The sequence below is a fragment of the Camelus bactrianus genome, chromosome 14 (assembly GCF_048773025.1).
Source record: "Camelus bactrianus isolate YW-2024 breed Bactrian camel chromosome 14, ASM4877302v1, whole genome shotgun sequence".
In the NCBI taxonomy this organism is placed as follows: Eukaryota; Metazoa; Chordata; class Mammalia; order Artiodactyla; family Camelidae; genus Camelus; species Camelus bactrianus.
The window spans coordinates 69759878-69830979 of NC_133552.1; positions in this window are offsets into that span (position 1 = coordinate 69759878).

Genomic DNA, 71102 nt, shown 5'->3' on the forward strand with positions numbered 1-71102 from the left:
ATCTGTTTAAGACACGTTATATGTGTTGCTGACGCAGCACATGGAGCCCGCGGCCAGCAGCACTGTACCTTGTGCCGAAGGAAGCACATCTGACGTGTATGCGTGCGTTTCCTCGTGAGGCACACCGCACCCTTCTTGGACTTCAGAAAAGTTGACAGAGTTTCAGTGCCACATTTGGGGGCCATTTCAAACGGTGAAATTATCAACAACAAAAAACCACAAAAATCTGAAAACGGTGGCACTAAGTAGACGCAAAGAGGACCTTTGTTCACGGGGCGAGCTGACCCAGGAGGGGGGAGTGCTGCCCGCAAGCCCTCATCTGGGAGCGTGCACTTCAGGCCACTCAGACTTTACACTGCTCTGCACAGCTCAGTGGACAGCCCCGAAAGCTCTGCAGTGACTTATTTCAAGGGCACAGATAAAGTTTAACGAAGAGGCGAATTGTCGGTCCAGAATTCCGACTACCTGTGTGTATAACTCCTGGGAGGGCAGAGTCCCTAAATGGGCAGGCATTGGAGCAGAGCGTTTAAGATAAGGCTCCGATTCCAGGCCTGGCCCAGTCCCTGCTGCTGTGTGACCTCGGTAAGTAGCGTAACCTCTCTGTGCTCCGGTGTCACCACCTGTGTAACGGGAGTAGTTTGAGTAGTTCTGTGGCGCAGGGGTACAGAGAGCTGGGCGAGGTCGTGACTACACAGCGTGCCGGCCAGTGATCGCTGTTAGTTGCTGGTGTTTTGTTGACAGGTGATTACCATCCTCAGACGTGAAGTCCACAGAAGGAGCAGGACTGAACCACAGTGCCCGGGACTGACCACACGAAGTGGTCAGTCTTTACGGAAGACGGTGTCCACAGTTAGGTCGCTGGAGCCCAAGTTCAGAACAAGGACAAAGCCAACTGCTCTCCTTCTTATTAAACCTACCCGTTTTCAGACTGGAAGTTGTCCGCTTTGACATCTGACCTAAGCAGAGAGTCGTGTCTAAATTCAGCAGGATGGACCTCTGTTCAGTTCTGGGTCTTTTCACTGCCGCCAGCTGGCGCCCCAACCAGGATGTAGAGATGCAGACCTTTGATGTGAGCTGCGGTAAACTGCCCCCCTGCCCCAGCTCAAGCCTGGGAGCAGGAGACCCTCTGTGAGGGGGGGCACTGAGCTCAGGGGCTGGAAGGGCTCTGGCACCCGCGGGTTCATTCTGTCTGGTTTCTTCTCGAGGGGAAAAAAACCCATGCAAGCGACAGTAGGAAGAACATTACAAACCAAGGAATCAACGTAATTGTGTATGTTTGGTGAGAAGACAGCACTGGCTAGGGAAACTCTTTGATTCAGTCTGGCAAGAAATGGAAATTGGGATTAATTTAACAGCCTGAGGTAAACTGTTAGCCTTTGGGGGGGAACTAATAATGCTTTCATCGAAAAAGTTCTTTTCCATTATGAGTAGGTTGAGTGCCAGGGAATAGAGACCTAAAAATTAAAATGATAAAGAAGGAAGAAAAGAACAGAACTGCAGAGCTGGACAGCCAGGCTGCCTTGGTGGGCGCAGGATCCATGGGAGTCGCTCCCCAGACTCTGCTGTGCCATCCCTGGGGGTGGCCCTGGCTCTCATGGCCCAAGGGGGCTGTTGGTGCTCCGCCCATCAGCTCCATGTTCCAAGCAGCAGGGTGGTGGAGGGAGGGGAAAAAAGGCATGCTCCTTCCCTCTCAGAGAGACCGTGCCAAAGTTGCTTGCAACACGTCCCTTCTGCTTGCATTTCGTGAGAAAAAGCTTGGTCACAGGGCCACACACAGTTCTGAGGGGGACTGGGAAGTGTTACAGCCCTGCGCCCAACCAGAAGTTGTGGTTCTGTTAATTTTCTGAGAAAGGGAGGTGGATATTTGAGAAGTTAACTTCAGCCTCCTCCTCAGAGCAAGCTCCCGGTCAGGTAACCGCTGTATTTCACAGCCTCCTCAGGGTGAACATGACGACGCCGTCTGAAGGAGCGTCTTTAGGACAGTGTCTGTGAGGAAGATCTCTGTGGTGACAACATCTGGGTAAACAAAGACCACGTGGCACCGTGTAAAGATGAGGTGATTGGCTGCACTAATGAGACAAATTCATAAAACTCCAGCCAGGAGGAGACTCGACTGTTACAAACGAGGCAGGAAGGTTGCTCACTGGGCGTAATTAGTGTGCTGCCCAGAGGGGCTGTTCTCAAAGCGAGGCCGCCCCACGCGTCTCCAGGCGTGGGCCTTCTAAGCCCTAAAGCACAGCCTATGCTGCAGAGGGGCGTGTGGCTCACGTGGCGGGGGCCGTGCAGCACAGCCCCCGGACCCCCCCACGCTGTGCCGGCACCTGGCCGTCGACCTGGGAGGGGTGCGGCAATCACCTGGATGGGCCCGTCCCAGGGTCAGTGGGGAGGCAGAGTTCAAGCTCAGTGGGAAGGACCATGGAACTGGGGGTGGGGAAGCGGTTAGGGGGGCCACCCAAAGGGAAGCCGAGAGCCTTCGGGAGACGAAGGTGCAGAGCAGGCAGACACGTGCAGACCTCCAGCCCTGACCCTTGGGTTTTCTTGGGCCGTCCCCTTCCTCTGGCCTCACCGCCCTCCTGGCTGGGCTAGGCTTTCAAAACTGCCATGGATCTGTCACTTAGGTACCAGCGCTGAAGTATGTGGTTACTCTCTTTTTATGGTATGTTTGAGTATCTGCCAGGACTTACCATCCTTATTCCTTTAAAAAGAAATAATATTCTTAGCTGATCTTAGGTGTTTATTTTTCCATCTCAATAAGCTTACCTTGTTTTCTCCAACGCCACCCCCACAAAAAGAATCCTTTAGTGTTTTTATTGGAATCACGTTAAATGTACAGATTAACCTAGCATGTGTGTCTCTGTGATTTAGACATCATCTTGTTTAAAGCAGTGTACTTTTCATTTGTTCAGGCTCACTCCATGCCCTCAGGAGATTTAAAGTTTCCTTGCAGATTGTTTCTGCGTATTTTAGCATTCTTGTTGCTCTGCTGCACAGGACACCTTCTTCAGTGTGTCTCCTAGTAGTTGTCTGCTCTGCTCTGGACCACTGTCTGGCAGTGTAGTTGGTGGGTAGTCACCTCAGATGTTCTTAAAAACAGTGATAACTTTGCCATATTTTTTTCTCACATTTCCTGAGCTCTTAGTCTGAGAGACAGTTCCACGGCGTTGCCCAAGCACTGTCCTCCGCTTGCTGCAGAGCCCAGCCGCAGACATTGTAGTCTTTGTTGTAGGTCTGACCAGAAGCTTTGGCTGCTCTGAGAGCCTCAGTGACGTCAGTCCATTTGTGTCCCAAGGCCCAGATGGAGGGTGTCCAGGTCTCACTCTCACTGCTCTGGGTGGGGCCAGCTTAGCCTCCCTTTAAAGAAGGAACTGAGCTGACCTGCCTGACACTGACTGCATCTTCACTCTTCACTCCTCAGGCCCTGCCCTCGACCTCAGTGCCCGCATCACAGTGTCCAGCTTGGTGGTCCCGGGCTGGCGACCCCTCAGCCACCCCCAGAGGCACCAGGGGCCAGGTGCCCCCAGCAGGTCTCTGTCTTCCAGAAATGAAAGCATTTCCTCCCCATCTCCCTTTGGTCTTCATCGGTACCCAGGTGCTGCCCGGACATCTGGCTCCTCCCCGGGCTTCCTGACGTCGGCCTGAGAGCTTGCACGGCATCCGGTCCTCTGTGCCAGTGCACGCTGGTCCCAGCCCGCTTCGGAGTGGGGTGATTGCCCTGAGTGGGCTCTATGCTTTCAAAAATCTGCCTTCTTTCACTGACCGTGCTGTCACGAGCCCCCAGGAGGCCTCTCCCTGCACCCGGCTCCGCACGGGCAGTGTCCCTGAAGCTCCCAAGAGCAAGTCATCTCCCTTTTCATCATGCTGTTTTGTTATTTTCCCTTCACTCCTTTATTTAAGGACTGCAGAGACAAAGAAGGATGCGCAGACAGAGCCGTGAAAGGCGAAACCACATCAAAGGGCTCACCTGGTCCACGTGTGTAAGCACTGCCCGACCCAGTAGAGGGGCCACCCTCAGCCCTCCCTGAAGAGCTCACATGTGTCCACGATCGCAGGACCCATGGAAGTCACTGTGGGACCATGGTCATGGTTCACGTGACGGCAACACAAGGGAGCAAAAATGAGCTCACAAAACTCGAGTGTTTAGTTGGCTGAGGCAAGTCTGGCCTCTTCCAGGATGAAACACCAGATCTGGAATCATCTCTGCAAAAGCCCATTGTTTTCCTTTAGAACAAGACAATGTGCTTGTAAATAACTGAGTTATGCGGTTACGAGAGGCAGGTTTTGTCATTCTCTGTGACCTCAGTCTTCTGCAGACCCAATGACGGGCGTGGGGATAGACGTGGAGGGGGCCTTCCCCTGGACGCTGCGAGGGCCGGGCTCTGTGGAGGGAGCAGGCGGGCACGCGGCGTGAAGGCCTCCCGGCCCGGGCGGAGGCAGGGCCTTCTGGAGATCCAGGGCACCCCGAGGTCTCTGTCAGAGCACCTTCCACAGGGGAAGCTGCCAGCGACAGACAGACCACAACGCCCTTGGGAGGCAGGACCTGCCACGGACATTCTGACGTTTCTGGGGCTGACTGTCCACGGAGAGCGGCCAAGAGGGAACGAAGTATCCACCGGGTTGGAACTCACTGCGTGACATGAATCGAGCGTCTGTTTGCACAAAATGGAGACACTGTTGTTTGAAGGAACAGATGTCATCAAAACGTGTGGACTGCTGCTCGCCGGGAAGTCCCTCGGTGCCCAGACAGTACGAGAAGAGATGGAAACAGGGGATGTGGTGAAGACGTGGAGGCTGGCGGCCCTGCAGGAATGTTTTGGAATGGAAGGCACCGCCAGCTGCCCCCAGCTTCGACCGCGGCCACATCTTCCCCTTTCTCCCACCAGCGCTTCACAGAGCCACGTTTCCTTCTCCTGTTACCTGGTGAATGTCAGCAGGCCCCCTCTGAGCTCACTCCCTGAAGAGGGCCGAGCCCTATCAGTGGCTCTTAAGACGGGGTGACTCCTGCTAAAATCAGAGGGAACAGGGAAAATGTGCTTAACAGCCCAGTGACCACACACAGCTGAGCCTTGCTGCCGTCCTATCGACCTCTCAACCCAGGAACAATTAACCCAGGGTCAGCACACCACCCAGGGTCCCTTCGGATTTGGATTACAAATTGCAGTCATCTGAGAGCGGAGGCAATGGACTCGGTTTCCAGACGTGTTCCGCAGACAAGGACTTGCAGACAACGCAAGCCCGCCCCAGCGACTTGTCCTCGGCCAGGTAAGAGAGTGCACGCCTCCTGCCTCTGCTGGGAAGTGGGGGTTTCGTCAGGAGGACATGCTGGGGGCGGTGGGGGGGGCGTCCTGAAGGAGGCTCACTTCTGTAAAGACAGGCGTGTGTTCATGGCCGATGGGGTTTTGTCTCCCTGATTCATGGGTTGTTACTGCCGTTTTCTGCTCCTTGAGATCTCCTCTGTTTTCGGAGGAGGAGACCTCGATGTGGAGTAGACTAGCCTGGACCCGTGCGTCCTAGTCTGTAGAGGGGAGCAGCCACTTCATATTCTTGCTTCATGATTTTAAAAGGTGGGGGTGCTGGAAATAGACAAGGAGAAGCACTGTTAGAATGAGGAAGATTGGGGTCGGGAGGAACGGTATAAATTGAGGAAAGGACGGATGAGGAGCTGGGGTGGTTTTTCATAGTGAGGCATTTGCTGAATCTTCGCCAGGACACACAAGAGATGCAGAGCTGTGTGGACAGAGAGGCTCCTGAGAGGCTGCTGTGTCAGAGCGGCTGGGGGTCGGGCTGGGGTTCAGGGTCCACTGAGGGGGAAAAGGGTAAACGCTGCAGGTCGTTCCAGGTCACCCTCTCTGAGGGAGCTCGGGGGACCCTCAGCAGGACTCCGCCATGCACGGGCACCCCGAGGTGGATGGACGGAAGAGTAAACCTGGGGGCGGGCGGGGGGCATCCCCTCCAGGCATCCAGCTACACACGTGCTCAGACGGACACGGGGCGGCGCCACCCACTGGTCGAAGCCGGGGGCAGGTCACGCTGGCTGCTGCCTGTGTCCCTGGCACCCACCCAAGAGCCGCTTCGTGCACTTGACCTTGACCATCACAGGTCTCTGCTGGGAGTTCAGCACAGTTCTCAGGATGCCTGGATTTTCTGAGAGCGTCCCAGGCTCACCAGTGTGCATCTGAGCGAGACCAGCCCCACGGCGTTGCTGGAAGCAAGACCTGGGGTGGGGGCCTTCTACCTGGCTGAGGCCAGAGTAAACCAGGGACCTGGACACCCCAAGCTGTAGAAATATGCGCAAGGCAGACTCTGAGAAGGTATCCATGAAGGGGTTATGAGTTCTTGGCAATAGTTTGAAAGCCGGGCAACACCAGGTGGAAGCGGGGAGCCGCGGAGGATGGGGCTGAGCGGGGCTCTCAGGCAGGACGGGAGGCGCCGTCAGGGCGAGAGCCCGCCTTTCCCGGCGGCAGGGCGCACCGTGGGCACGCGGCTGGCTCTGATCTGGGGCGAACCACTGTCTGCGTCATTCCCTTGCTGCTGCAGGCCCTGCCACGCTTGGGAAACTGGCGCTTCTAAAGACTCAAGTGCTCGCAGGAGGTTCTCAGCCAGACCGAGCGGAGGCGGCTCTGGCAACGCCGAAGCTCCCGCCCCTTCCCGTGGCCACCGGCCGCTGGCCCCGGCCTGTTGGGAGGGGCGGCGACTCCGTGAGCATCTGGTGTGGACAGGAGCAGAGGAAGCCGCACACCTGTCGGCTGTTCCGGGTCCAGCAGTGGAAGAGCACTTCCCAGGCACCAGAGACACGGGTTTGAATCGGGAAGACCACAACTGGAAAATGCAGCTCAGATTCACGCGCTAAGGCATGTTTTGAAGTTAAAAAGGAAAGAAAGCCTCAAGAAAGCAGGCGTGCCATAATACAACTTATACACAATGCCCAGCTGCTTACGTGCGTGTACGTGCTGGGAGATGCTGCCGCTGGGGAGAGACACAGCTGCTCCTTCCAGGGGGAGAAGCGATGCACTCAAAGTGTCGACAGAGCTCAGTGAAGGATGGAGGTCACTTAACGCAGGCAAATGACACAGTTCTGTAGCCAATGTGTGCACAGAACAGTAGACCCAAGGTTGCTTAGATAAATGGATGGATGGATGGATGGATAGATGGATGAATGTGGAGAGTAATTAGGAGGAACTGGCTCTCGGGAGCATGCAGGCTGAGAGGCCGCAAACCCAGGAGACCGGGTGGTGTAGTTCCCTGTCCAGGGATGGGAGAGACCGACGTCAGCTCCATTGTCACACCGAAGAGCGGTAAGTTCTTCTTCCTCCAGCCTTCAACAGATTGGCTGGTACCCCAGCCCCAACACTGGAAGGACAATCGGCTTTACTGAGTCGCCAGTTCAGATGCTCACCTCACCCAAAAATGGACTCACAGACATACCTGTGCAGCCTGGGTCCAGTCACAGGGTCACACAAAATTCGCCGTCCCAGGGGGGCCCTCCCACCATGCCCACCGTGGGCCTCATGCCCTCATGGACTCTTCTCCCTAACTACTTGTGGAATCGACACCAGGCCATGGCTCAGGGCTTCTAGCAAGATGAGTGTGTCTGAAGATGTTCCCGAAACACCAGATTATTAATCACCTTTGTGCCTCTGGACAGGGATGTGCTTGCGACAGGGCCAAGACTGGGGTTTTGATCTTGCTTGGCATGTTTCTGTATTTTTTCCACCCTTCACAGTGAAGATGTCTTCGAGCATCACAGAGAGAGAGATGTCTGGGTGCTGATGAACTGACCAGGTGAGCTGCGCCCCCACGGAGTGACCGCGGGTGGGCTTGGCCACGTCTGCTCCTTGACTGGAGACGCCTGTGGCATCGTTACCTCTCAGTCTCCATCTGCTGCAAAGACTGCTCTGACCTTCTGAACGCTGAGAGGTTTGAAAGACCAGTTTAAATTCCTAAAGTCTGGTAGGAAATGAAGAAAAGACTTGTCTAGATCAGCACTTCTCCAACTCATGCAATTCCTGGGCATCTTGTTGATATGCAGATTGTGGGTCAGTGGGTCTGAGATGAGTCCAAGATTCTGCATTTAACAAGCTCCCAGGCGATGCTGGCGCGGATGCTGCGGGCTGGTGGGCCTCACCTTGGGTGTCGGGGCACAAGGGGGAACACCCAGGTGTGATACTCGAGATCCAGGAGCTACAGCAGCCACGCTCCTCCCAGGGCAGAATTCCTGATTGCCGGTAATACTGCAGCAGGGATAAGAGGAAGACAAACACCGTGGGCAACACCAAATAAACACCTTGCGTGAACTCGCCGGCTGCTGGCGCGGGTGGGGCTCTGATCCCAGATCTGCGCCGGTAGCTTTGTGTCCGCGGAGCGTCGACTTTCTTGTCTGAAGGGAGTGGGTTGGCTTCGCTGATCTCTGAGTTTTGTTCAGCTCTGACACTGGTTCTTCCGACCGAGGTGGAGCTGTTCCGGAGCTGGGCTTCATTACTATGCGTGGGGAGTTGGACGGCCATGCGAGTTGAACAGGGCTGAACGCGAAGGCGTTCCGCTCCTATAAAGGATAGCCAGATGTTGCCGATTTGAATTTGCATGTTTAACTGCTATTTTCCCAGGAAATCTGAAATGTCACAATTGTGTTCGCACCGGTCGCACACTGCATGCCACGGTCCAGACTCCATTTGTCATGCAGAGCGAAGAGTCACGTCGGTCAAAACCACGGGGTTGGGGTTGTCGTTACTGAGCCTCCAAATCCCTAAAAAGTCTCATCAGCTGGAAAGAAGTCAGGGAAGTTCCGAATGTTCTGTGAATCTACTGCAGTGGGATGGTGGCAGCATGAGCCGGGCAGCCGCCCGGGCGGTGAGCGCGTCCCAGCCTCCAGGAGTGCGCCCGAGGTGTGCGCAGGCGGGAGCCTGGCAGCCCGTTCTCTCCAGAGCTGCCGGCCCAGAGGCAGAGCTCTCGTTGGACGTCCAGCTCCTGCCCTCCCGGCCCCCGCCTCCCAGGCAGCAGCCTGCTGGGGCCCCCGTACCAATCTGGTTTGGTGGAAATAAACGGAGACCAACCAAACGAAAGCAGGTGAAGTCTGTTCCAGGCTTGCTGTAGCGGGGAGTCGCTCCAGCACTGTGTCTGGGGAGACCCAAGGCAGGGGGTCAGCGGAAGAGCGCCCGGTGGAAAGGCAGCCCAGGGTGTCCTGATGAGGCTCCTGGCCCGGGGCCCGGGGCCGTTCATTAGAGCAGGCATCCCATATGCGGGGTGAAGGGAGCACGTGTGATGTCCTGCGGTCCGTCCTGCGGTGGAAGCAGGGACCCCCGCTTGGGAAGCGTGAGGGATCGACGAAGCCCTGGCCACGTGGGGCAGTCGTTGCGGGCGTCGACGTTTGCCTTCCTGGTTGGTTACCAGAGACCGGGGCCTGCGTCCTCCGCGTCGGACCAGTGGGGAGAGGCTGGTTTCCTGCAAGTCGGACCTACAGGCAGAAGCTGCCTCCTGGGCCGGCCCCGTCTGCCGGAGGTTGGCCTCCTGGGCTGGCTGCTGCAGGGTGCGGGTCCGAGTTCTGAGCTGACTGCTTGTATATTCAGCCTCTGCGCTTATGATGTGGCTGGTGAGGTGACGTCTTCCCAGAGCTTTAAGGGAGTCAAGGTGGCTCCTGGTTCAGTGAAGGCATAACATAAAAATGTCTCTTTAGAGGGAGATCCAAGCAGAGGGGGGCTGTGTTTCATTCTAATGGAAAAGAAGCTTCCCTAACGGATCGGGTGTCACCCCCATATGAAGACGACAGAAGTCCACGAGAACAGAGGACAGTGTGCCTGGCTCCAAGGGGGAGACGGGGGGCGCCCAGGCCTGCCCCACTTCTGCTACGCAGACCCCACAGTTCCCAAGCAAATTCTGACTACTGATGTGACCTTCAGCTGTCACGGAGCTTTGGAGAGGGCGGACAGGGATGCCCGAGCTCCTGCAGGTGACCGCACGCACTCATGACAGATGCGTGGCTCTGGGGCTCCTGTTGTCACTGTGAGACGGGGTCGCCTTAGGGCTGGTGGATGAAACCAGGTTTGTGGACGTGCAGAGTGGAGGACCAGACAGGTCCTTCCCCACAGAGACTTGGTCTGGCCGGTCCCTGGGGTGGCCACCCGGATGGCCCCTCTCCCTGGTGCCATTTTAGCTGAACCACGACTCTTTTGGGGTCAGCACAGCGCTGTTCCGTCGGTGATGTACCAGGGCATACTGGAGCTTGAGGGAAAAGGGAAAATCAGTAGGACCACTTCGTTTTTATTTGAATTTCAATATTTTGTTTCTTATGGATTTTATGTTAACTTTGATTTTTTGAAGCATGGCATTAACGTATTCTTTATTGGCATTACCTGTTTTCTGGAGCATCCTGACATTTTGTACCCAAGGTGAGAGCACTCGGCCCTCCTTCCAGTGCCCTGGAGACCCAGGGCGGCCCCGATCTCTTCCACTGCCATCCTGCCTCCTTCTACTTCACTCGGTGCAAAGCTGGTCGCTCAGCTGAGTCTTACCGCGAGGGAGAGCGCGTAGCGGAGCAGCCGTTGTAAGCGTATGAGGAGACACAAATTGAGGAGGGCAGGGGAGCTCCAAGTTTTGGGTGTAACAACCACGAGAGACCAGGTGACTGTCCTGTCATTGAAGGTAGAAGGCCTGCCTGATGTTGAGGCTGGGCAGCCCACGAGGCTGCCAAGCAGGGTTCCAGGCACAGTGGACCCTGCTCGTAGACGAGACCAGGCGAGATGGAGGAGACTCTGTGAGCTCAGGGGTGGTCACTTTATCCACATGCGACCTCAGTGCTTAATGCATGGAAGATGCTCATCCACGTGAACTGAGTTCTTTCTTTTCCATCTGGCTTGCCCGTGTGGACAGTGACATTATCAACAGAGGCATCTTGGATATAGGATGCAGCATGAAAATCTGAGGATGCAGATGGTGAATGTGATCATTAAGTCCCTGGAGTTGAGAAACTTGTAGAAAAGAGCTGCCCCGGTGGGTACCTGTCTGCAAGTGGCATCGACCCCTTGGACAGGCCGCTCTCATGCATGGCTGTTTCAGGAGCTCTCACTGTACGTGGAGGACCCTAGTGGGCAGGTGTGAGGGTGGGGTCCTCTGCCCCCGTCCAAAGAACACTCCAAAGCTCACAGCAGTTGTAGGGTCCGTAAGGCTGTGAACGAAGTCCAGGGCTCCTACTGAAATTTGAACTTCAGATGAACAACGAATACCCTTTTTACTATAAGTACATCCCACATCGTGCTTGGGCAGCCTACGTTTTTATCTGCTAACTCTGGAAACCCTAAATCTCAAGGCTCTGGCAGTTGAAAACTGCAGACAGAATCATCACATCACTGGTGAGAGGCTGCTTGGGGCCATCGAGGACGTGACACTCCCCTTCCCATCGTGGCCCCCTTGAAGCCCGGTGAGCTGTGGCTGCTTGGGTCCAGGTCTTTGTAAATTCCTAAGAAACATGTCGGTGTCGGAGGAGGCAGGGAGGTGGGGGCGTTGTAGAGGAGAGGGGGAGCGGTGATTAAGGGGTGGTGGGACTGTGTGATTTATGGTTTATGAGCAGAGATTTAAAGAGCTGGATAACGTTTCCCTTAATTTGGCAAAGACAGATTATTCAAAGACGAGCGACAGAGATGAATGCCTGTAAATATCTTTCTGGGCAAAAGCATCAAAGGTGATTAAACTCTGCTGGAATTAGGGACAATGGGACAGTGTTAAGGAAAAAAAAAGTTCTTAAGATAGATGGTTTTCTCTGAAAACACTGCACCCCACTCACGGCACGCCCTGCCTGCCGCGCGTCCCTGCTCACGGCACGCCCTGCCTGAGGCCTCGGTCTCTGGCACTGTCCTGCTCTTGTTCTTCCGCTGTATTCCTTGTTTGTGATCGCACGTTCCAGTCCTTTGGGATTCGGGGGGATCAGGAGTTGGTAAAGGAAAGAGGCTTTAAGGATGTTTCTGTTTCTGAGACACTGCGTAACTCAGTGTGTTAGGTGATGCAGAGAATAAAAGAGGATAAAAAGCACCATCTGAAAGAAGGGCGGGCAGGCTCAAAGCTGCGGGGTCATTAAGATTGGCCCGAGGCCCACTTGGTTTTGGAGACTCCAGGGAAGAACCAGCAAACTTGACTTGGGCGAGTTTGTGCCTTGAGGGTTCTGAATACATGGCGATGGTCTTGTGGAGACCCATTTGCACACTATTCAGGCATGGATTTGAAGCTCAAACCTTACAAGGCCCAAAGGAAAGAGTAGAGGGAGGCCCCCCACCTCGTGAACGAGCCCAGCCAGAGCCAGCAGCCCCGCTGACCAGCACTGCTCACGGGGGCGGTCCCGGGAAGAAGGCCACTCGCTGCTGTTGGGGACGAAGGCAGAGAGGTCCAGGAAGGCGGGGGGCTCTGTTCCTGATGACACGCGTAGACGGCTGGGACCCATGCTCATGCAGTGAAAGCTCAAATGAGCAATTTCCTGTGTATACATATTTTATTGAAATACAGCCAGCTTACAATGTTGTGTCAATTTCTGGTGTACCCATAATGTTTCGGTCATACATGAACATACGTTTTTCGTTTTCATATTCTTTTTCACCATAAGTTGCTTCAAGATGTTAAATATAGTTCCCTGCTCTTTGCAGTATAAACTTGTTGTTTATTTTATATACAGTAGTTAGTATCTGCAAATCTCAAACCAGTTTCTCTCTTCCCACCCCCTTCAGCCCCTGATAATCATAAGTTTGTTTTCTGTCTGTGAGTCTGTTTCTGTTTTGTACATAAGTTTGTTTGTCTTTTTTTTTAGATTCCGCATATGAGTGATATCGTATGATATTTTTCTTTCTCTTTCTGGCTTACTTCACTTAGAATGACAATCTCCAGGTCCATCCATGTTGTTGCAAATAGCTTTATTTTATTCTTTTTTATCATTGAGTAGTATTTTATTGTATAAATATACCACAACTTCTATATCCAGTCATCTGTCAATGGACATTCAGGTTGTTTCCATGTCTTGGCTGCTGTGAATAGTGCTGCTGTGAACATTGGGGTGCATGTATCTTTTTGAATTAAGACTTCCTCTGGATACATGCCCAGGATTGGGATTGCTGCATCATGTGGTAAGTCTGTTTTTAGTCTTTTGAGGAATCTCCATACTGTTTTCCATAACGGCTGCATCAAACTGCATTCCCACCAACGGTGTCGGAGGGCTCCCTCAAATGAGCGGTTTTGACTTGGGGCGCATGCCTGTTACTGCATGCTGTTGGGGATGTGGAGGAGTGTGAGCACTGGGGAGTGGAAATGCGGGTCTGCCCATTACAAATCGGTCAGACCTACCTTGAGGAAGAGAAACCCATCACCGAGCTGTCGTGACACACGACTCAGTGGATTTAGTGAGTCTGGGGACAGGCTAGCACAACCCCTTCCTACCTCTCAGCCTGAGGGATGTTTGCTTCCACAACGTTCGTCTTCCCCAAATCCACCATGTCCACCGAGTGGGCCTCCAGACGTGGAGAAGAGCTTTTGCGCCTTGTTTCCCAGCGTGGCCTGCTGAGTCCCCGCGTCCCCCGGCTCCCAGGTGTGAGTCTGCTGAAAGGCGTTCCAGGGCTACAGCGTAACGTGTGTCCCTGACGGCGAGGTGTGAGGTGCGGAATCAGAATCTGTTTCATGGGAAGCACAGCGAGCCGTCCTCTGGGCATAAATGGGTGCGTGGGCGCACTGCGATCTGTGACGTGTGTGCAGCGGTAATCCTTCTCAGGACAGCTGGGACTGTCCTGGTCTTTTATTTACCGGGTGGTTTTGTTTTTTGGCGCCTCTGTAGTTGAGCAGTTACAGTGGAAGCTTCAAGGCAAGAATGTATATTGATAATCACAGTTAAGTTTAGAAAAACCGAAGCCAAGTGAAAACAAACGGCTCCAACCCTAGAAGAAAATTCCTTGTTGGGTCCGTGCGGCCGCTGAGGCCCGCAGCTCGGGGGCCGCCCCGCACCCCGGGGAAGACCCAAGCGGGGAAGGAAGAGTGGCCGCCCTCACAGCCCCCCGGGCGACGGGGACGGTGCTTTTCGTTGCATGCCTGATGTCTGAAAATACTAAGAAATGGCATTGCAAAGCCACCTTGTAGATGAGTCACAGTTTGTGACTTTCTTCGGTATTGTCGCGCAGACAACCCCGGACTTGCAGACTTCTCTTTGGATGCCACCAGGCGCAGGGAGAAGTGGCAGTTGTGCAGGTTGTGAGAGGGTCCGGAGGCGGCTGGCCTGGGAGCTGGAGGAAGGCAGCTCTGAGGCCCGGCAGACTCCTGCCCCCTGGGAAGGGCTGAATCAGCCTGGAGGCCCGCGCCCAGGCTCGCAGGCAGGCAGCGCGGAGCTCCAGGCCGGAGACCACCATGCCTGCTGGGCGGGGAGCCCTCCTGCCCCTCCTGCGCCCAGGAAACCGCTCCAGGCACTTGCCAGGGAGAAGCCTTTTTTAAAACTTGAAGCAGCAGCACAAGAAGTGCTCGGCACAGTTAGTGCTCGGTGCCCAGAGCCCTCGGGAGAGGGGCTGGAGGTCGGCCTTGCCCGTGTCTTCTCTTTTTAGAGTGTCTGAAGGTGTCTTAGCGCCTGTCCAGACCTGCCTGGCGTGGTGGCCCGGAAATTGTGCTTCTAGCAGAAGCCGGGACCGGGACCCACGAGACGCGGGTTTTCATTCTGCTCTGCCATCAATGGCTGTGTAACCCTGGGCAGGTTGCTTAACATCTCTGAGCCTCAGTTTCTTTATATATCAAGATGTTTGGACTTGATCTTTTCTATCTCTTAACGCTTTACAGTTCTGTGTTTCGTTCATATAAAAATTAAAAGAATGAAGTAACGCCCTTTGCAGCAGCATGGATGGACCTAGAGAGTACCATACTGAATGAGGTAACTCAGAGACAGATACCATATTGACGTCACTTATGTGTGGAATCTAAGCCAAATGGCACAAATGAACTTATTTACAAAACAGAAACAGACTTACAGACACAGAAAACAAACTTACGGTTACCAGGGGAAAGGGCAGGGGAGGGATAAATTAGGAGTTTGGGAATCACCAGATACACATTACTATGTATAAAATAGATAAACAAGGTCCTGCTGTGCAGCCCAGGGAACTATATTCAATATCTTGTAATAACCTATAATGATAAAAGGCTATGAAAAAGAATCTTTATAAATTGACCCTCAGCTCAGTACTTCTCTGACCAGGATCTGGGCTGGCTTTGCCTGGCCACTCTCTAGAACCAGAGTCTGAACACCATGGAGGCTCGCTGCCGTGTTCGTGTTCCTCTGACCAGCCCCGGGGGCCGCATGTGAGCCCGAAGCCGGCCTGTGCCTTGTGTCCCAGGCTGTGGAATTTGCACATGTGCACATGGGCTCCTAGAAAGCAAGGGACTCGTCAGTGTTAAGTTGGTCTCATTACAGAGTAATAAATTGGAAATTGCAATGAAATTAGGTTGATTTCTGACTGACACATTCCGGTTGCCAGGCGGAAGAGAAATAATGATTTTTAAAGCTGCAACACCTGTTACATCGTATTGTATTTTACAGCCCTTTAGAGGAATTAGTTAATTAATTTTAACATTATTATACTCTCCTTAATAGTGTTCCAAAATACCTGGCAGTGATTAATCATGATCAGAATTTTTATCAGTCACAATCTAATACATTTTTCCAAAAAGAAGATTTTATTGCACATTAAAATTACTTTGTTTGAGTTCTTTAATTGTAGACCTTAATCTCGTTTAAAAATATAATCTTTATGCATTTAGTGCCACACAAAGTTATTGCTTCTCCTCAGAAAAAAAAACATTTTCAAACTTGGCTTGGATTCTTTTCTTTCTTTTTTGCTAAGCCGTATCATTTAATTTCATGTGGCTTTAATGAGTAATTGTTTTCAGCAGTTTCTAAGAGTTTCAGTCAGCCATATTTCATTCCAGAATAAAAGGTAATGATCCATAAATTCTTAATGCCGTATTTTTATAGCCAGGAAATTAGTCTTTAATGGGTTCAGTAAGTTCTGTGATGTATGTCATTAATTGTTAATGGTGTTTTAACCTGATAATTGTGACGAAGGGTTGTTTATCACCCGCGCTGGTAAATGACTAGTCCGCGCCCTCAGCTCCGCTTCACAGTGCGACTTAGTGACTGTGCTGAGAGCAGGTCAGGGCCCCAAAAGGCACTGACCAGATGTCAGATTCCAGCACTAGCATGGTCATGTGGCAGTGACACCATTCTACAGCCTTCAGTTCCAATTTGTTTATATCTTCTGTATCAGTCAGCTGTTGGTCCTGTAATGCTGAGTAACAAACATCTCAAACCTCAGTGGCTCATAGCCACAGCCATTTACACTCATGGTGATGGTTAAGTTTGCATATAACCTTGGCTAGGCCCTAGGACCCAGTTATTTAACCAAACACAGATCTGGATGCTACTGTGAAGATGTTTGCAGGTACAGCTAACATGTACAATCAGTTGACTCTGAATAAAGGAGATGATGCTTGATAACATGGTGGGCCTCATACAGTCATTTGAAGGCTGTCAGAGCAAAGATTTCTCAGAGAAGAGGAATCCTGCATCTAGACCACAGTGTTGAGTCCTGTCTGAGTTTGCGGCCTGCCTCCTGCCCCTCTTGTGTGTATGCAGGCTGGGTGGGGACAGGCTACCTTGGTCTGGGCTCAGCTGGGCTGGGCTCCTGGCCACAGGTGGGGCCACGTCTGTCCTCGTGTCTCTTGGGCTCTCAGGGCACTGTCTCCTTGAGCAATGGTAGAGAAGCGGGAAGTTATATCACCCAGGCGCATTTTGAGTCCTGCCTGCCTCCCACCTGCTCTCAATCTCTGGCCAAAGCCCATCAGCACTGGAGCCGTGAGCACAAGGCAGGCAGGTTCACGCCACTTCTAGGGAGTAACAGGCGAAGTCCCGCGCAGAGGGTAAGGGCACCAGCAGGACGAAGCACCGTCACAGCGGTCCTCCCACCCGGTCCTGAGCCAGAGGAGGCAGGCGCCCCACGGCGCGGGAGACGCATCGCCGTCTGCCCTGGCCACACCCACCCTCTCACTTGCTCAGGGCTGGATGGAACCAGACCAGCAGGTCAGAGATCAGCCAGAGCTCCCACGAAGGCCAGGTTTTCTCTGAGAAGCTGGGAGGGCACCCTCGGAAACCAGCTCAGAATTGTCACCCCAAACCCTCCATTCTCGTCACCCTCGTGCCTGTTTCTGCTTCAGATCCATGTGCTTTTCCCCCTTTTCTGGCGACTCTACGTGGATTAGGCATTTATTTTTCAGGCTGGTCAGTGGGCTTACTTGTATTTTTTTGCAGCTGTAGAAATGCTGCAACTCCTTTCTCTGCAGTTGTGACCTTTCCAGACAGACAGCGTCTGGTGCTCCTGCCCTGAGAAGGTGACAGTAAACGTCTGAAAGCAGCCCTGGGGGAGGGGCCCAGAGAACAAACGACAACACCCCCCAGGAGGAAGAACCGACCAAGATGGATGAGCATCCAAAAAGGATTTCCAGCCAAGGGAAATGCATCCACAAAATCAGAGGAAATGATAATTGGTGGAAGATGATAATTGGTGAAAAATGATAATTGCTTCTGTACGAACAAGGCTAACTCAATGAGACACGGTCCAAATGTTACAGCATGCCTATAAATCCTCTGGTAATCTGTCTGATCTACAAAAAGCTGCCCTAAAATGTCTTCTGTCCAGGAAAACTTTGTGTGCACACACAGACACACACTCTTAAAACCCGCAACACCACAGCATACGATTAGAGGACCTACAATTTCAGGGAGACTGTGGCCCTTCTCTGGATCAGAAAGCTATTCATGGGCCCAGATTCACAGATAGTTGATCGGTTGGACATGTGAGAGTGAGGAGAGGGGAGAACCAAGGCTGGCTCAGTTCTGACTGGGTGGAGGAACAGGTCCTCTCCTGTCCAAGGGCTGGAGAGCAGCGTCTGTGGGAGAAGACTCCAGCGGGGCAGGAAGAGGTCAGCCACGTCTGCAGGCAGCTGTTCATCCAAATTGAAGCACAGAAGTGAGTGGGGGTTTGAAAACAGAGTAGGAACCGACACCGTGGACGTGGTTGGAAGTGTTAGGGCCAGAGCTCTGGGGCCCTCAGCACCCCAGGAAGGGGGGGCAGTGACGGGGCTGTGGGAGGCAAGGCAGAGAAGCAGAGGCAGCCGCAGGCGCTGGGCCTCAGAACCTCCAGGAAGAGTAAGCGCCTCGGGGAGAACGGGCGGAGGGCCCCGGCCGGCTGGGGGGGCTCGGCTCCACCCTCACGACCTCGTCTAAGCCTCGTCACCCCCCAAAGGCTCCAGATGCCAGCACCCTGCCGGTGAGAGCATCACCATGCGGACTTCAGGGGCACACAGGCATCCGGCCTTAACAGATGGTGCAGCACAGCCGTTCCCGCCGCTGGTGAGCCAAGCACACGGGCCCTGCGTCAGGAAGCCCTCCCTGACGCCTGGAGGGAGGCAGCGCCGTCCTGCTGCTAACCAGGACCTCAGGGGCAGCCCCTGCGCAAGTCCGTCTATCTGAGAGTGGGAGATCAGGGGTAAAACTTCCGCCAGGAGGGGCAGTCAGCGAGGTGTAATCCCCGACATCAGGCAAGGCGCGGAAGTAAGACGCCAGCGCGCTTTGCTGCTTGTGCGAATGTGTGTGCAGATGTCCCCCAGCACTGCAGTCCACAAGTGCACCTTGCACTACTACTGTGAGTGCAGTTGCCATCCAGCACCCAGTGAGGGCTGGCCGAACAAAAGCAACATAAACGCTTGCGGACACCTTGTAACTCAGACGGAAGTTAAAAGTGCTGGAGTTCACATCAGAACAGATTCAGTAAAGACAGTGTCACATCTGGAAAAACAACCCGACGACACCGTGCGTAATTAACAGTAGCGGCATGAATCAACGGAAGGGGTTTGACGACACAGTGGGGTAGACGCAGTCCACGCTGACGCCGTTACCTCCAGGCAACGATGCAGACAGACTCTCTTGCAGGTTTAGGTTCTTCAGGAGATCAAATGCAGTCACTGCAGACAACGAGAAGCCATGGGCGTCCAGGCTGGTTGGTTTGTAGTGTTGTTCAGCTCTTCGAGTTCTTCATCAGTCTGTTACCTGGCTATTTGAGCCACTACTGGAAGTGGGGTGTTGGAAGTCCAGCTGTCGCTGTTACGTTAACTTCCCCCCTTCAGTTCTGTCACTCGTCGCTTCCTTTATTTTATGCTGTTCTTGGCACCCGTTGCTTATAGTTCTTGTATCATCTTGGTAGATCGATGCCTTTGTCATTATAAAATGTCCTGCTGTGTGTCTAGTAACGATTTTACCTTGCAATCTACTCTGTCTGATACCAGTGTAGCCACCCAATGCTCTCCACTGTTTCCTTGGTATATCTTTTTCCATCCTTTTCTTTCAACTTATTTGTGTCTTTGGTTATAGAGGATTTGTCTGTCACAGACAACACGTAGTTGGACTGCTTTACTTTTGTTTACTCTGCCCATCTCTGCCTTTTGACTGGAGTGTTTACGCCATTCGTATTTTACGTAATCATTGATCAGGTAGGATTTGCATTTGCCGTTCTGTTCATGGCTTTTGTAGACACCTTGTGTGTTTTTAGTTCCTCTGTCCTTCCATTTCTGCTTTCTTCTGTATTAAATATATAGTTTCTAGTGTGCTGTTTTAATCTCTTTGCTTCTTTTACTATATTTTTAACTTGTTTTCTTAGTGGTTGACCTGAAGGCTACCATTGATATTTTAAAACCGTGTGGCTGGATTCATGCAAACTGAACTCCAGTTGTGCTCCTGTGTAGCTCTCCCCGCCCCCCTCCTTCCTGCTGTTCCTGTCCTACAAATTGCACCCGTGCAGATTGTGCAGCCATCACCACAGGCGTGTGATTACTACTTGATGCCATTTTCTTTTAAATCAGATAGGAAAAAAAGAGTGGAAATGCACTTACAGTCTTATATTTATCTGTGTGGTTACCTGTACTGCTGTCCTTATGTCTTTGTGGATTTCGGTTGCTGTCTCACGTGCCTGCATCTATCCGAAGGACTCCAGTGTTTCTTGCAGGGCAGGTCCGCTAGCAGCAAACTCTGTTTTTGTTTGTCTGGGAACGTGTAAATCTCTCCTTCATTTTTGAGGGATAGTTTTGCTGGATATAGACATCTTGGTTGCCAGTTTTTTCCGGCAGCAGTTTGAAAGTGTCCTCCCTCCGCCTTCTGGCTCCCTGGTTTCTGATGAGAAAGCTGCTAACCGAATGAAGGGTCCTTGATGGGGTGAGTCACTGCGCCCTTCCTGCCGTCACGGTTCTGTCTTCCTGCAGCGTGTTACGGGGAGTGAATTTCTCTGCATTTATCTGGCTTGGGGTTTGATGAGCCCCTTGCGTGTATTGATAACGTCTTCGTCCTGTTTGGGAAGGTCTTGCCGTGATTTCTTCAGACGTCCTTCCACCGCTTTCCACTTCTCCTCCCAGCCCGAGACGTGCGTTGCCTGCTGCCGGTGTGCTCAGCGAGGCCTGGTGGGCTCTGAGGCTCGCTTTCTTCTTCTGCATTCGTTCTTCTTTGTGTCTCAGGCTGGATGACCTCCGTGGGTACCTGTGTGAGTTCACTGACGCTTTCCTTTTTCTGCTCACATCCACTGTCAAAGCGCTTCTAGTGCAGTTTTACATTTCAGTTACTGAACTTTTCATCTCCAGAATTTCTATTTGGTTCTTTTTTTTTAAAATAATTTCTCTCCCACTGTGGTATTTTCTATTTGCTGAGACATTGTTCTCATATTTTTATTAGTTAGTTGAACATGGTTAAAGCAGCTGGTTAAAGCCGATGTCGAGAAGGCCCCGTGTCCGGACCTCCTCAGGCCGTGCTGCTCACCCTTCCCTGGGCATCAGGCCGCACTTCCCAGTTCCTCGGCACATCTCGTGACTTTTGCTGGAAACCGGACATTTTGTGTAACACAGCGCGTCCACTCTGGGCATCAGGTTCTCCCCCGTCAGGGTTTGCTGATGTTGCCATTTGCTTAGTGAATTCCCAGAACTAATTCTGTCAAGTCTGTGTTTTCTGTCACGTGTGACCACCGAAGTCTCGGCCCAGTGAGCTCAGCGATCAGCTAGTCATTAGACAAAAGTCTCTGTGAATGCCTGGGACTGTCCGTCTCCACTCTTTGCTGACAGGCCAGGCTGAGTGCTCCCCCGGCTCCAGCTGAGATTCAGCCTCTCCTCTGTGTTTGCAGTTCTCTGTGGTTGCAGTTCTGAACTATTTCTGATTTTCCAGGTAATTTTCCCAGCTACAGGTTTGCTGTTTATTCTTTCAGTCAAGAGGCATTTTGGAAGCTTCTATTTTTTTTTTAAAGGTTTGACCAGAGAACCTTACAGAGCTTAGATCTAACAGAAAATAGATACAATGTCATACTCTTAAATACAAATTCTTATTTTTTTCTATGTAATAAGGACTTAAAAATAAAGGAGGCAGTCAGATGGAGCAGGACGGACATGCAGTCGCCAGAGACCTTCCTGAGTCTGGGACAAGGCCTGTCTCTTTGTCACCCCTTGAGTCTGGGTGCCATCACTTGCTGTGGTTGATACAGGCAGCCCGAGGTTCGAGTAACAGGTGTGGGCACGTGTGTCGTCACTGGGGGGTGGACACATGTCACTCCTGTCACCAGGGAGACCCACGTGGCTCTGAGATTGTAGGACACGCTCAGTGGAGGTTCCGACGGCAGCGGGAGGAGACTGCGGTTCTGTGCCCGGGACCTTCTGCAGTTTGTTCACAGCCTGAAATGCCCATTTAGACTCAGCCCTGGACACGGACTAATCCGTTCTCGTGATGTCCGCGAGGTTTGGGAGGATTTCCTCTGGCGTTTCGTCAAAGCTGTCATTCATTTTGTAGAAATCACTCTGTAAATCAGCCTGATGATTTGGCTCGTTTTATGCCTGAGGGACGGGAGCCAAGCGGTGGGGCAGGGAGGGCGTGGTGAGGGGTGAGCAGGTGGGCAGCCCAGGGAAGCAGAGGAGCTGGGAAGGGCTTTCCAGAACACGCCGGGGGCGCTGGGAAGGCAGAAGGCACGGCAGCATGGGGCTCGGTGGGGGTTCTCACAGGAGAGTTCCTTCTCTTTGAGGCCCCAGGGCTCCACAAAAGAAGAGGTCGTTCCCTGTTGGGTCAGAACAGCCCCGGATGGCTTCTACCACACGTTCTGGCAGAGAAGGAAATTATCTGGCTGGAGAGCGGTGACCCAGCGACTCAGAGTCCCGGCTCCAGAGCCACTCCCGAGGGTGCAGTGGGGGCGCTGACACTGGCCCGCCGGGAGGCTCCCGGCAAATCCCCGTGCTTCTCGGAACCTCAGCAGGAGGACGGAGAGCAGGGGCCCAGGCGGACACAGGCGCCTGGGGGATGCCGTGCGCTGAGGGCCGGAACTCCGGGCTTCCTTCAGGAAACCAATTCTAAAATGTTAAAATGTGTCTTCCTTAAGCCTAAACTGTAAATGACATTAAAAAATGCATTGCAAAAGCTAAACAGGCATATAAAAGGGTAATTTCCTTAGATAAGTTTGCTCAATTTAAACCTGAAAGCTGGGCAGCTTAGGACGGGAGGGAGCCAGCTCCCACTGTGGGAGAGGGCTGGACAAACCCCCACTGAACACGTGATGCGAGGCTCGCACCAGGCTGCTGACTGCCAGGGCCTGACTGGGCTCGCTTCGCATCAGCTGGACGGTTCGAGAGCTCTGGACCCGCTACTGCCCGCCAGGAGCACTGAAAACCCGCAGTCGACCCCGGGACGCAGGCCTGAGCCACATCAGCCCGTCAGCTTCAGTCCGGAAGCTGCTGGAAACCCTGCTGCATACTCAGTGGGTCAACAGCCAAGTGCAAACGTCTGCAGACAGGCAGCTCGTCCTGCAAGAAAAAGAATGAAAAAAGGAGAGACAGTGGCATGTGTGGAATTCAGTTTGGGGTCAAGGACAGTTGCTGGGTGGGCAGATACCACACACACAGTGACATCCCCTGACACCCCACCCTGGTGACTCGGGCCTCCTCCGCCGCCCTCCTCCATCCTGTTCATCCCCCGCGGCCAGGCTCCCTGTCACCCAGTGGAGCCGTCCCGGTGGCTGGACACCCTCACTGCAGGGTTTCTTTACTTGGTTAAATGCAGAGCCACCACGAGGGCTTGGTTTTAACTCCACTCTTCACGGACACGCTGTTTCAAAACACACCATTTCTGACCTCCATGTCGGCCTGGTGCTCAGAATCGTTCAGCCTCCCTGGACAGTGGCCTGTAGGACAGTGTCTGGCCAGTGGCTGACCAGGGAGCCCGTCTTCCGAGTCCATCTCCATCTGCAGCCTTGCTCTGAGAGGCGGCTCCACTCCGTGTGTCTGGGGTAAATGTGAAGCCAACCCAAGGCAGCCACAAGTCCCAGTTCAGGAGCCAGCATTCCTGGGTTTTCAGGGGAAGACAGCAGGGCAAAAGCTGGCTTAGGACTTGCAGATACAAACTACTGTATATAAAACAGATGAACAACGAGGTCCTCCTGCACGGCACAGGGAACTGCATCTAATACCTGTAAGAGCCTTTAATGAAAAATAACCTGAAAAAGAATATATATACACATGTAGAACTGAATCACTGTGCGGTACGCCAGAAACTGACATGACATTGCAAACCGAATGTCCTTCAGTTTCAGAAAACGCTGACCTCTGCCTGGTCCTCCTCTGCACCTGAGGGGTGCCTCTTCATCCACATAATGAACTTCCTGGGGCCTTTTTGGTGGGTTCTAGGCGGCCGGTCTAGGGCTGCGGCCCCCGTGGGAAGGACCAGGTGGTGACCCAAGGCCCTGGAGGCCTGGGCTGGGTGGGAGGCAGTGTCCCCTTCCCGCAGGCGCCTGCCTGGCCAGGGGTGCGAGCAGAGACAGAGGGGTAGCTTTCCGACACCTGCATCCTCGGGTCCCCTGAAACACCAAGTGGCTTTGCTCCCCTGTGGGGACAGCCAGCTCACAGGCTCCTCGCTGTGAGGATGGACTTGGAGGGCCAGGCCGGTGTCTGACAGCCCCTTTCAGAGAGCTGCCTGCCTGCCGCTGGCAGCAGGAAGTGCCGGTTTGGCTGCCCTGCTGGCTCCGGCTGTGATCACGCCCGTGCGCGTCTCCTTCCTGCGCCGGCCTTTCAGCCGAGCCGCACATCGTGCCTGGATGAGACTCAGAGCGGCTTGATACCAGGCTCCCCGGGGCTGCGACAGACAGTCCAACAGGGGCAGACCCAGCCGCGGCAATGTTTCTGGACGGTCCTCGGGTTCAAGTGCGCGCTGGGCGCCTGCCTCTGCCAACAGGAAATGAAGAGATTCAGCAAGTCCTCGCGTCCAGCCCAGCACGATGCAAACACCCAAACGTGGCTACCGAGCAGCTCAGGACAACCACCTGCAGGAGCAGGAGGGGGAGAACCAAAAACCTGCCTTGTGTGGTCGCAGAGAAGCCCTCCTGAGCGCTGGGGAGGACGCTCGGCCAGCTGGTTGCAGGTTTCCTTCTCTCAAACACTCCAGTGCCCACTGCGATCCCGTTTTTGCGAGCTGGGGACGAGGTGGGAACCCCATTGACTCTGGCCTCTGCGCTCCCACACATGCAGCCTCAGAGACCCCCGAAGACCAGCAGGTGCCCATCTCCCCCGACCCAGGACGGGTCTCCCGCGGAAGCCCCTTCTCATCCCTGCCGTGCTCTGCGCCCACGGGATGGTCCGGAGGAGAGGGCCTCGGGCCAGCAGACGGGGGGGGCTTGGCTCCCGGCCGTGTCGCAAGCTGGTGGGGGCCTTGTGCTCACTGTCCAGCCTCTCCTGGCCTCCGCTCGCTCATCGGTTTGAGGCACGAGCTGGATGCAGGGCACGCCGTCCCAGCGCTCACCACGCAGAGGCAGCATTAGGCCGTGCAGGTTGAAGGCAGGGACATCGCCCCCATGCCGCCCACCCTCCAGACCCGAGCCCGAGTGTGGGGCCGTCAGGCCGCCGCACTTCTGACCGCTGGCTGTAAATCCAGGGCCTCCCCCGACCTGTGACCTCTTCAGGTGCAGTAATTCACCAGAGTGACTCACAGAACTCAGGGAAGTGCTGTTTCTACAGTTACAGTTTTATCATAAGGGACACAGATCAGGACCAGTCAAAGGAAGAGGATGCTGGCCAGGCCTGGGCGGTCCAGGCCCCTCCTGAGGAGGCCGGTTACATCGCCCCCATCCCACTCACTATACATACGTGGTCTTGTCTGGAGTTTTTACTGGGGTTCTGCGTAGGGGTGGGCGAACCCAGTCTCACCGCCCTCCCCTCGCAGAGGTCAAAGGTCGGGCTGATACCACGCAGCCGCCCCGCGGGCGCCTCATCAGCACAGCCTCCCCAGCAGCCCGCGTTCAGCAGCAGAGACCCTCCTGCCCCAGGAAGCTCCATGGGCTTAGCTGCGACCTCCCGGGTACTTGGGTCAGGACCAGGCAAAGTCTGTGTTAGATGACAGTTACAGGAGTCCGATAACGCAGTGAGAAAATGCACAAGGCGTGAACCAGAGCCCGTGCCCCAGGACGGGCACCGCGGACGCTGCAGAAACGTCCGCTGGCAGCACCGTCACCGTCATTCCCATTGTCTCGGCCAAGGCCGGTCCAAACCCTGCGGTGCCTGGACTTAAGGTGCTAGCCGACTTCACGACAGGGTCCACTGGACGGACTCTCTACATCCGTCTGTAAATAATCACTTCCCAGGGCGCTGAGACTCACAGCAGCCCATTTTGTCGAGGTCTAGATTTCAAATGGCTTTGCAGATGGACTTCACTCGTATATTTTATTTGCACCATCTCTCACTGTAGAATTTTAATGATAGTCTGATGTGTTTTATGGAAAATTGATTAGTTCACTCTAAAAACCACAGGTGGCCACTGGAGGTGAATCATTTTCATGTTTGTGTGTAATTCTGCCCTCCCCTCTATAATTTGAAATTAGAATTATTATCCACATTTATGAGTAAGTGTTCTGAGGAGGCTCAGAAGGGCTACATGACTACCCGAGGGCATAAAGCTGACGAGGGGCGGAACGTTCTGGAGAACTGACGGAAGGTGGCTTGAGGGGAATGAGGATAAGGTGCGGCTTTTGGGTCAAGCACTGGCCGGGGCCGGGGGCAGCAGGGCCGCTCCTCCACCCCCAGAACCATGGCTGCGCCAGAGCTGCCAGGTGTGTGGTCGCTTCAGCAGACCTGCAGCGACAAGGCGAGGTCCCCGGACATGTATCAGATCCCAGAACAAATTGTAGAACAGGCCATCCTGTGGGAATTCCCAACAAAACCCAGAACCGCTAAACCAGCTCACTTGAACTAAGGATGTAGGTTTCAGCTGGCGATGTGCTTGGTAACTGCCTTACAGCCAGCTCTGGTGCGGTGGGGAGGGGGCACGGGAGGCGCAGCCTTGATCTGTAGCATGCCGGTATCTGTGGTGTCCACTCATCAATGTCCGTGCACCCACATCCACGCATCTGTGTCCATACACCCATGTCCACGCACCCACATCTGTGCACTGCCGAGTTCCGGCCACTGACGCACCATCACTGGGTTGGGAGGAGAACTGAACATCAGCTCTTGTGAGGCGCTCAGCTCTCCAAGGTCCAGTCCAGGGCTCCGGCCATCATGAGGATTTTGAGTCTTGATTTTGTCATCAATCATGCCTGTGTTAGTCATCTGTCTTGGTCACCTTCAGATTTGTTCAGTCCTGTGTGGAAAGAGGGTGAAGAGAAACAAGTTTGAGGCAGTCTTGGGACACCGACAGGAGCCCTCCTGGCCCCTGGACCTCAACGTGTACATTTGCCGGCTACACACATGCTTACCAAATCATCTTCCTTTCCTCTCAGTTATGTAGTTTACCGTGACTGTACTTGGGGTGTTTTTCAGCAGGTGACCCTCAGGTCTGACCCTGGTCTCGTTAAGTGTCTCTCTTAGCTGTGTGTTTTCTGCACTTCAGTTAGTCCTGTCAAACATCACGTGAGCCACTAGCCCAGTGCTGGGCCCTCGAGTTTGGGAGGGACTGCGCTAGCTGTATAGAAATCTGTGGAAAACAAGTTCATGCTGGTTGAGTTGCAAAATCCAGGTTAACAGGCCTGGAGAGACACCATAAATGTGATGGAAAAGTTAGGTGTGCAAATCCAATGAGGGGTCTCGACAACCCTCAGCGCATTGCTGGGGGCACGGCTGGACTGGTGGCCCCTGAATGGGGAGGGCATGGGGGGTGGAGTGGAAGAACCCCACCCGGACCCCGGGAGCAGGGGAGCTGAAGGTCCAGGCGGAGACCGCGGCCTGCGACGGGGAATGAGAACGAGTGTGCCTCCAGCAAACAGTGGTCTCAGACCTTCGCCCTCCACGCCCCGGGTGAGGGGCTGCGGGAGAAGCAGCTGGTCTGAAACAAGGCAATAAAAAGCAAGGCAGTCAGTTAACCTGTGTGGAAAACACAGAGCACGTCGGGAAAAAGATCGACAGCTGGCTGCTGTTTTAGAAAGGAGATCTCCAGCCGCAGTCGGGGGACCACAGACTTTAAAGCCCCATCTCTGTATGTGTCTTTGGAAACTTAGCCCTGTTTTCGCTGGTGCTGTGTTTTCCGCAGTGTTTGGAAGTGATGCCCCTGACGGGCACCTGCAGGGCAGCGGGATCCAGGTCCTTCTCCTGCCGGCAGCCCACGGAGCCGCGCCTGCCTCGGGCCCCGCCTCCTTGCCACCCCTGATTGGCCACCGCTGCTCCCAGCAGTCAGGAGCCCTGCTGCACTTAACTCCATCCTCCAGGAGTATTTTTAGCGCTTTTCCTGCCAACCCAGTCACAGCCTTGCTGCGGGTTTGCCTGCAGGAGCACTTTGAATACCCCGCTGTTAAGTACCCTCTGCACTTGCGTGGCCCTGGGGGCTGGATTGTACTGTCAGTGTTGAGAAGTGCCCCGGAGCAGAACGTGTTACAGGTCAGCATCTCGCTGCTGTTAAGACGGGGAGGTGTCCGCTGCTTGGTGGGCATCGGATGCATTTGAAACCTGATACCCCACCTCGACAGCATGATTTGGCCGCCCTCCGGGGGCAGCCTGCTCTTTGCATCTAATCCTGCACCCGCCCAACTTCTCTCGGCAAACAGGCGAGCCCCCGCGCCCCGCTGTGTCTTCAGAGAGGGGTGTCCTTCTTGCCGCTCAGGCTGGAGCCGCACGCCCGGCCCCGCAGTCTGATTCCTGGTCCTTGGTGGCCCCCGGGCACTGACGGCTGGACAGGCGGGAAGGAGGCAGAGCTGTGGTTTGGGGTCTCCCTTCTCCCAGCACCTTCCTGGTTCCTGCTGTACCGTCAGGTAATCTAAGAGTGATGGGAGCAACCCCAGCATCTTGGTGGCTTAACATAGTAACAGCTTTGTCTTTTCCTCATTCATAGTCCAGTACATGGGTTTTCCAAGCAGTGAGGCGGGATCCTGCTCTGGGCAGCTGTCCGGGGCCCACCGGCCAGAGTGCCGTCCCACAGGACGCCAGGCCCACAGTGCAGCCCAGTCAAAGACGGGACGTGTTTGCTGAGCACCAAACCGCTCCCCGGCCCTCCTCGGATTTCTGAAGGGTGACGTAACTGCTGTAGAGTCGACATCCGTGGTCGCCACGCCACAGTGAGCATTTAAGTGGGCTGGAAATTTCAGCCGAGCCTGCGGGGACTTGCTCTGCCACCCTCTAGACCCAGTCACCCAAATGCACACAGAGGGTTGTACCTGTAACGCCTTCGGGCGCAGGGGGCTGCACAGATGCCCCAGTCATTCTGCAGGGAGGTGAGCCCCTCGGCCTCTCCCCTGGCATCTCCCGAGGCCGGTGCATGGCCCTCAGCGCGAGTGGGCAGTGCACCAGGGGTCAGCCGTCAGGCCAGCCTCCCTCAGAGGTCCTCTTTGCGCCCCGGCGTGCCCTTCACCGGCTGACTTCCATCACCATGGCCAATGTGGAGCTGGGAAGTCCACGCAGTCCTGTGGCCAGTAAAGGTGTGGATGGCCCGGTCCACAGTGGACTCTTGGGTCAAGAAGGCTGTGGTGTCCATCCCTGAAGGCCCAGTGAGCGGGAGCGCCTGAGTTCAAGGGCAGGGTTGCTCAGAGGTCAGGCGCTTGTCTTCTTCTCAGGCAGGTACTACGCACTGTCCTAGAACGTGGCTGGTCAAGTACGTCTGTGGACCCTGCGAGCTGGCTAGAGACGCAGCTCCTCAGGCCCTGCCCAGACCCCCTGTATCAGAGTTGGGTTTCCATGGGGCCAAGGGCGTTCCTGCAGCTCTTGGACCCTGGAGAGAAGCGGGTGAGGCCCTGGGAACCCCGCCAGTGACACTGGAGGGGCTGGCAGTACAGGTAGCCCCCGAAGACCCTGCGTGTCTCTGATGGGTTTTTAATGATCTGATGAAGGGGAAGGGCATTTGGGGGGATATTATCTTTCCGTTAACCAAACAGGCAATTCATCAGCAGTCTCCTTTTTTTTCAGTTGAAGTATAGTCAGTTACAATGTTGTGTCAGTTTCTGGTGTCCAGCATCATGTTTCAGCCATATGTGTACCCGCATGTATTCCTTTTCATATTCTTTTTCATTAGAGGGTACTGGAGGATATTGAATATAGTTCCCTGAGCTGTACAGTAGGACCCTGTTACTCGTCTATTTTATATAAAGTAGTCAGTATCTGCAAAGCTCGAACTCCTGATTTATCCCTTCCCACCCCCTTTCCCACTTCCAGTAATCATAAGTTTGTTTTCTATGTCTGTGATCTGTTTCTGTTTCGTAAATAAGTTCCTTTATATCGTTTTTTTTTTTTTAAGATTCTACATGTAAGTGATAGCATATGGTATTTTTCTTTCTCTTTTTGGCTTATTTCACTTAGAATGATGATCTCCAAGTTCATCCAAGTTGCTTCCAATGTCATTATTTTATTCTTTTTATGGCTGAGTAGTATTCCATTGTGTAAATAGACCACATCTTCTTTATCCAGTCATCCATCCATGGACATTTAGGCTGTTTCCATGTCTTGGCTATTGTAAATAGTGCTGCTATGAACATTGGGGTGCAGGTGTCATCCTGAAGTACAGTTCCTTCTGGATATATGCCCAGGAGCGGGATTCCTGGGTCATAGGGTAAGTCTATTCCAAGTCTTTTGAGGAATCTCCATACTGTTTTCCACAGTGGCGGCACCAAACTGCATTCCCACCGGCAGTGCAGGAGGGTTCCCTTTTCTCTACAGCCTCTCCAGCATTTGTCATTTGTGGGCTTTTTAATGATGGCCATTCTGACTGGTGTGAGGTGACACCTCATTGTAGTTTTAAGTTGCATTCCTCTAACAATTAGCGATATTGAGCATTTTTTCGTGTGCCTGTTGGCCGTTTCTGTCTTCACTGAAGAAACAGCAGCCTCCTTTTTAACGGCAGAGGGCTCGTGAGACCAGAGGTGATGGCTGAAACATAGAACCACGTTCAAACGTCACATTCCCAATTTGTGATCGTATGTGACACGGGACATCAACTGCCCAGTTTGATAAAAGGGTTAGCCTTAAACTTAAACTTGTGCCTGGGACTAGGACCAAACACCTATGGGAGACAATTTTTAAAAGCCTACAGGGAGCTTCATAGCAAACCAGCAAAGTCATCTAGACTCAGAAGAAACCCAGCAGCACAGTTACTTAAACCCCACTCGAGCTGACTCTGCACTCGGTGTGCCAGATGCTCAGGACTGGCTGCGCCTGGGCCAAGTCCAGGTGCGTTTGTTGGAAAGAGGAGCTTATTAGCTCCGGGCTGATTAGTGTTGGAGACTCCACCAGCAGACGGGCTAGGGTTGTTGCGCATTGTGGGCCACCGGCACGTCTGCCCGCCTCACGGCTCTGGGGGCTGTCAGGCTCCCACTCGCTGAGCTGGTGGGGCTCTGAGGCCGTTTGCAGCAGGACCAGGACAGGTGGCTCTCCCGGACAGATGATACTCGGTACACAATGACTTAGCCAGGTTTCCCCAGTGCCCTGCCCACGTGACAAGCGCAGCCCACTGACGGAGCGCCTCTTGTGCCTGGGACCGCGCCGGGGTCTTCACCATCACGGCCGTCCCACGGGGCAGGGCCGTGCCTCCGTCGTGCAAGGGAGGCGACCGAGGCGGAGGTGACTGCCTGGTGACAGAGCCGTGTCCCCACAGCAGGGCCTTCCCTCACCTGCCCGGTCTGTTGGGCTCACCTGTTTCTGGAGCAGAACTCTCTCCCCTCATGGCACCCCCACACCCCTGTGCCCCAGCCTCCTCACCAAGAGCCCTTGGGTCAGAAAACTGCAACTGAATTTGAGAATTTTTAAAAAATAAATGCTTTGTGTCCTATTTGTTAACAGTTTGAAAGCTCAGATGTCACAGTTTCCTGGTCTTTTTCCCTCTTGGGCATGACGTGAGCACAATGACCCTGGCACTTAGCACAACCCTCTCTCTCCAGCACCGCCACGTCCAGTCCGGAGGGTCCCCTTCCACTCCCTGGGGCTCCGGCCCTCCACAGGCCCACCCTGCACAGCCGCGGGGCCACTTCACAGCAGTGACCATGCGTCTCGCCACCCGCCCTCCGCTCTCTTCATCAGCCGAGCAGGGATGCAGCCCCAGAGCCCTGAACTCTCCCGTCTGTGGCCGGGGTCCCTACCGTGAGAGCTGGACCACAGCGCTCCCTGCGGCCGGATGTGCCACACCGGCCCCGGGCTGCCCTGGTGTGCCTCCAGCCGCCCAGGTGGGCTCCCCCAGGGACAGTGTTCCCACGCAGCCTCCTCCGGTGTTAGGTGTCCGGTTCCCAGGGCCCCGAGCCTCTGACGGCTCCCACGCAGGCAGTGCGGGCATTCAGAGGGGCTGAAATCCATCGCATAATGAGCCCCATGTGACGCTCACCTTTGAGGGGCCGTGAATACAGCATTGTGCCCGGCAGGACCTGTGCCCGGTGGACGGGCAGAGGCCCGCTGCACTGATGAGCAGTGCGGGGGCGGCCACGCCGGAGGATGAATGCGCCTCTGTCCCTCACACCGTGGCCCGGCACCTGCTGAAACTAGACCTGGGCTGAGGCGCCGCCCGCAGCTGAGGACAGACGGTGGGAACAGAGCAGTCTGCGGTCCGGGCTCCCTGCAGCCAGGCCAGGGGGCGCAGGTGGGGGCCGGGAGCCCAGCAGCCTGGCTCCCCGTTTCCCCGCGGGCGGTTGCATTCCCCACTTCTGTTCCCCAGTGGGCTTCTCTTTTAACAGACACTCCCCACTCCTTCTGGGAGAGACAGGGGCCTGCTGTTAAAATGGGGGCGTGGGTGTTAAACTGAGTCCTGGCCCCCTCACCTGGCTGTGATATTAGGAACGGACTTTGCTTCTGGGGGCCACAGGGTCCTGGATGTCACCTGAGGGAGGGTTAATAAGATGAAGCAGACTGTCAGACGAGTGCACGGTGTGGGCTCAGAAACCCAACCGCAGGGGCCTCCGCCCCAGCCCTCGGTGAGCCCAGGCAGCACACAGGGCCGACGTCTGCGGTGTCTCCGAGGCCCTCGGGACCTGCCTGCGGCGTGGAGCCTGTGCGTTTATGTCGGTGTTGCCCGGCGTGAAGTGCGCTCAGCACAAAGGCCTCACCAGAGGTGAGCTTCCCGGAGGCTAAGGGCTCGCGTGGGCTGTTGCCACATGGAACCCCGGAAACGTGTTGGCAGGTGGCTCCTGCTTTGCCTGCGGTGACGCTTGACCAACATGGTCCACTCTTTGTTCCTCTGTTCAGAAATGTAAGTCCCCCACGGGCCAGCGTCCCCAGGACACATAAGGAGCCTGTCTGGGCAGAAGGGCCTCGGCCTCATAACCAGACCTTGGGTCACAAGTCGCCACAGCCCACGCCCTGTGGAACCCCGAGTCCCCTGTGGGGAGCCACGACCAGGCTTCTCCCTGGACAGGAAGGGGTCCAGGCCGCCCAGCCTTCGTTCTGCCTCCTCCAGGGCCCTACCTGGGCCTTGGCCTCCCGCGCTCTCCTGACCGTCAGGAGCCAGCTCCAGCTCACTGTGCCGCATTCTCCGGTCAGACCCCGGCCCGAGGATGCTCCCCGCAGTGTCCCGTTCCTCCGTTCCGTGGCTCCCACAGCGGTTCCCTGGGGTGGCCCTGACAAGCACAGGGCAGCTCAAACAGCAGGGATCTATTCTCTCTCAGCTCTGGGGAAGCCTGAGGACGGGGTGGGCAGGGCTGTTCCTCCTGCGGCCGTGAGGGAGGATCTGCTCCCTGCTGTCCCCCGGCTTCTGGTGGGGCTGGCCCCCCCCGTCTCCCGACGTGAAAGCATCACTTGAGTCTGCCTTCATCTCCGCATGGCGTTCTCGGTATCAGGACACCAGCCGTGTTGGATTGGGGCCCACCGCCTCCAGCCTGACCTCAGCCTCACTGGTTACACCTGCACCAACCCTGTTTCCAAATCCAGGCACTTTCTGAGGCGCTGGGAGTGCGGACTTCAACACACGAATTTGGGGGCACAGATCCACCCACGACAGCTTTGAGCCGCGTTCCTAGTTCTTGACTCTCCAGACCAGGGGGTCCAAGGGTTGTTAAATATCCTTGTGCATGCGCTCCTAACACTTTAGAAAAACTCTATAGCCACTCATCCAGTTTTAAGATGACGCTTAGATCCGTGTGGCACCCGGCTAAGCAGCTGCGCTGGGCACGTGTCCTAGCATCGCACGCTGGGGCTGCAGAGCGGGGCCTCGCAGTTGATCACCAGTGTTCACGTGCCCTAACCGGAACACTCAGTCCCCGTCAGCCCAACCAGACGCACCGCCTGCTTTCGTCAGGGCGGCTGGGAAGCTCCCGTGATGAACAGCCCCAAGTCTCAGCACCCACACGAAAGGACTCCAGGCTCAGGCTGGATCCCGGGGCGGGGACGTGGGTCCTCCCAGCACAGGCACGAGGCGCGTGGCAGAGGGGGTCCTCAGTGTAGGGTCACGTCGCCAGGCCAGGAGAGGAGAGCGGCGTCGAGCACAGGCGTCACGTACACGCGTCCCCTCTGCTGCCCACAGTGGCCACAGCAAGTCGCGTGGCCATCCCCAACCGCAAGGGGGCGGCGAGCACACACCACGCAGATGCCCAGAAGGAGGAGAACCAGGACATCTGGAAACTTGGCTGGGGATTGTCAGAAAAGCGATGACGTCATTTTTAGTCCACGCGTGTTTGTCCCCAGCCCCTTCATCTTCCCCGAATCCTAAGGCAGGGACGCGCTGAGGAGGCGAGCGTCACAGCCAGGCGCCTCCGGGGGTCCTGCATGGCCCGGGGGCTGTCCCTCACCAGTCGTCCCTCTGTCCGGTGCCCTCAGGGTTTTGTCACCTGGTGGTGGGACTAGGGGCGGAAAGACTGACCCTGGACACAGAAGACCCAGTTCTGGGGGGAGGCGACACCCACTTGTCACCTGGACACGCAGGCCCTGCTTCCTCCTGGCTGTGCCAGCTAGCCTCCCTAACTTGGGGGAGCTCCGCCCCGTGCTCTCCGGGGACCCCATCCCGCCTGCAGCAGCCCAAGTTTAGCCGCATCCTTGTCACCTGATGACACGTCCTCTGAAGGTCTCCAGCATCAGCGCTTTTCCCACACAGGAAGCCTCACAAGGCGCTCAGTGTGACGCAGAGGATGGCGCGGGCTGGCTGAGGGAGGCCGGGACTCTGCGGACCCTGCCCCCGGGCCCCCGCCAGGTGCGCCGGCACAGCCCCGAGTTCCTGAAGTCACCTTCTAAAAACCAACACACAGATCAGGATTTTACATGGCACACCTGGAGAAGCAGGTGCGGCTCCTGTCGGGTCACTCTACTCGCCGCGTAGACGGGGCCGTCCGCAAACAGAGACATCTCCGAGACTTCTGCCCGAGCCGTCCCCTGGGTGTTGTCATTTGGTCACATTCAGGAATCTGGTGGTGCTTCAGGCCCTCTCTTGGAATAAAGGATTGTGTCAGCATTTCTGTCTGAATTCCTATTTTCAATGATTTTTAATGAAGCATCTTTTTAAAATGGATTCAGCTGTTGGAGCTATATGCGGCCAAGAGAATAGATGAAATTGTTCGATTTTTACAAAACATATTTAGCAAGTTGTTGAAAGTATTGGCTAAACACAAAATTTCATACATGAAATGTTGAAGTGATCAAGATGTTGGACTTTACAATCATCTGCTTTCGCTAAACACTGCCTTTTTTTCCCACAAAGTTCAGTAAGGATTTTAACATCATTTTACACATTATAAGTGCATTGCTCCGTGTTGTGAATATTACGTCACTGCACGTTCTAATTACCTGATTGCATTCATTTACGTTAAATTCGTGATGAAACGTAATTTTGTGCTGGTTGAGTGACAGTCCTGGGAAACGCCGCGGTCGTGTTCCCTGCTGTGGTGTGTGAGGCCGAGAGCCGCCCAGACGCGGGTGCCTGCAGCAGCCGTCAGACAAGCCCAGCCGAGAAGTCACAGGTGCTTCAACACACCTGCAGACAGCGAGGTGACGCGTCAAGAGGTAGCCCGTAACGCGGGAGGTGTTAGAACAAAGACCCCTGTTCCTGTGGCTTTGACCTTCTGGGGTCCTGGGTTATGCCTCGGAGTAGGAGACCGCTGTGTCTGCAAACTTGGGAAATTTTGATCTGTGTTCCAGTGACAGCTGTGTTACGGGAAGTCGGCAGCGGAAGCCCTGCCTGTGTTCAGACCAAGGGCTTTAAGTCGCAAGCATCCTTTTCTTCTCATGCAACGTTTTATAGTCTTTTTCCAAATTCCATCTCATCTCTTCCCATCACCATAGCAACCCACCTCCTGTGCAAGCCTGGGGACGTTCTCAGATCAGCTAGGAGGGGGGCGTCTTAGCCATGAATTTGGCCTTGAATGACTAATTTTAGCTTCTTCTTGCGAACATCTAGCCTCGTGTGACCTTTCGGCAGCCACGTATCTGCAGTAAAAGGCTTCTTGGTGGATCTTGGCTTCCCCGGACATCTCGACACTGAAGATTGGTTTGAGTCCTCCCCTGTGGGTAGCAGAGAAAGATCAGGAAAAACCAAAACCACCTGCGTCTCATCTGTGACCTGCGAGGAGGGCAGGTTAGAGGCACGTCTAAGACAAGACAAGTGGGCCCGTCCCGCAGCCCAGGGCTGCCTGAGTTGGGGTCTGGGGGCGCCTCCCTGGGGCCTCCCAGAGCCCCTCTCCCCTGCGTAATTACTTACATGAAATAAAACTAAAGCCTTCCGCACCAAGAGGAGATGAACAAGGGTGTACCAGGGGCGCACACACCTGAGCTGTGCATCAGGTTTACCTGGCAGACTTGTTAGCACACCGATGGCCAGGCTGCTCTGCCGGGTCCTGATGCGGTGGGTCTGGGGGCGCCGGGGCGTGCATGTCTAACAGGCCCCCAGCTAGGCTGCCTGCCATGCTGGCTGCGTGGTGTCTCCTCCCTCGGGGTCTTCCGGACACGTCATCGTGGCCCCAGACAGAGCTCCGCCTGCCTGGGGATCAGTACGGTGACCCAGGGCTGAACTCCACGTGGGCCGCGCCTCCCCCCACGGGGCAGGGTGTCCCCTTCTAGTTCTGGTGGCAGCTGCTGATTTAGGAAGAGCAGCGAGGCCATGACTTTGGGGAAGAGGAGGAAAAGGTGTCTCTGCAGAAGCCAATTTATAAAGCAGCCGCCAGAGACCACGGGACAGGGGCTCCACTCAGTGGATCCAGCCCACGGCGTGCTCGCTCAGGGCAGGGACCGGAGGGACTCTCAGCGTCAAGGAGGGCCCTTCCTCATGGACGCCCACGTGGAGACTTCCACGACCCACTGCAGGTCCAGAAACCGTCCTCAGTAGGGAAGAGTTACACTTGGGGGATAACATCCTTAAGCACAGCCTGCCCCGCGGCTGGAGGGAGGGGACCATCACTCTTCGCTCTCACCTCGCCCCGAAGTGGGAGTCATCACTCTGCTCTTAGCTCGGGGGGGCAGGGTGCTCTCGCAGTCAGAGGCATCCCGCTGGGCTTCAGGATAAGCAGACGGGTAGCCGTAAAAGTACGCCATGTCTCTGGAGGCAGAGGGGCAGCGGCGGCAGGTGTGACCCCCTGCTGTGGAGTCGCAGGTACTGTTTTATGTTCTCTACATTTTTGGAAAGAGGCAGAGAGAAAAGATTCCAAAAACTTATTTGGGAAGCAAGTGATTTCTGATAATATTAGCAAAACCACAGAGAATTGCCGGTTCACCAACATCAGTGTCAGTGCCCGCTTCCACAGTGACTCCCGCGGCCGTGCTGGGCGACGTCCCTGCGTGAGGGGACCCGGGTCTGTGCACGTCGCCGCCTCCGTGGTCACAGTTCTGTCGGCCGCCGTCCGCTCCCGGGACCGTTCCCACCGCGGGGAGGGCGGGGGCCCCGGAGTTCTCACCTCCTGTCAGAACAGCTGCTGCTGACGAGGACCTGCTGCGCAGCGCAGGGAGCCATACTCAGCCTCTTGTAGTGACGCGTAACGGGAAGGAATCCGAAAAGAAACGTATCTGTGTCTGTGTGTGTGACTGAATCACTCTGCTGTCCCCCTGAAACTAACGCCGTGAAGCAGCCGCACGTCAGTAACAAACTGAAAGCACACTCAGCTGCCGTCTGGGCCCCCGGGCCGCTGGCAGCTCGGCCTCGTCCCTGGCGTCTCCGCTTTGGCCGTGTGTCAGGCAGGCGCATTCACGCGCTCATCCGTTCAGCACTTAGCGTGTATTGACCGGGTGCCGAGCGGGACTAGACGCCGCGGATTAAAACACCCGGTAAACCGGCCTTCAGGAGATGGGAGGCAAAGAGGGCTGGGCCAAGGTCGAGGTCACCTTGGCCCAGCCAAGCCCTCTTGGCTGCCCTCTTGACCCGTAATGGCATCTCCTGGCTTGGCCGTCACCTCCGTCTGGCCGCTCACCCAAACTTTGTTTCCACGTCCTGAGTCTTTCCTAGAAAATGTCCCGGACAGGCCTGGGCCCACTCTGATTCCGCACTCAGTTCACCTCGCCGGTCGGGGGGTGCTGCCTCTGCTGGTCAGCGTGGAGGACGAAGCCCCAGGGGGTGCCCCGGGCCTCCACACGGGGCAGACGTGTCGCGTGGGGGCGGTTATTGTAAAGTCACCCGTGAGGCAGTGGGCCGGGCACCACGTCGGGGCTTCGGCGTGGGAACGGGCAGCGGGGCAGGGGCCCCGGGGAGGGAGGGGCCGTGGGTCTCCGGGCGGACGAGCCCCTGGCAGAGAGCGGGGTGCCAGGGAAAGTCAGCTGACATCCCCGAGGTCCCCTAGGAAGGGCTGTAACCGGGTAACTGAGCAAAATCTTCGAAGTTTCCTAAGAAAACAAAGCTGTATTTTTATTTACAACAGAAAGTGAAACCAGACAGGCATAGAGAGCCACTGAGAAACGGCTGGGACAAGCTGACCTCTTGGATGGCGAGGTAGGGGGGAGATGGTCTGAAGCGCACCCCGCCCGGGCGCCCCCCTGGCCCCGGTCCTGCGGCCGCGTCCAGCTCTGGGCCTCCCATCCGCTGCCTGGCTGCCCTCTCTGCCCCATGTTACCCTCCCCCGAACAGTCTGCAGTAAACACGCGCCCTAAAACTGAGGTTCCATGACCGCTGTTCTTGCATTCGCTGGACATAGCTTTTCCCTCACCCATAGTTCTGAAAGGACGTGAGCGGATCCTTTCGTATTTCTGTTTATGAAAAAAGAAAAATTAAAGCCACAAGGGGTTTATTCGTTCTTCTAGCCTCAAAGTGGCTCCACGTCTTTCAGAGAAAGTTTCCTTGTTTCTCTTTAGAGAACTATGTTAGTCTGGGGAGTACTTGGCCTTTGGCGGAAAATCCGGGCAATCATTTTTTCTGTAAAATACATCACCTCTAAGGAAAGATGACCGTAATAACAGCAGGGACAGTCAGTCCCCAGGGAGGCAGCCCACCTTATGCCGGGCACCGTTCTGAGCACTGACTCCATCATGTAATCTTCACCACAACCCAAGGAAGGAGGTTCTGTGAACAGCCCACTTTACAGATGAGGAAATGGAGACTGCAGCAACTTCCCTGTGGTCACACAGGCTGAGGAGGTGACACTTCACGGAAGCGTCCGACCAGCTGAGCAACACACTTGCCTGTCTGTGAGGCTGACCCTGAATGTGCGTTCCTCCAGGAACGTTTGCATACACAGGAGGGGTTCTAGGTCCTGCGTGAGATCCAGACCCTCTCGTGAAGGAGGAACAGCGGCTGTGCCTGCAGTTTCTCCTCTCAGAGAACACTCCCGGCCCTTGGGCTCCCTGGCGGGTCAGGAGGGGAGAACAAGGCCCCAGGCCGTGGGGTCCTGTTAGCCCTCCCACCGCAGGGCCCACGGACACCTCGCTCCCCCGGGAGCTGTCAGGTGATCGCAGCTCCCGCATCACATGGAACCGTCTGAGATGAGATGCTGACACTTTAACAGCTGAGCAGGTGCAGGAGCGAGAAAAGGCACTGAGCTCTTTAAGAAGTCAGATGGCATTGTACGGTGAACAGAAGGCAGGCGGCTGGTTTCAAAGCCCAAAATCAGATCCTTTTATTTGTGTAGAATATATCAATTTGGAATGCACAATTTGAAATTGCTGGTTATAGAATTTGCTACCTTTGACTGTAGTGGGCTGTTCCAAGGCTGCACCGTCCGGGTCCCAGCCCAGGGTGACGAGCTCACGCTCAGGCCCTTTGCTCTGGAAGCGTCCCCTGGTGCCCCGAGAAGTGTGCTTTGTAGGAAACGCTCTTTCTGCGCCTGCTCCTGGCGCGTGCACAGCACTCTTGGGGGCTTTGCTTTTCTGGAACGTCCGTCTCCTTGCCACATGCTGCTGCTTAAGACCCAGAATGGATTTCACTTGTGTTCTCACTTTCTTTCTTACTATTTCTGCTTAACTGAACTTCCATATAAACAAAATAGGGAAAATATCGCTAGGTTACAGCTTCTGTTTTCATCTCTTTTCCAACTTTAAGCCAGTCCCGTAGACCTCGGCTGGTCCCCGGCGAGGCAGCTTCAAGCTGAGAGGAGAGAAATACCTTGCTGTCAGCGCCTCTCGGCGAAGGGTCCCCTCACAGGGCAGCTGCCGGGCCAGCTCCTCCCTGGCCTCCATGCCCTCGCAGAGGACAGGCCTTCCTTCCGACGGCCCCAGAGAGCGCTCCCTGAGAGATTCCTGACTAGCAGGAGGTGCGGTAGAGCCCGGCTTGGGGTGGGTGGCCTCGGCGTAAAGCAGAGGTCTAGTCCCTTCTGGCCGCCCCAGGTCGGTGCGTCAGCCCCGAGGCCGTGGGCTCTGCTGGCTGCCCCTCTGCCATGACATCCTCTGAACCGGGAGGGACCAGCATGAGCAGGTGTCTGCACTGGCCGCCCACTCCCGCTACTCTAGTCAGTCCCAAGTGCAGCGGGCAGCACTACCCCAGGGACCACACCAGGTCCTGGAGTCAGGTGCAGGGAGAGGCCCTTCAGCCCAGAGTTTATTTCCATTTCCTTCTTTGCTGCCATTTTTGAATTGACAGGGGCACCCGACGTGGGAGGCTGTATCTTAGAAAGAATCAGAGAAGGGAGCCGGGAAGGAAGGGAGCCGGGAAGAGAGGGAGGGAGGGAGGGAAGGGAAGGGAAAGAAAGTTCTTCATTAATTATTTCTGTCATTGAACGAAATGAAGGAGAGTAAAGAAAAGCCACATGGGAGACGGCGTGAAAACTGAAGCACTGGCAGGGGCACTGCCACTTCCAGCATCACCTGTAACTTCTCTTACGGGCCCCAGGCCCACGTGGTGAAGCCAGCTCTGAACACCAAGTCTTTTTCCTCTTCCACCTCTGATTTTCCCTCTGGGCACTTGTCCCTTGTACATATGGATTTCGCTCTCTGAAGCAAATACCATCATGTTTTCTACACACAGAGAGAATATGGGTTATAAGATCCCTCAGATAAGTCAGAATTAAATATTTTGGAGTGTTACTCCCCTGTGCACGTGGCTGATCCCTGCTGGCTCACGTCCTGGGATCACCACTGTGGACATCACGCGAGCCTAATGCATGTGCCTTCGGCCTTTTTTCCTATTTGTTTGTTACCCTGTCTTATGTTTAAAACAAAAATGGAATCACATTCTTTATCCAGTTTCCCAACTTGATTTTTTGCTTAACGACAAATTGCAGCTGCCTTTCTGCGTCAACACAAGTAGATCCACTTTATTCTTTTCTTTTTAGTAGATGCACCATCCTTCCTTGTATAAATGGTTTTGTTGTTTATTTTTCACCCAATCTGTTACTGAGAGCTGTTTCCGTTACTTCCAAGTTTGTTTGTTTGTTTTTGTAATAAGCCATTTCCAAGCTTTACAAGCAGCGCGGCAGTGAACCTTCTCCAAGTGTAGCATACAACACCTTGAGAGGGCTACGGTAGCGTAGACTCGCAGGAGTGACAATGAGGACCAGTGTGAATGGTGAAAATAAAGCGATTGCCAGGTTGTGCTGGCGTGTATCCGCGTGCCCGTCCCGTCCTGGGACCTGTCGTTGAAAGTGGCATTTCCGTTTCTGCGATACTGGAAACGTGGCCAGGACCTCATCATACCCACTGAGGTTCCCCTGGCTCCCAACCTGAGCACAGTGCCGCCGGCCACGGTCCTGTCCGCAGGGCTGCGCGTCAGGATCTCTGGGCTTCGTGGAAACGGGCACCTGCTCAGCCCTGACTCTCCTACAGACGCACGAGGCAGGCTGGGCTCATCTTTTCTTGTTTTGAGGGGAGGATAGGGGGCAGAAAGGCGGTGAGAACTAAATTCTCAGCGTTCCTTAATTCCACCAATTGCCTGTGCATTTCCCCTAGCTGTGTGCTCAGAGGATTTAACTGGGCATGCCGAGTCAGCAGGCTGGTGGGTGAGCAGGGCGTGCCCGATTAGGTGTGCTGATCTCCCATACCTGAGAATCACCGTCATTAGCTCCTGACCCGCCTTGAGGGGGCCAGGGAGAGCCCCTCTCTGTCATGGGCATGTCCTAGGCTGGTGGCTCCCAGGCCCATGCCCCTGCGCAGGGCCGGGCAGGCACCTCTGGGAGCAGGCCCAGGAACCCTGCAAGCCTGTAGGGTGCCTGCCTGCAGGGAGGACCTTGCTGTAGGAAGTGCTGTAGCGTGTTTGCTAAGTGAGGAAGTCGGAGGAAAGCCCTTCTACAATTTACGGACGCCAGACCTTACTAGGATTCGTTTTTCAAGTGGATTGTCTTTGCCTTTATTTTAACACTCCCAGTCATTTCAGTGTATATTTTACAAGTGTCTTAGGTTAAATGCATAATAAAACTTGCATGAACCAGATGAACAAACTGATTTTAAATGGGGGGCAGGATTGACTTTTTGTCAGGGGGATTGACTTTTAACAGTAAAAGATCGATAAAAACCAAATGAGGTGACAGTGGAGACTTACTCAGCACGTTTGTGGAGAGAACAGTGCAGTGGAAGTCAGGTCACACTCAGTACCGACTCAGAGTCCCCTCCAGCCCGTCTAATTATTGATGCTTTGTGCCACTTTGAGGTTGTGTCGTGGGTGCCTCCCTCCACAATTTCTTTTTCCTAGCATGTTTCACAGGAGAGCTCTGCCGGCCAAGCACACAAGCACGACACCCACAGCAGCTGCTCCAGCAGGTCTGGGGAGGGCCTGGGCCTCTGCGTTTCCCACACGCTTCCAGGCCGCACTTGGAGGAGCGAGACTGAAGGAAAGCCTGGCCTCCACATCCATTGCGGACACCCGGCATTTCCTCTTTCTAAGTATAAAAGGAAATAAAGCAGTGGCTCCAAGTCAGCACCTCCTCCCTCCTTCGTGTAAGCTGATGTACAGCACTTCATGATGAGAATGAACGTTCAGGACAGTGACTCACAGAATCGCAAAACCCAGAATCAGCAAAGATCAAACTGTGTATTGTTTTCTGTACTCACAAAAGCAGAAATAAATTCCCACACCTTTTACAAAGAGTTCTAATAGTACTTCTCAAAGGTGAAATTCATATCTAACTATGTTAATCAGGCAAAACATCTAAAATCTACCCGAAATGTCCTGTTTTCTGAGTGTTTCTGCTCATGAGGGTTTTCTGCCCGCATGGGGCCTCCGCACCACGGGCCATGGGGGGAGCTGGCCTGTCTGGGAAGACACAGACACGCGTGTGGCAAAGCAGGGAAATTCACAGCAACCTCCCAGGAAAGCAGTTAGTTCTGTTCCCCTTTTCCTCTCTGCACACACGCACTCGCACACGCACTCACACTCGCACACGCTGTAAGCAATTTGTTGGCCTGCACAGGAAGTGCTCTGCACAGTTCTCATAGTTGCGAAGTCAGGTTCCTTAGCTTTTAGAGGACACCCCTCACGGCATGGTTTAAATTTCAGCTTCCATGGTGTATTTTTTAGGTGTATGAACTATGGATGTTTTTGTGTTACGATTGTGCTGAACTCTTATTACTGTAGTAGTTTTTAGTTGATTTCTGTATATACAGTGATGTCTGTATTTTGTAACATAAGGTATTCACCTGGCCCTTCACATTTGTCCGCTCCTAGTCCTGTGGCAAGCGTCTCTAATGCTGTTAATTAGGAGAATTGATAGACGGCACCTCAGCACTTTCCCAGTTCTCCTTTTATAACTTCTCCTTTTCCAGGCTGGAAGATGTCCCTACTTCCGCCCTGTAGTTTCCCATCATCGCCTTTTCTTCTGATGTCTGGACTCGTTTGCTAGGGCTGCTGTAAGAAGTACTGTGGACTAGGTGAATTAAACAACAAAATTACAGTTCTTCACAGACCTGGGGGCTAGAAGTCCGAGATCAGGGTGTTGGCAGGATGGATTCCATTCTAAAGTCTTTCTCTTTAGCTTGTAGACGGCCGTCTTCTCCCTCTGTCCGCATGTGGTCCTCCTTCTGTGTGTATCTGTGCCCTAATCTCTCCTTACAGGACATCCATGGTGAATTAACTGTGAAAAATGGCGTGAAACACAAACTCCCCTGCTAGCTCTTCCTTCGCAATGACAGGCTGGCATCGTGGTCCGTGGCGATCCCAGGGCTTTCTTCCAGTCTGGCTCCTGTGCGCCCGCCACCCCCTTCACGCATGGACGGGTGGAGGCAGCAGTGCCGCTTCCTCACCTCCCAGGGATAAAACCATGTGACATTTTCCAAAATGTAAACTTTGGAGGGGGGATCGGCCCACCGAGATGGGAGTGCAGCAAAGAAATCCAAAGTGGGAGCGGTAGAAGTGGAAGCGGAGCCGAGAGTGAGCAGGGCTTCAGATCAGAGCTGGCTGCGCGAGCACGGGCGCTACTGCCGCCTGGGAGACGGGAGACGCGCAGCCGCAGGAACAGTGCGGGGACACAGCTCACCTGCACAAGTGAGGAAGGTGACGGACGGGATGAAGTTGTCGCAGAGGAAGCGATGCCAGCAAAACACTTCATGGTACAGCGACGTGGCGGGGCCTGGAGATGGTCGTGCCGGGTGAAGTGGGTCAGACAGAGAGACGCCATGTGACATCACTTAGATGCGGAATCGAAACAAACGAGACACATGTATTTATTATGAAACAGAGTCTCACAGACACAGAAGACAAGATTATGGATACCGGGGGAGGGGTGAGGGGGAGGGAGGTATAAACTGGGAGGTCGGGATTTGCAGACACAAACTGCTACGTGCAAAATAGATAAACAAGAAGGCCCTACTGTACAGCACAGGGAACTACCCAGTGGCTTGCAGCGACCTATGCTGGGAAAGGACATACGTGTATATAAGTAACTCGATACACATGCACACGTATAACCGAGTCACTTTGCTGTGCACCAGAAGCCAACACAACACTGTAAGTCACCGTACTCCGTGAAAAAAGGGAAAACCTTCACAGTCAGGGAGCCCTCAGAGCCACCTCGTGGCGTTGAGCACGCAAAGGATCCAACGTTGGAAACAGACTTAGAAAAAGCATAAGAATGCTCCACGGCATAGAAAGCACGCTCACTTTGTGTCCAGAGTCAGACAGTGAGCAAAAGGCGAGCGCCCTTCAACCTGCTGGAGCGGGTTCCACAAAGAAGCAAAACCGCTTCGAATTCTCGATGTTTCTGTTGTTGTAAATTACAGCGTACCACATACATACTATTCAGTGTTAGAAGACTATTGCTGTGTTTCGCTTCCTACGTGTGTGTAACTGACGGAGACTTTTTGATTCTTTGACAAGAATTTTAAGGGCCGCTGAGCACGTGTGGTGCCCGGGTCACCTCTGTGCCCCGCGGCCTGGGCACGCCAGGGCCGCCTGAGTGTTGCGGTGGAACTGCCCGCAGCCAGTTTGCCCTCTGGCGCCCCGCCCTCCGCGCCAGGGCCTGCCGAACCCCTGTGCCGCGGGGACTGAGCGGGTTTTGTAAGCAAACCCTCCCCGACCGAGTTTCAGGCAGGCCCTGCTTGAGATTTTACTGTGACCGGTGGTACCAGAGAACACACACACGCGTGCACACACACACATGCACACACCAGGTCCAGCGCCTGCCGCCGCCCGGCCAGGACGTCGTCCTCAATTAGGCCACCCTCGGGGTCACTTCTTTATCTTTGTCACACTTGGCTCCCCCCCTGCTGAATGTGCCATTGTTCCTTGTCTGGAGCACAGAGACCCTGGACCGTCGGCTTAACCGCTGGGCCTCAGTCTTCCCATCTATGAAGTGGAGGTAATGACTCGTCCCTCTCAGGGCTGCTTTAGGATTAGAGGAGGCGGTGTGTCTCTGTACACCTGAAACTAACACAGGATTGTAAGTCCACGACACTGCAAAGACAAAAGTAAAACATCTCCTCCCGGTCGGCCCTGGGCCACCAGCCCCTCCCTGGGGGCAGCCGTGTTTTCACTAAGCTGTCAAAAAATGACAGACGGCAACTTACTTCAGTAGAAGAAGTCCCATGGTGCCCAAACACCATTGTTTTTGTTACAGATCAACCCACCAGTGCACGTGGAGTCTATTGAAAGGCAGCGGGCACGCGCCAGGCTCAGCCACGAACGGCAGCCTGTCTTGCCCTCAGCAGCCCCCGGTCTCGGGGACTCACGGGGAACCTCGTCCCGCTCGCTCTGCCCGCTGGCCTCCAGGGCGGCCTGCTACCTCCCAAGGGCGGTTCCGCTGGCCGGTGCGATGGAGGCGTGTCGGAGGACGCGCTCGGAGTTCCCTCACGTTCTCCGGCTCTGCCCGCGCACCGTGGCGCGGATGGAACACGCCGTTCGTGGACAGTGCCCACCCCGTCGTGTGGATCTGCGTCATCTTTGCTAGAAATAATTAGAGCTCTGTACTGCTCGGAGAACCGTGGCTAAGGAAGATGCCCCCCCTGCCAGCCCCGCCAGGCCCTCCGGCGAGGACGGGCCAGTCACCGCCAGGAAGCCTAGAGCTACGGCCCCCCCACAAAACGACCTTTTTCCCCGTTTAAGACAAGAGTTTTCCGTCCTCTCCTTCTTTTCCTTCAGATGTTCCCTCCTGGACAGTGTCACCGTCCTCCCCCCGGGGGCCACGAACCTCGCCGTCCAGGCTCACTTCAGACAAGGTCTCACCTTTTTTTAATGGTCAGACGTGAGGGGAAAATGGGATCAAACTGCTGGGACTTCAAAAGGCAGGGCAGAGAGAAGGTGGCCACACAAGTGAGCCGGATCCCGGGACAACTCTGTTCACACTCGGATCCAACAAGGACCGGACACGCCGCCAGCCTTCCGTGCCGTCCTCCCTGGGTTTAGTGTCAGGAAGGGCGGGCAGTTTTCAGAACAGTCTGCGTGTCTCAGCTTCTCTGTGAGGGGAGACAAAACAAGGGGGATGGAAATGATCTAATTACAGTGAACACAGGGCTGTGTGCCCGCGACTGCGTCCCCGTGGCCAGCCCAGGCTGGCACTCAGCTCTTCCGCTCACCCAGTCCGCACCTTCCAGGGACTGCCTGGGCCCGGTTCTGGTGCTGATTTCTGCCCTTGTCCCGATCTTTCCCCCACACCTCACCAAGGGGCCCCCGTGGGGCCTGCCCACGCTGGCTTCGTGCCCACCCCTGGTGAAGCTGCTCGGGGCATGAACGCCACCACGCCGCCGCCCCACCTACCCCTCCCCATCCGTCCAGGAGCCCGCAGGGCCCTGGGCATCTCGGCATTTCCAGATGAGAAAATCTGGAGAAACCTCATAGTAGCAAAAATGAAATTGCTGTCATTGTAATTTCTTTTTTCAAAATAATCTAAAAACCGTGGCCTCCTGGAAGCAGTCCTCTGGGAACCAGAAACAAACCCTCTGGGAGGCAGGAGACCTGTGTCAGCTGTCATGGGCGGCTGAACTGTGTCCCCGTGAAGATGCTGAAGTCCTGACCCCCAGGACTTGTGAAGGTGTCCCTGTCTGAAATAGCGTCACAGCCCACGGTTGGTTAAGGAAGGGCATCCAGTCATCCATCATGATGAGGCGTCCTTACAAATTCTAACCCTAATCCCTTACGCACGGTGTCCTTACACAAAGGGGAAGTTTGGACACAGGTGCACACGGGGAGACGCCGGGTGACGATGGGGGCGGAGACGGGTGATGCGTCTGCAGACCAGGGGTCTCCAGGAGCCACCAGACGCTGGCGGCGAGCATGACACAGACCCCTCTCCCGGCCTCAGCAGGGACCAGCCCGCAGGCACCTCGACCTCGGGCTCTGCCTCCAGCCTGGGAGGCCACAGGTCCCCTTTGTTTTAACCTGCCCGTTCGTGGCACTTTGCTGCGGCAGCCCCAGCAAGCTAGCACCCCCACTGCCTGTGTCTTGGGGAGGGGTCGCTGCCAGCCAGCCGCACGAGTCTCCAGCTCAGTCCTCTTACCTTTGAAGGTAAGAGAAGGGGGCAGCGCAGGGATTTCTTGCACTTTGAATCCCACCACGTAAAGCAGGTAACAGCGAAGGGCGGGGACGCAGATGCCCACCCACCCAACCCCGATCCTCGGAGCATCTTCCAAGAACCCAGGCTGAAAATGACCCGACCTGCTCACCCCAGGCCACGGAGCTCTCGCCCGTCTGTCAGGGAGTCCGCCGTCCGAACGCCGCACTGCAGGAGCTCTGTGGGGTGACGCACAGGTGTGGGGGTGACTGGCGTTGACAAGGTTTCCTCTGTTGCTGGTTGTGGTTTTGTGTTTGAGCGTCTGTGTGAGTAAGAAGAATGAAACTGTTCCCATCTTTTTGGTTTCCTTTGCTCAGTTCTCAAACCCTGCAGACCCTGGCAGGTCTGAATGTGTCTTTAGTCACCCTCTCCATCCCACCCAAATAAGGCGGAAGAGGCCAGCGAGGGGCCAGGCGTCCGGCCTGGCCCTTGGCCGCCTGGCCGTCCACAGCTGTGGTGTGAGTGCACTTTGTTGAGAATGCTCTTTTGGAAGTTGCCTTACAGCTGCTTCCATGGCCCCAAGTTCCCACTCCAGCCCATCCTCCAGCGTTCCTGCCAAGGAGAGGTGTGGACGGGGTCAGGTAGCAGAGCTGGGGTCAGACTTCCACCGGGGAGCCCTGCTTCTTCACTCTGGACACTCACGAGGACCCCACGCCTCCACCGTAGTGGTTGGAAACAACCGAAATCTGTTAAACACACATTTGAAATCAATTACAAGCAATTATAATGTTGCTTGTGGTCTTTAAAACAGCACGGCCAAGTATGTCTAATGTGCTGGGGTTGAGTGCAAGGGCCTGTCGCACCCCTATTCTCGTCCCGAACCACTGTTATTAAAGGTTCCTTCAGACTCTGCAAAAGGAGCAACGGCCCCCACGCCTGGATTTCGCCAGTTTTTGCTGTGTGGTAGTCATCATAATTGCATTTTATTGGAAAATATTGCACCGTGTCCCGTTGGCCAGCCCTTCTCAAGTGGTATGCAAATATATCCGCTTCCCATCGGCCTGGAATTCAGAAATCCAAATTGGCACAAAAGTTAACTGGGGAGAGGGTTGTTACATTCTTCAATATACAGATGTTTCTCACCACTCTTCCTTGAGGCGTGAGCTCCTCCTTGTGAATTTAAAAGGGGATTTTTAAAAATCTGAAAGGAACACATGTATGTAAATGTCCGTGTAAGCTGTCACCTGCCCACGTGGGTCTGCAGTGAGCTCTACAGTGGGCGTTAAGTCCCGGGGGCGCAGGACTGTCACAGGCAGGCGCTGAGAGCCTGTGGGGTGAGCAGCCTGAGTGTCACCTGGGCCAGTTCCTGCTGGGGGACCGGGCAGGCCAGGAGCGAGAAGAGCCGTGAGGGAGGCCAGGAGAGGGGTGCCTCGGGGTCACCGGGGGGCCGATGAAGGGGCTGCACGCGGGGGGAACCGCACTTACCGGGCTGAGCGGCTTCCCAGGTGGGAAGAGCCCTTGCTAGAAAGGGGAACCCCCCAGCCGAAGCCTGGGGGCCGCCCAAGAGCGTGCGGGACCAGGACCACTGTTGCAGAGAGATCCGTCTTTCTGCCACCACGCGGAGGGGGAAGGGAGCCGGAGGCGGGAGAGTGTGTGGGTCAGAGAGAACAGGAGGACCAGGCGGGGACTCTGGGAACTCTGGAGGAGGGGGGCTGAGAAGGAACGGGGAGAGGGCGAGACTCAGCCTTGATGTCGGGCCCGGCCCCCGACGACGCATCCATTACGCTGTCAGCTCGCTGGGCGGCTCTGTGCGGGCCAAGTGTCAGCAGAAGGTGAGGAAGGAAATTGGCGCCGTCGAGAGCTAATTACCCTGCCTAGAAGTTAATTAAACGCTTGTTAGGAGCAGCAGGGTAGATCCTAATTAAACGTGTCTAATCATAGTCCCCTGACAGTCCTGGACACCGGGATTCCTACCGGGCTCAGATAATTCCACGGAGGCCGAGAATACCTGTCACGTCTCAGAGCCGGTGAACCAAGGACGCTCCGGCCTCCGTGTTTCCCGCGCTGACTTCCCCCGTAGCGAGCCCTTCACGTGTGTTTACGCACGTTACCACTGCTGGGACCCCGGCTGTCCTGATGGTTTTGCTTTTCCAAGAGGAAGAGAAAAGGAACAAACAGTGAGCAGCGAGCTGCAGAAGCGGCCAGCAGCGTCATCTCGTATGATTTGGGGTAATGATCGTGATTAGTGCTTGTTGACTGTGATATCTCTAGGGTTCTGTAAATAAAGCCGTGGCTCCTCCTTCCAATTCCTGGGCGGGTGGCAGCTTCCATTTGGAAGCATGGAGGGCGGGAGGGACGGTGGCCCCTCCAGACTGCACCCCACCCCAGTGTCCCGGCCCCCGCCTGCCCCCGTCTGGCTGGCACTCTGGCTGTACCAAGCACACAGGGAGTGGGGAGGACTGCCCCAAAATGAGGCGAGGCTGGGGGACAGCAGGGGAGGCTGCAGGCCCCCGACTCTGAGCTGAAAAGGGTGGATTTGCAGGTGTTCTTTGAGTGGGAAAAAAAGAAGATGGAGAGAAGTTAGTGTCCGTTGCAGCAAGGGGGCTCGGGAAACAGAACTTCAGAGAGGAGCCCCTCATCGCCAGCGCCTCTTGGCGTCTGGCTTAGAGGTGGCCGTGTGCGAACGAGACGCGCAGCGCCGCGCCGGGGCTCCGGGTGCGCCAGCTCTTCCTCAGGCCAGTGGGGCTCGGGGTGCTGCCTCTCTTTGTAAGAGGCATTCACGTCTGCACAGTTTTAATGCCCGTGAAAAAGAAATCCAGTTTCCGGCTGGGTTCTGCCATTCAGCCGCTGAGCTGTGGCACCGTTGTGGGAGGGTGACCCTCAGAGGCCTGTCTGGGCCTCTGGAAAGAAGGATCTCGGTGACCAGGACACGATGGCTGGTGATGGATGTGTGGCCAGGGACAGAACGGGTCCTCCCCAGAGCCCCCGACAGCACGTCCAGTGCGAGCGGCCCTGGAGCTGCAGGGAAGGGTCCAGGAAACCAGCTGCTTTTCTTAGAAACAAGTTGGCGTGCCCGAGGCCCGGACCTGGGCGCCGAGGGTGCCGCTCTGACCCCTTCCCGCTCTGCAGACAGAGCTGCGGGCTGAGGGCGTGAAGCTGAGCCCAGCCCTGCCGCCCCCCGCCGGAGACCGGGGACCGACAGAGTTAAATCCAGGCCTGCCTGCTTATTTTTCACCTTCTCACCAAACAGCATGAATTAATGAAAAGATGTAAGCACTCAGGTCTTTTCTGGCAAGAATGCTTGTTGAAATAATCAATTAACCTTGGAAAATGGAATTGACAGGGCTTGAGTGCCAAGTTATTTAAGACGCCAGGTTATCCAGCCCGATGACTGCGTCTGTGGCAAGAAAGCGGTAAGAATGCTTCTGAGAAATTTCAAGGCTTCGGAAAGATTTAATGTTATTTCCCCACAGAATTAATCTGCCCATGAAGATACTTCAGCCTCTTATGAGTAATATCCTGGGATAACTTTGATTTACCTCCTTCCTTCATTCATACGGTGAAAATGGCCCGAAGAAAGCAAACAGATAAATTAGTTTCAAGCTTTTGCTTTCATTTATTGTAAAATGGGGTTTTTTTGTAAAAAAAAAAAAAAAAAAGAAGAAGAAGAAGAAGAAAAAGAAAGAAATGAAATCTCAATTTGCATCGGATGTTCTGAATCCGCCAACGCGCCACCGGCGTGGGCTTCATTTTGCAGGAGCAGACGCCAGGCGAGGACGTTGTATGCAGGCACGCTTCTCCGGTGGAAACTGTTGTTTTAATAACTCCCTGGCCAGCCTGGTTTTGCAGAAAAGAACTGTGCACCATGCGGGGGATCTCCGTGAGGAGTGGGGCCGGTGGGTGCACGTGACATGAGACCACCCTTGGCCACGTGGTGCCGCATCGACTAAGGAACCACCAGCCGTCAGACACAAGAGAAGACGGTTTCCTTTTGGCGCCACCCGTGTGAAGCGATGTTAGGAGCAGTCGGTTCTCCATGGTGTTTATCTTACCCCACTTTCAAAGTCATTCACAAGACGCAAGTATTGCTATAATTTGGAACAGTAACTGCAGAAGAGAGTGTAATTCAGACCCACGTTCTCCGACCCTGGCCAGCTCCGTGGCAGTGTTTGTCTCCCATGAAAGCAGCCTGCTTATTGGTAATTCCTTTAAATAAAGGAATTATTTTCCTAAGCAATTTGTTTTGATTGTGTTAGGTTCTAGCGCATCCTCCTCTGCTGTGATGAAAGAAAAGCCAATCTGCTGGTTTGCTGTCTCGCCACACATGAAAGACAAGTGGAAAATGGAATTTTCAGAAAGCTAAACTCCTAATTTTTGTGACAAAATGTGAATGAAAATGATGAACTTATTCATAAGAGATGAGAATTCTGAAGTGAATGATTTATGGGTGTAAGCATTAAAATATATTAATTTCGTGCAGAGGTAGTGGATGTAAGTGCTGTTTGGGGGCTGAGCACAAAGGATGCGCACGATTGTTCAGAGGTACAAACTGGCCCTGAGCCGTCACACTGTCGAATGGGTGGGGGTCTGAGAGCTCTGGGAGAGGAGCAGTTCAGGGGGCTCCACGACCCAGCACAGACCAACGTTCACCTCCGTCCAATGGCACCAAGTCTGTGGGTGCACCCCGTAAACCACCCCGTGGGCCCCACGGTTGAGCTGATTGACCAGAAACACGGCGTCCTGCAGGAGCAAGTCTCCAGCCAAACTCCGGACTTCTCAGTCTTGGCACTGTTGGCACTTGGAGTCGGATGAGCCCTTGTTCTGGGGACCGTCCTGTGCATTACAGGACGCTCAGCCACATCCCTGGCCTCTACCCACGGGATGCCCGTAGCACACTCCCTCCCCTAGTCGGGACGATCAAAACTGTCGCCAGACTTTGGCAGATGTCCCCTGGGAGAAACAGCCCCCGACCGAGGAGCCCTCCTGTAACTCCAACGACCACAGCGTCCGAGCAGCGGGCTCAGGCCACAGCAGAGACCGACCCGAACGGAGCTACAGAGACAGCAGGTCAGGCCTCTCCCCCCCACCCCACGGGGTCCCTCTGAGGTTCTGGATCGAATGTCACTTTTTACTTTTATGTTTGCCATTGTTTATGCCTGTATGAAAGAGGATACCCCAAATTCTAGACATCAGGCCCCATAAAATCTGGACCTGCACCCGAGTCTCAACCAGTTGGTATTAAGCAGCTGACCTTACAGAACCACAACCTGTTCAAAACGGCCTCCTGCTTTTCCTCGGTCGGTCAGTCTGCGTCTACACTCGGCTGTGTGTGCTGGGACTGCCCCCGTGGGGCACAGCATCCCTGCTCCCTGGAGCCCCATAAAGGTTTTGATCGAAAGAGTCAGGGCTTACCCTGGCACCGCCACCTGTGCTCAGGTAAAATGTTCACGATCCAAGAAGCTGCAGGTCCTATTTCCGTGTTTTTTCCATGCGTTTGAGGATTTCACACAAACATAAGTTGCCAACTAGAAATTCTACTTACGGTTTTTCCTAAAGCTACTTTCTGAGGAGCCATCCCAGTCCTAGCCAACAATTCTCAATTCTCAAAGCACAGCGAGGGAGGAGAGTTGAGAGATGGTTGATCCAAGCGTATTTCCTACTGAAACTTGCCTTGTGGGCGAAGTCAGAGCTCAGGATTAGCCAGGCGGAGGACGGGCCTGTGTAAGAATGCCTCCAGCTGTCTGGCCGTGCTCTCTCATGAAACCCTGAAGACTTCTTGATCGTTAGTTAGAATTAAACTTGTGTGTATATATGGGTGGAAGGATGGGTGGATGGGTGGGTGGAGGTACTGGTGGGTGGGTGATGAATGGATGAGTGGATAGCTGGGTGAGTAAGTGGGTGAATAGGAAGGCTGGATGGGTAGATAACGGATAAATGGATGAAAGAATAGATAAAGAGGCTGTCTTTATCCTTTTATTTTTTCTAAATGAGAACCCAAGAAACCATCACCAGTAAATAACTATTGAGAGAACCAGGAACTTATGGGTGGTTAAGGTGGCTGTGAGGGATTTCCACTGCTTAATACGTACTTTTCTGTGATGTTTGCTTTCCCTCGTCATTGTATGAATTACTTCTATATGTTTGGGGTTATCTGGTTGGTGGAATAGCAGGCTGTTTTTTCTTCATGTATTTCATTTTTTGATGGCAAAACTCTGAGAAACGAGCCCCTCTGGGAGCCTCCTGTGAGTGACGTGGTTTAAACGCCCTGCTTCGTTTTTGCTAAATGCAGAGGACACCTGCCCGCCCCCCGTACAGCTCGTGCCCCCGCCCAGTGCTACCCTGGTTCACTTCTCCGTACGCTTCACCTTCCTCCTGGTCTCCAGCCGCGCTTCGCCGCGGCCCCTCGTGGGGCTGTCGTCCTGTGTCCGCGACCGACTGTCTCCCGTCCCTCCTTACTCCACCTGCGCCCCCCACTGTTACCCCACACGTGGCGCTCACCACTTGCACCCCGACCGCACGACGGCAAAACACCCCGAGAAGCAGGAAACCCAGTCAGTGCCTGCGAGCCTCGGGCGCATCCTGCAAGCGAGCCTTTCCAGCCTGCAGCCCGGCCGGGCCGGTGTCACGGTCGTCTTCCCAAGGGGTCCCCTGGGGTCTCCAGACCAGCGGTCAGGGAGAAATCCAACGTGAGCCACGTAGGTGAGCACATGTTCCTAGTAACCACATTTCTTAAAAGTAAAAAGAAATCAGGAAAAGTAATTTCAACAATATACTTTGTTTAGTCCAATATACTGAAAATACGCTTTTCGATCCAGCAGCCATGCCCCTTGGTATCTACTCAGACGAGCAGAAGACTTGCAGACGCACAAAACCCAACACACAGGTGCTTGCAGCAGCTTCACTCACAATCACCACGTCTTGGACGCAACCAAGATGCCCTTCAGTAGGTGGGTGAATGGGTAGGCTGGTGCATCCAGACAGGGGAAGATCACTCAGCACTGAAAATAAAAGAGCTTTCAAGCCACACAAAGGTGTGCAGGAGCCTTAAATGTGGTTACTGAGTGCAAAAGCCCATCTTGGAAAGGCTATGTGTTGTGTGAGTCCAAGCATGTGACATCCTGGACGAGGCAAAACCCTGGGGACGGTAAACAGATGGGGGCTCCAGGGGCTGGGGAGGGAGGAGGGGTGACCAGACAGAGCACAGAGGAGCCGGGGCAGGGAGGCTGTCCTGTAGGACGCAGAACTGGTGGACACGAGGCTCCCTACATTTGTCCAGAACCATGGAATGCAGATCTCCGTCCGGCTGGGTTTCATGCCTCGGTGGCCACCTGGGACCAGTGGCTCCACCCTGGGGGTGTCAGCTGCCCCCCTGCCCAGCTCTGGGTGAGATGGACATACCGGGCAGATAAGCTGTGGGAGGAGCTGTGGTCGGGGACCAGAAGTGAGCAGGGGTTGCAGGCTGAGAAAACGGCCCACTTCTGGCACCGAGTCTTATTTCCGGTGCCACCTCAGCCTCCCGTACCCGACAGGACGTGGTGATGGTCCGCGAAAGTCCCCGATGCCCCGCCAGGCACAAGGAAATTCGGGAAGCATCTTTCCCTGACTTTGCCTTTTTCATCCTTAAACACACCAGTGGGGAGACCACTTGTGTCCGAGGGTTTAGAGCACCGTCAAGGATGTTTAGGGGGTTTTCTCAGTTTGTGTCACAGCTGAGTCCCCACAGGAGTAAGGGGTGTTCAGGGCATGTTTGCTGAGTTCAGCAGATAACTATTATTTCAGATAAGGCTTGTGTTTTAGGGCAGTTAAATAGGTATCAAGAATTGTCTTCCTTGGCTATAATCAGATGGGAAGTTAGTTTTAATATAGACCTTTGGAAAAAAACACATATCATAAAACGTCAGCTATTTCACATTAGAATGGACTGCTTTACATCTGAAAACCTTTATGGGGCACTTTCACTGTCAATTGCGCCATTGAAAACTAAGTTTATCACTAATGAGTAAGTCCAGACCCCAAATAGTCGTTTTGGGGGTGACGTGAGCCCCAGCAGTGATGCCCACAAAGCCTGCGTCGACGAAGACCTCTCCTCCTGGGGGAGCTCAGGCCCTCGTGGCCATTGTGAAGTCAGCGGCGGAGCCTCTGTCACAGGGAGGAGCAGACCCCGGGCCAGGCCGTGCCCAGCCTGCGGGGTCCTTGGGTCCAGGGCAGGGTCAAGTTTGCAGGATCGGCTGGTGGGGGTGGGCAGCGCCCAGAGAGAGGGTAGTGCGGGCCGTGGTGGGTGTTGGTGGGGCCCAGCCACTCGCCCTCCTGCGTCAGCCGGGCAGGGAGCAGCCTTTCTGTGGAGAGTCCAGAGGTTTCCAGCAGGAGGTCCTCGGAGCCCAGCCAGTGCCCGCAGTTGGGGCTCAGGAAGCCCTGGCACCCGCAGCCCCTGTTCTGCCCGCGGACACCCCGGCCCCGCGGGGGCAGGAAGGACGGAGCAGCCGCGCGGCGGTGTTTACTGAGTCACGAGCAAGCCAGTGGATTTGCCGGAGGGAGAGTAAATGAAGGTGAAATGGAGAACCGCACAACAACGGAGAAAGAAATGAGCGTGTGAGCCTGAGAGGGACGCGGCGGCCCAGGGGAGCAGGAGGAGCCCTGGCGTCGCGGAAGCAAAGCCGGGGAAGCGCGCGCGGAGATGCGAGGGCAGGACGCCAAGTCTGTAATAAAGAAGTGATTAATTGAGGCGGCCTGGGAGAGGATTAGCACAGAGAGCTTTTGATATTGTGCGGTTAGGAGGGAAGACTGCTAAGAATTTTAAAGCATATGAGAAAAAAAAAAGGTGAAGGAAGAGCTGGAGAAAAATGGAAGACTGGAGAACGGATTTTGTAACGGGCCTGCTGTGACTGTCACCCAGCGAGGCAGGCGCTGCTGCTAAGGACACGCATTTAGTCCCATTTCCTCGGGGAGCAGATGACCTTGTTTGGAAAGTTAGACGGACCAGAACCCAAGAGTGGGAAATGGAGAAAGTGGAGTCCAAGAAGGACACTGTGACGCCGTCACGCTGCCTAAGCCCTAGGACCTTCAAGCTCAGGAGGACGACAGCGGAATTCTGCCTCTTGTAAGTTCGTTGTAAAAAGTCAGATTCTTAAGTGACGTGGGCGAAATTCAGAATGGAGTGGTTAGACTCCCAACGGGCTGTCTCGTTGGGACGATGATGTAAAGTAGTCTGTGAAACAGCTCAGAGAACACGGATTAACTGGGGGAAGGGGTGCTGTGTGACACAGTGGGTCAGCCTCGGGCGGTGCCCCTTCCAGCGCAGACTGCGGCCACCTGGAGTTTACACAGGCCTCTTCCTGGGAGCCTGAAATGAGGGCAGAGCTCTAACCTGCCCTCCCCAAGGGCACAGCTGATTAAATCCGGTTTAGAGACGTGTGTCCTGGAAACGTGCGGCTGAGGGTGTAGAAGTAGATGCACATGAATTGTCAAGGGCATTTTAAAGGTGGAGAATTGGGAGACCAGACTGGGCCCCCTAAACCCGAAGTGAGATCCAGACTCACTTCCCAACCTCCAGACTTCACTCCACCCACTGAATCTCTGACCGATTCACTTACCATTCGCCAACTGAGCAAAAAACTGGAAGCTCTGCATTTTGTGGAGCACGGGGGTCTGTTACACTCCAGCAGCTCAGAAAATAAATGAAGAATTCTCTTCTCAGGGTGCGGAATGATCCAGCAGCCAAGCCTGTTTCCCTTGCCGGGAGTCAGGGCGCCTGCTGGTGGTGCTGCCACCAGCATCTCCATGAGCACTGACGTTGCCCGCAGCACACGCCACCTCCTGGGTGGCGCCCGTTGGTTTGTGATCAAACAGCAAGGAATTCACAAAGATGAAGGATACCCCAGACCGTGGGGTCTCGGAGCCACTGCTAACCTGATGATTTATTATTAAGTCACTGAAGGGCTGAGAATCTTCTGTACAAGATGGAAAACTCCTGTAGACAATGGATGTTTCCTGAAGTGTCTACACGCCCAAAGTCATTATATTAGTGTCTTTTACTACTGCTTTTCATGGACCATTATATTCAAAAATTTTTAAAGTACTTGGGTGGCTTAACAGATCTGAGACCTCATCCTAATTTGTCGACTGACTAATCTTGAAAAAGTCAAAGTCTCTGAGTCTCACTTCCCCCTCTGCACAGTGGAACTGCTAGAGCAGGCGATCCCTCCGACACCCGCCAGGTCTTGCTCCACGAGCTTGCACAACCCCGCACTCCGGGCTCAGCTCCCTCAGTGTGAAACGAAGACATCAAACTCCGGGGCGATCCCCAAGTAAAGCCAGCGTGGATTGCATTAGCCCAGCTTTCCGGCTATAAAGACACCATTGCGGTCATTTTTATAAAAACAAAAAGTGTTTAACTTCAGATAAGAACTAGGAATATTCGCCCCACCATGACATCACAGTCGAGGTCGCGTTCATCTTGTACCGCCGGTGCCTGGACCACGCCGCGCAGGACCACAGGGGAGGAGGGGGCATGAGGGCCCCACCCCGTCCGGGTGGACGCTCTTCTCTCTCTGACGCCCAGAGGCTGGGATGTTCCCACAGCGGAGGGCAGACCGGCCCTGCTCTGAACCAGTGTTCAGTCTCTGGCTCAAGTCTGGTCTTGTCCCGTCTGCCACCCAGTCCTTTTCCAGGCGGCAGCCCTCACTATCTGAACTTCTAAAGTCGAAGAAGCGGAGGCTCAGAGAGGCTGGGCTCAGTCCTGACCCCGCCGGGTGGCACCTGGGGCCCGCCCCCTCGCTGATGTCCCATGTCTGCCTTCAGCTGGCAGCACGACGTGTTCCTTGGTCACCTCTTCCTGAGCAGAGGCTTAGACTCCTTCACTGGGGTCCAGGCCTGTGACTCTGAGACTCTCCAGAACCATCCACGTGTGAATGGTAAAGCCGGTCGGAGAACCCCGGCCTCAGAACCTGTGCACTGGTAACGACTTCTCATTCCATTGTGGGAAATAAAGATTTTTAGAGGTCTTTACAAATGTCCCCCTGCAAAAGCCAAGCCACAGATCACAGCAGCAGGTCGCTGAGTGTCGGGCACTGTCGAAATTCACGTGGTTCCCCCACGCCACAGAGGAGGCGCCTCTGGAGTGTGACTGGGACGCAGAGTCGACCCAGGCTGGGATGCTCTGGTAACAAGGTGGGGACAGACGGGGCAGGCAAAGGGCATGAGGACCTTAAAACACTGAAAAATGGGCGACTGGCAAAAAGACAGGAGATAACAAGTGTCGGTGAGGTCGCGGGAAAAAAGGAGCCTCGTGCGCGGTGGGTGGGAGTGCAAACTGGTGCAGCCGCTGTGGGAAACGGTCTGCAGGGCCCTCAGAAGCTAAAAACAGATCCTCCACATGCCCCAGCAACTCCACTTCCGGGTGTTTTTCCTGAGGAAATGGAAACAGGGTTTTGGAAAAATACCTGTATCACCACATTCATTGCAGCTTTACTCACAATGGCCAAGTGGAGAAACAGCCTGGGTGCCTGTGCATGATGAGAGCATGGAAAGTGACGTGTTCATATTCCACTGTGTACAGCGCGATGCAGTATATGTGCTGTGTCCCACTCTACGTCATACATGGCATGTGGGTCTGTGTGTACATGTGTATTCCTCTGTACGTCATATTATGTATTAAATGTATAGTCTGTGTTCCACTATGTATACAATATTCCAATTTAGACGTAAGTATAGATACAGAGAGAGGAATGCTATTCAGTGATAAAAAGGAAGAAGGTCCTACCACGTGCCACACGGATGGACGGGAGGCTGTTTTGCTTAGCGAGGTGAATCAGACAAGAGACAGGTTCTGCAGGGTCGCATTTACACGTAGGATCTAAGGGAGCGGGACTCACAGGAACAGCAGAGGCGGGGCTGGGGTGGGGTGGCGTGGGTGGAGTTTGTACCTGGGTACAAACTTCTAGTTATAAGATAAATTTTTTAAAAAGACACGTGTATCGAGGGGAGCTGAAAACCAGCTAGAGGTATGAGCTGTTGTTTTTTTCAGCCTAAGTAAGACACAGTAACTTGCTAAATTGGAATGAGAAAGTAAAATATGGAGCCAGACACTCAAAAAACTAAAAGAAGGTTGTTTGCAGTGCCCGGGGCGGGGGCCCAGGTTCCCTGCTTGGCAGGCCCACGTGGCCTGGGGAAGCCGCTGGCCACTGGGAGCCAGGCTTCTCCATGTGTGAGACGTGGGCCCACGTGGTGTCCCGCGCGGTGAGCTGGAGGAGCCTCCAGGACGCACTGCGCATGACGGCCGCCCCCTCGTTCATTCTGGGCAGAAAAGCAGCAATGTGCACGGCAAAGAACTATCCTACTGGGATACATTTGCAAAGACAGCCCAACTGTAAGCAGGTGCACCTCAGTCCCTCCTGGACAAGAAGGGCGGTGTGGAGGGACAGCAGGTGGACACGTCCAGCCCGCCATCCCGTGGCATGTGGATGCCTCCCGGGCCACCATCCAACAGCATACGAACACCTCCCGGGCCACCGTCTAATGGCACGTGGACGCCGCCTGGGGTCACTATCCAGGGGCACTCCAGGGTCCCAGCACAGAGACCAGGCCTGGGGGGGTCCCCACACCGGGACAGGAATCGCAGCCACAGCACTGAACCGTCTTCCCCCATTGGGATGAGTGTGTAAAATGTTTTACAGGAAGAAAACTAGTATTCGAAAGTGGCTTCTACCTCCAGCTGGCAGAGGAGGCAGACCCTTGATAACCAGCAGCAGGGCCCTTTCCTCACAAATGCACGGGGTTCATTCTACAGAAGAAGTTCAGGGCTGGATGTGGATGACGCAGCCACACAGCTGAGCCCACCGGCGGCCGGGGGTGGGGCGGGCCGCCCGCCGCAGAGACCCTCCCGCCCCCGCACAGGGCTGGTGCCAGCCGGGACACGGGGACGTGTGGAGCTGTTACCTGTGGGGGAGACCGGTGTCCTCTGAGTGGAAGGTTCTGGAAATTGCCAGAAAGGTCAGGGTGCACCTCCACTGGGGGTCGTAGGTGGCAGGGTGCACCCCTAGAAGCCCCTCCAGGCCGGAGCCGGGGTGATGGATGAGAAGCAGAAGTGGGGGCGCTCCTGGGCCGAGCCTCAGTCACATGGACCCGCGGGGACTTTGCCTGATTTTGGTTTCCCTCCCGGAGCCGGGGAATGGTAGCATCCGCCGGCCCCGCTGCCCATATGCCATTCAGCTCCTGTCTGCCTCTTTGTTTACACTGGGGACACAATGGGAGCTATAGTCCTTCCAATACATCATTTATAAGTGTATTCCACCTCTGAATGTACAGACAGAGCTGGCTGTCCGTGAATAAGCCCTGTGAATATTGCCAAGACACTGTGCTTTGTTCAGCATTATTCCTCACAATAGATACCACACTTTGGAAGTAATTTTAAAAAGGGAATCAAAATAGTGGTACTTTTAGCCTTTGTTTCTTTTATACCACACTGCATTCTCTGTCTCTCATTCAGCCGCTCCCATTATACTGACAAATTAAATAAACCACTCCGTTGCGGAGAGGCTGGGGCAGACAGGACCGCACTGCACTGCGGCCCTGGGAAGTCCAAATAAACACCGGGGCGGTTTCTGCTAGCAGTTTTGCTAACTTTAGTTTAAAAAAAAATAGTAGCGGGGAACTTCAGGATTTGAGCCGGCCAGCAGCACCCCGAGCTGGCCTCTGAGCAGGTGCGGACCTGGCGCCGGGAGGCCGACGTTCCAGAAGTGCGGGAGCACCTTCCTGCTGCGCGGCCCCTGGGAGCGGGAGCAGGTGAGTGGCAGGCCGGGCCCCCGCAGAGCTGAGCAGCTGGCCTCTCTGGGTGGGTCCAGAGGTTTCCCCTTGCAGGTGCCTCGGCCTTTCTCTCCTTTCTGGAAGGCACAGTTTATTCATACATTTTGCTGAACTGCGTCCTCAAGCAGGGTGGTGAGGGGCAGGGGCCCGAGAGGTGTCCTCTGTGTCTCTTTTAATCTCCACCTTGGCTTTTCACAGTTTTGGGTCTGCTAAACCCCAGTCTGTTGTTGAAATTCAGGCACAGGGAGAACAGAAGATAGGGTTTGGGAGCGTGGGGTTGGTCGTGGTCTCTTTAAGGTCCGAAGACACCCTGGAGACGTGAATGCCAGCTTTGGGGAAATGTCCTTCTAACTTTCGACCTGAAAACACGTGTCTTTTTGCAGGACGGAAAAAACAAAAAACGTACTTTATGATTGGGAAGGAAGCTCTTTTAAATTAATAACTGCTTGTTTTTAAGACGCAAATTTCCTGGGAGGTAGAGTGCACATTGGAGGCATTTGGTCAAAAATCTGGGTTTATAATTGTTAGTGAGGCACAAAATGTGGGGCAGCTCTTTCTGAAAGCAGCTCTGGCTTGACGTGGGAAAACTGCCGTGAGTGTTGTGGAGGTCACCTTCCGACGTCTGTGCTGGGACCCCGCGGTCCCCACACCCCTTTTGCACCCTCCCACCCTTGAGGAAGTAAGTGGAATTGGTGGAAAAGACAGAGTCCAGAGAGCTTGTTGTCAGCAGCCTCAGAGGCGGCCAGACTCCTTATGAAAACAGAGCCAGTAAATGCCAGTCACAGGAGACGCTTTGAAGACTCCAGCCACCAGCTAGGATGACCTCATTGAAAATGCACGCTGTCTCGGGCCTGGAGTGGGCAACTCTGTGCTCCAACAGAGGCGTCCCCTGGCTTCGAAGTCAGAGGCCACCACAGGCAAAGGGAAATATTGAGCCAAAAGAGTTTGAACAGAACCATCGGGGTTCATCTTTTATTACCAAAGAAAGACTTAAAAAGCCCAGGTGAAATTTCCTTCCATTGTCTCGGAAAATTCTCTGTAATTTGCCCCCAGGGAAATCCAAGCGCCTTGTGGCCGGGCCGGCCCACCCCCCTGTCCTCCCCGCTCCTGCTCTCTCAGCGTAAATGTCTCCGGGGTCCCTGGAGAGCGGTGTGGGCGGGCGGGGGACGCTGAAGGTCAGGCTTGCCCGCTGCGGCCTGACTTTCAAGCTAAAGACGTTTTTCTTTCTCTTGTTGCCACGTCAGGTCTAATTTGGCGGCATTATGCTGAGGGGTGGGCCAGCTCCTGACAGGAGGGGGTTAAATGAGATTACAAGCTTTAGTGGCTGTCAGCAGCTCCCGCTGCCTGCGATGTTAAATTGCGATTTAATGGTCAGCTTTATCTGTAGCGTATCAGTGGAAATCTGCTGTTTTCAGCAACTTAATTGGCACTGTGTTTGCAGGAGTTCTCGGGGCGGTGTGAGCGCGGACCAGATTTTACTGCTGAACTATTTAGAGATCACGCTGGCAGAACGTCAGTGCGTTTTGCTTTTCCGAGGCCCAGAGAGCTTGTGAATGGGCGCGATGCCGCGTCTGCTGTGACACCCGAAACGTTCTGAAAATATTCGCGGGGTCTGGTGTCGTGTATTTACAGAGGGAATAAACCGAGAGTCACAGTTGCTATCACAACATATGTGCGCTGCCTGATTTGCGAGCGGCGTGTGAGAATGCGCAGGCAGAGAGGCCGGGACTCAGGCACACGCGTGTGTGTGGGTCTTTCCGAAATCTTAACGGATGGAATTGGTATGGAGCTGAGTACCGGGGGTGAATTAGTGGAGAAGTACCAGTGACACAGGAATGCAGGCTGACATGGGGACAAGGAGTATGGGTGCATGTGCATGGGCACTGGTGTGCGTGTGTGCCTTCCCGTGTGCCCATGCCGACCGGCAGGATGAAGTGTGATCATGTCAGCAGGCTGGTTGGCCCACACGTGTCAAAGTCGCCTGCGTCACGCTGAACTGCATGAAATCGTGGACACCCCACCATGTTCTCCCTACAGACCGTCAGTTACCTATGATTCCAACCAATCTATTCAGGCGGGAAGGGCCCCGTGTAATCGGGTTTTCAAACACAGACCGTGGAGGGAGCAGGTGTGGGGCCCCCTTAGGGTTACCTGCCAGAGAGTTTGTGGTCAGAAGGGATGAGCAGCCTGGGTGTAGGTGGTGCTTAAGGGAGACCGGGCAGTGTGTCTTGGGGGTGGCAGGGGTCACATGAGGGATTGTAGGCAGAAGGAAGAAAGGAAAGAGAGAAAGTGTTTTCCCCACCGACACCAGCATTGTCTGCTCCCGGTTAGGGTCAGTCCGGAAAGTTCAGGATTAGTAAATTTAATATCCTGTCAAAATTCTCATGATAATGAGACCCAGCCGGCCGGCTGGCACGGCAGCCCCGCGCGGCTGCGGGGAGATAGCGCGGCTAATTTATGAGCAGAGATTGTGCTGCGCTGGCACCGCGGGCCACCCGGCTCGGCCGAGGGTGGTCCCCGATCTCGCTCAGCCCCCGGCCCCACCATGCCCGCGAGCCCGGCCACACGACTGCCAGCCCTGGTTTTTCCTGGGAGAATCGGGGCGATGCCTTATAGGAAAAATCAAATTCTAAAGCCATCTCTCGCCAGCCTGCTGTGTCCCTGGACCGTCCACATTTGTCATCTGGAGGAGGACAGAAGGATGGACAGGACAGTCCAGAGCCGGGGGAGGAGGGCAGCCGGCCGGCCGAGAAAGGGTGGATCTGGGCCCACCGCCCGGGCGGCTTTCAGGCTGCAGGGGCGATGCAAGATGCTACGTCCCCAGCGAGGAACGCAGAAACGGGAAAGTTCCTGTGCGATTTGTTCAAGGCCCTGCACCTCTCTAAACAGCTGTCAGATCCGTGCATTATGGTGCATTGAATCTGAATGAGGCTCTCAACATCAAAACCTCGCATCCATTATGATATCATCTCCCGCTCTAAGCCGGAATGCTTATTAATTCTGCACCCATACTCTCCCGGCTTCAGCAAATGTATTCCATCAGCCTAGCATTTAATTTAATTAGTACAGCTGGGCTCTCATTCTCCTGTCTGTGTCAGAGGTATTGTCAGCACGTTCTGCCGTAACACAATTACTGATTGCTTTTAGATAGGCAGAAATATGATTAGGGTATTGGGTGACTGTATCATAAGCCTTATTAGATTCATTTGAAATCTGGAGATAAATAGGAAACTTTTATTTGCAGTGTAATGAGATTATGCTTATTAGGCCAAGACCTCGCAGCCTTTGCACAGAACAGTGTACCAGTCAGATTGTGCTGCAAACACACTCCCTGCTCCAGCGTCCGAGCCGTTCCTGCGGCTTCGCGACGTCACTGCTGTCACACTGTCGTTGTTTCAGGCTTACGGCCACCTTGGTATTGCCCTGGTGGGAGCGGCACGGTCTCCCCTTTCCTCCCCAAAGTCTGATGGAATACATGTATTTCAGTATGGAATTTTATTGTGTGAAAAATATTTCGAAAAGTCAGTGCACAGGCTAAAATAAATTATACTTTTAAACGTATTTATTTGCCTTTTAAAGATGTTTGCGTTTCTTACATGTCGCTTACAGAGATTGGCACATAATGAATCTCTTAAAAATCCCCAGTGCTCAATCTCCAAATCGTGTGTTTATCACTGCGGTTACTGTTTTGGTAACAGCTAGGACAGTGTCGGAAGCACTCATTTTTTTCATTGGCATTTATTTGATCATCTCGATTTTCTAATATTTGTGGGGTTCGGGCAGGAGTTTTCCCCCACCCAGAGTCAATCAGCTCTGAGTAGTGTCGAGCTGTCATGAAGAGGCCAGTGTGACCTCAGGAAATCTACTGAAATGGAAAGACTGTAAGAGGGCAGAATATTTAGCTGAGCTGAACATTGTCAAATGCGCTTACTGATTTTAAAATAAAGCATTTTTATACCCTAGGAAAAGGATGATGATTTTTCCTAGATATAAAAGTTTTGGAATGATACATGTAAATTTTGCTCTAGGAAAAGCCAAAATGTAAAATCTAAACTTGCAAATTACATACAACATCTTTAAAATATGAATTGTCCCCTATATCACTCCCATCTCTCACCCCATTCCATTTGTACCAGGTAATTTATAACATTATTTTATGTACATTAATCCAGGTAATTTTCATGAATTCATTTATTGCATAAGATTTCCAAGTGCAATGAATGTGCTTTGGTGTTAACTTCTGCAGAATAAGGAACATACATTTCTTAGTTAAACGTGGTCAAATCAAGATACATAAAAAGGAAAGTGTATGCTGGCTCACTCAGACTGAAGCTAAAACGGAGGTGGGGGTGAGGGACAGGGAGAAGGGCGGCTCTTACTGGGCACAGAGCTTCTACTTGGGGTGACAGAAAAGCTTTGGAAATAGATGTGGGTGATGGTCCCGCAACAGTGGTCATGTCATTAATGCCCCTGAATTGTATATTTAAAAATGGTTAAAATGGAAAATTGTATGTATCTACATATATATAGATAGATTTTTTACAACAACAAAAGAAACGTGGGGAAGACTGAGATGGGCCTGTGGGCACCACCAGCGCGGGCAGCAGGTTGTGCAGCACACTGTGGTCAGTGACTTCATGCTTCGGCCCTTGGATTTGCCAGTGACCGTGAATTTCAAGTTCCGAATTAGTGAGCTTTGCACTCATTCCTGCAAGCATTTCCTGTCAAATAAAGTATGAGGAACTCGACTGAAAACATTTGTTGTTTTCCCCAAAATGATCTGTGACAAATCCCTTGCGTGGCCTTGACAAGCATTGTTGGTGGCATAATTTAGATCTGGAAGGAAGTCCGGCTGACTCTTCAAGGATCAATACTCAGTGAAGGGCCCAGTGAATAGGGAGGGAAGAAGCTTGAATGTGTCGGCGACTCTCCTTCTCCAGCAGCTCTGGGAAGGGAGCTGGCTTCCTGCCGTCTCTGGGCACTTACGGGGTGCGGCTGACGCATAAGTCTGTGTTGCAGTTAAGTGTCGGTCGTGGGGACTTGATAAACGTACGAGCTGTGAAGGTCCTGCGCCCGGTTACGCTCATGCATCGCCTCCCACACTTACCTTCTTCTGGTTTGGGGGGAAGAACCTTTAAGTCGTACTTCCTTAGAAAATTTCAGTGCAGCAAAGTGTTACCAACTGTGGTGTGTCACATGCCCAGACTTTGTTCATCTTACACCAGAAGCCTGCGCCCTTTGACCTGCCTCTCCCACCCCCCTGCCATCCTTGAATGGCGTGAAGTGAAGGGGAGGCGGGATCTAAAGCTGAGGAAGACGTGGAAGGAGGGCATGGGACTGGCCTCCGGGGTGAGGCCTCCGCCCCCACCTCATCTCAGCATCACCCTCGCCCTCCTCCTTCCTGGAGCGCCGCACACCCCCAGCTCCTGCTCCTGCCGGATGCGCCACGTCTGCTTCAGCACCTTTTCATACCACTTGCAATAGTTTGTAATTTAACTGAGTATGTGAGCGCTGAAGTACGAGTGCAAAAAGACCCATAAAGAATTGCTTGTTTCCTATGGAAATTAAATTGAGTGTTTAGGAAAGACCAAATAAAACTACATCATTTTAAAAAATATAGAATTAGCTGTGGGTGAGACCAGTGTCAGTTTATCAGGGAAAAAGTCATTGACACCTAAGAGTCAACACTCAGATTGCTTCACAAGTGGTTTTAATTAATCGTTTCACTTTAAAGAACCCATGAGACGCATTATGGATAGATGCTGTTTGTGGGAGGAGGAGAACCATGAAAACCAGTCGGCAGCAGCTTTGGCCCTCCATCAAAATACGTACGTGAGTCACGTTGGAAGGCTCAGGGATCAGTCTGGAGTTTTCTGATTCCCTGCTGGACACTCTTTTCTGATTACCTGCCAGTCCCTAGCCCCACTGTGAGCCCTGAGGGGCCCTGAGCTGGGGGCGTCGGGAGCAGGTGGGAGGGGCTGGCCATGCTGTGCCCTCCTGACTGCGGTTCTGGCTCCAGAGAATTTTCCAGGGTTTGGAGGAGGTTCTTGTCGGTTGCCGTCAGGGTGGAGTAATAGATAGGTGTGCACAGATAGTGCCCGGCAGGAGCAGACGTGGGATGGGCTGGTCCTTTGAGGTGGCCCCAGAATGGGACGAGGGGATCAGAGTGGGACAGAGTGAAGGGAAGGAGTCTCAGTCATTTCTCCGGCAGGCTCAGCTGTTCGTCTGGAAAGCTCTCCTCTGACCATCATGTAGATCTGTCTCAAAAGTGAGGTTGCCAACAGGCACATGAAAAAGTGCTCAACATCACTGATTATCAGAGAAACGCAAATCAAAACTACGATGAGATATCACCTCACACCAGTCAGAGTGGCCATCATTCAAAAGTCCACAAATGACAAATGCTGGAGAGGCTGTGGAGAAAAGGGAGCCCTCCTGCACTGCTGGTGGGAATGCAGTTTGGTGCAGCCACTGTGGAAAACAGTATGGAGATTCCTCAAAAGACTAGGAATAGACTTACCCTATGACCCAGGAATCCCACTCCTGGGCATATATCCAGAAGGAACCGTACTTCAGGATGACACCTGCACCCCAATGTTCATAGCAGCACTATTTACAATAGCCAAGACACGGAAACAGCCTAAATGTCCATCAGTAGATGACTGGAAAAAAAGAAGTGGTATATTTATACAATGGAATACTACTCAGCCATAAAAACTGACAACATAACACCATTTGCAGCAACATGGATGTTCCTGAAGAATGTCATTCTAAGTGAAGTAAGCCAGAAAGAGAAAGAAAAATACCACATGAGATCACTCATATGTGGAATCTAAAAACAAAAAAAAAAGGGCACTACAAACTCATCTACAAAACAGAAACAGACTTACAGACTTAGTAAAACAATCTTATGGTTACTGGGGAAAGGGGGTCGGAGGGGATAATTTGGGAGTTTGATATTTATAAATGTTAGTCACTATATATAAAAAGTAGATTTTAAAAGAAAGTTCCTTTTGTATAGCACAGGGAACTATGCTCAATATCTTGTAATAACCTTTAATAGAAAAAATATAAAAACGAATATATGTATGTATCTGCAAGGCTGGGACATATGCTGCACACCAGAGATTGACACATTGTAATTGACGGTACTTCAATGAGGAAAAAAAGTGAGGCTGCCCCAGAGGACCCACATGGCAGAGCCCGGGCAGGGCTGGCCTGGGTCCTGGCCCAGCCGATCCCGGGCCCCTAACTGCAAATGACCAGGGCTGAGCCTGGTCTCGGCACAGCTTTTCCGGCACTGACGCCCTGTGCATCCGGCCTTACAGAACTCAGGGCTGGAGAAGAGATGAGCCGGTCTCTCGCTGTATTTTCCCCACCAGTGGGTCAGGCTACTCAGTTCCTCTGTGTGCTCCGTGTTTCCCTCGTCAGTAGAATGAGGACTTAACAGTAGCTTGTCATAGGGGTAACATTAGGTTTAACAGTAATGCTGAGTGATATGTACAACACGTGCAGATTTATACATACGTGTTACATGTAGCGTGGGATGCGTGTGGATGCACGTGGATTCACACGCGTATGCACACCACCTCCAACGCCAACGCCAGCCCCAGCGCAGCGGCTCCCTTCCCCTCGCCACGGCGTCGGCTGCCTGCTCATCCCTGCGTCACCGAGAACAACCAACCATAAAGAAAATGTCTTCAAACTCCTGATTCATATGCAGATCCACAAAAACTGTCTTACGGAACCATCTCTCCTTCACCCTAATGCAGGCAGGTGAGCGCGTTGTTCAGCGTCAGTGTCCTCACTTCCCTGCGTCTTTCAGGGGGGAGAGGTCTGAAAAGAAGGAAAACGTAACTAGACACAGGCAGCGGGTGAGGGTGGGTGCTCTTTCCCTGGGGCGGCTGCGACAAAGCCCCTCAGCCCGGGTGGCTAACAGAAGTCTCCGGCCCCTCCGTCCTGGGCGCTGGGGCCCCGGTTGGGGGCGGGCTGGAGGCCCCGGAGGCCGTGAGGACGGGTCTGCCCGGCTCTCCCCCAGCGCTGCCGGTCGCTGCGTCGCGGGCGCCCCTGGGCTGGGATGTCTGTCGAAATGTGCCATCTCCTCCTGGCCTCTGTGTCTCTGTCTCTTCTCAGAAGGATACGGGTCGTGTTTCTGCAAAGACCCCTTTCCAAATAAGGGCGCATTCCAAGGTCCCGGGGTCAGGGCATCGCTGTATGGATTCTGGAGAGAGACAGCTCAGCCCACGAAAGAGCAGAAAATGTTTTGCTCAGAAACAATGAATTTCACAAAGCAGCGTCAAGCGGGGATCGCCGTGCGCGACGGGGCTCTGGTGCCTTTGCAGGGGCTCCAGCCAGTGCGGGCCGGGCCGGAGGCACACCCTGCGAACTTGACCACGGCTGCGGTGCCCGCCTCTGCTCATCTCGGAAGTGCTCGGTGAGCTTGTCCCTTTTCCCCTGAAGTAGGCTGGCAACCTCACCATGTTTCTGGCTCAGGGAAGCCACTTGGTTGGTGGTCTCAGGAGAAATGGCCGACTAGACAGAGGTGGAGATGGGGCGTCAGCAGCACGAGGCCCCCAGGTCAGGCAGAGAAGCAGGCAGAACTGCAGGATGAGGTCAGAGGCTTTGAGGCTTGCATGTGGTGTAGACACTGGGGCTGCGATGCTTTCCAGCAATGGCGGATGCAGGCCCTGCCCAGGCCGGGTAGCCAGGCCCCGTCAGGGCACCTGTCCTCACCTGGCTGTAGGTGGTTGGATTCGGGACGGGTAAGTGAGGTCGTCCACGGCGTTCCCTGCCTCTCACTGAAGGGTCTGTCCGCCCTGGCAGCTGCTGTGGATCAGGGCCCACCTGACAGCTGAGGGCTCCCCAAGCCCCGTCCCGGCCCTGCCTTCCTTCCTGAGAGCCCCGCCACCTGACTTCCCACCAGCCCGCCCTCGTCAGGACTGGCTGAGCCAGGCCCATCTCCTCGGGGGGCTCCCCCCACAGAGCTGAGCAGTCCGGGACACGCCACGTCTGGATTCACTGTAAAAGTGCCTGAGCTCTCGCTGGGCTGAAGGCTCACCTCTGTCACGTCCTCGATCACATAATTGCTCTGCGGTGCTTGTTAGAAACATAGATTTTCACCTTTCCTACCCTGCCCGAGACCTTTTAAATTAACATGCCTATGGGAGAATACATATTTTTCGAAAGCATCTTTGTTCTTTGTAACAGGTTGGCAAATTTAGGAAATACTGTATTCTCTCCTTTCATTCTCGCTGAAGCAGGGGCTATGCTTACTCTCAGTTGCAGATGAGAAACCGGGGCCTGGGGGGACTTGCCTGCAGTCACACTGACAGTAAGCCGCGGGGGCCACTTCAGACGCGGAGACAGATGAGTCGGGGGATGTTCCGGGTCAGAGGGAGGTCACGTCTCTGAATACTCTTTGATTCACACTCACACATGCACATATTCCTCATTTTTTAGCCCTGCTGAAAAATTAAACCCGTAATGATCAATCTTCCAGAATAAAGCTCTGCAGACCGCAGGGAGGGGTGCGTCACCTTAACGCCCTGGCGGGGAGGGGACAGAGGCAGCGCTGCCGACGGGAGGCTCCCCGTGTTTTTTAGATTCTACGTATGA